Here is a 72,089-nt window from a genome sequence, read left to right as displayed (position 1 = left end):
TTTGTTAATTGAACGCAAGTAAAGATATCAGTTTACGCGATGCTAACTATAATTGATTGGTAAGATAAGTAAAACACTTGAGATAACTTGGGAACCTATACAATACGTTGTCATAGTTGCGCGAAAGTACTTGAACCGTTGGTTAGGGTTACACAAAGGTCGATCGTACACCTTCGTGGAGGTAGTGAAGGGTGGAACAAAGGGTAGATTGATAAAGCCCTAAGGCTTAGTGACTTGTGCGAAAGCAAGGGCAGGGGGTATAAACCGACATCATGACCATCTCAGGGTGTAGAAATTTGGTTCCAGCATCCCCCCATACTGCTTTGGGTGAGACTTCGGTCAGCGCTTTGCGGGTTGATGTCGAAAGGTCCAGTAGTGTAGGGATTTGTTTGGCTGATTAACGTTGAACCTGGGTCAGGGCCCACAAAGCCAACAGATCTAATGAAGACATCATTGGAAAGTAGCACTAAAACAACAACACTGATCATATAGATAAGTCATTTCTAAACAACAAGCCCTTCCTCTTAATATGCTACTTGGAAGTGCGGAATCCGCGTGTATACGCGCCTTCACCAAGGTGAACCTGCGTGTAGATATGAAAATAATGACTGATAACTTCACAACTTTTCAAGACTTCAGATATACCCAGATCATACCATTTAAAGGATAAAACATGCGTTAGCACTCATATCTAGCCTATCCATTATCAGATCATACAATGATAAGTCATTTCAGGTCTCATGATCCTGATCAACATTGTATCCAAGGGTGCAAAAGATGTTTCAGATCCATAACATAACCATAGCCCTTACAACACTAAATATGCTTAAGATAGAAGTATTCATGAAAAACCCTTTCACTTGCACATCTAGCCCTTTGATCTCCTCCTCCTTATATACTTAGAGCCTTTGTCAATGCCATGGACCAAAAAAACACTTAGAACCTATGGCATTCTTAGACGAGATCAAGTAACCATTATTTCGCTCAATATTGTGGGCTAATACTATGGTATGGACCCTTAGTATTATTTAACCTTAATTTTCCATCTCATACATGCTTTTCCTTCTGGGAAATTGTGTGCATACATATACACACCTTTTATTCTATGTACCCACATGCATACACAACTTGGACTAGGTTAAAAAATGTGTACAACTTAAAACATTATCTTTCCTCAATTTCTTGATTCTGACTTGTAATCCTTTGTCCCATCATCCCATTCTTTTGTGCCATTACTCTGTTACCTCTTAATTGACATGTTACAATGTGAGTTTCCATCATGCATCAATTTATCATTTCTGAACTGACCTATGGATACATCTGGTTATCATATATGTGAGTTGCCATCAAGGACAACACATGTACCATAATTCCAACAATCTCTCCCTTTGGACTTGATGGAAACTATATTGGTTTGACCACTTCAAGTAGTAGAACCTGTTAGATATATTAAGAAACACCAAGATACTGTACCCCTTTGACATCAAGGGTAAATGGCAGACCAAGATATTCTCCCTCTTAGTACATGCTGAGTGTGTAGAAATATTTTTCAAAATAATAACATGACTCTATAACTCAACTATGTGAGTATGAATTTCCTATAGAAAATGAATCATACATACATCAATCACCCAACCAAGTGGGGATACATCAAATGTTCATACATGACTGAAAATTGCAATTATTACATCATCCTTCCCATGCATAGTGGGGGTAAAAATTACATCATGTGTCCAAAAGGACTCATCCATAATAGACTATGATAGAAAGAGACATATTATTACATAATGTCATGCATAATATTTTGAAGGCTAATGTTCCCCCTGAACCTGTGCAACCTGTGCATTGTCAATAATTCAATCATCAAGGCATGTTCATTAATCAAATAAACATCAATGAGAAAACAATATCAGTAGACTATATCCATCAACATCAGACTAAACATGCATGTCAAAAACTGATTTTGAGTTTGACCCACAGTTTTTCTGTTAGAAAACACATATGCTATTCCCGATAAAGAAACTTGCGTATATACATGACTCTGCTTCATGAAATCCGTGTACAGAAATCAATCCTCTTATTTTGTACATGTAGTCTGAACAAACTGGTTTTAACAACAAGATGAGGTAGAAACAACTCCCAACTTTTTTCTAAGATATTCAAATTCTTCTCTGGGAAGAGGTTTGGTAAATATATCAGCAACCTGATCTTTGGAGGGAACATACTCTAATTTAACCTTTTGTTCAAGCACTTGTTCTCATAGAAAGTGGTACTTAATGGGTATGTGCTTGGTCTTGGAGTGCATAATAGGATTTTTTGAAATACTAATAGCACTTGTATTGTCACATTAGATGGAGATGGGTGGAGAACATTTAATTTGAATATCTTGTAATGTTTGCATCATCCAAAGAAGTTGTGTGCAACAAGATGCAACAACGACATATTTTGCTTTCACTATAGATAAGGCAATTGAACTTTGTTTCTTGTTGAACCAAGATACTAATCGTGATCCCATATAAAATGCACCTCCACTAGTGCTTTTTCGGTCATCAACATTTCCAGCCCAATCCACATCTGTATATGCATGAAGGGTGAGATCTGTATCTTTAGGATACCATAGACCAAATTCTTGAGTTCCTTGGAGATATTTGAATATTCTCTTTACTGCCTGAAGATGTGATTCCTTCAGATTGGCTTGGAATCTTCCAACAATTCCTACCACATGCATGATATCTAGTCTGGTACCTATTAGATAAAGTAGACTTCCAATCATAGATTTGTACTCTGGTTGATTCACTGTAGGAGAATCATCATTAGAATTGAGACTACATCATGTTACCATTGGAGTACATACTGGTTTGGAATATTCCATTCTGTACTTCTTCAGAATCTACTTGAGATATTTAGTTTGTGAAAGAAAGATGCCGTATTTTGTTTGTTGCACTTGTAGACCAAGAAAATAGTTTAGTTTTCCAAGTAAAGATATTTCAAATTCTTGCTGCATAACAGAAGCAAATTTTTGACTCATAGATTCTTCATTACTGCCAAAGATGATATCATCAACATAAACAACAATAATTAACAGTTTATCATTCTCAATTTTTGTATAATTTTTTGTATGTGGATCCTTTTGTGAAGCCTTGTTGTTGAAGATATTTGTCAAGACGATAATACCATGCCGTCGAAGCTTGTTTTAGTCCATATAAATATGTTTTTGAGTTTTCATACAAGCTCTGCATCATTTCCTAGAATGAATCCCTTTGGTTGTTCAACGTATACTTCATCTAGATCTCCATTAAGAAATGCAAATTTTACATCCATTTGGCAAACTTTGAATTTTTGAAAACTTGAAAGAGTAAGAAACATTCTTATGGCTTCAAGTTTAGCTACAGGTGCAAAAGTTTCTTCAACGTCTATACCTTGTTATTGTGAGTACCCTTTACAAACAAGCCTTGCTTTATTCCTAATTACCTCTCCATTTTCATTCAACTTATTTTTGAATATCCATTTTGTCCCCATAACATTTTTATCATGAGGTCTAGGAACTAATTCCTAAGTATCATTCTTTTCAATTTGGTCAAGCTCTTAATCCATGGCCTTAACCCAACATTCATATTTTCTAGCTTCATTTAAATTTTGAGTTTCTATGGAGGATAATAAGGCTAGATAACTAGAAGATCCTACAAGATTTCTTATTGTTTGTACTGCAGACCCCTTTTCTCCTAGAATTTAATATTCTGGATGATTCTTTTGAACATACTTGGATGGAACAATTTCCCTGTTAGATGTATCTTCTTCTGATGCTTCATTGGTTTGTTCCTCTATATCGTTTCGAATTTATATGGGAAAGCATTCACCATCTTCATTATTACCATCTTCTTTTACTGATGTCACCTGTTTCAGATCTCTGCATGCTTCATCGATTACAACATCAATGCATTCAACAATTTTTAGAAGTCTCTTATTATAACATTTGTATGCTTTACTTCTAGATGAATAACTAAGAAATATTCCTTCTTCTACTCTGGGTTCAAACTTACCAAGTTTTTCATCAGTATTTTTGATGAAACATTTGCTTCCAAAAACTCTAACGTGTTTTACAATGGGAAGCTTACCATACCAAAGTTCATATGGAGTTTTATCACTATTTAAAATTACATGAGAATTGTTGAGAATATTTACTGCAATATGTGCAGCTTCACCCTAGAAGGTTTCAGAAGTTCCAGACTCATCAAGCATAGCTCGAGCCATTTGTTGAACTTTTCTACTCATTCTTTCTACCACGCCATTTTGTTGAGGAGTTTTGGCAACACATAATTGTCTCTTTATTCCATGTTGTTCACAAAATTCAAAGAATTCATCTGATATGAATTCTCCTCCCCAGTAAGATCTAAGACATTTGATTTTTAGATCTAATTCATTTTCAACTAAATCTTTCAAGACCTTAAACTTTTCAAATGCTTCATATTTATGTTTTAGTAACCCAATCCAACACATTCTAGAAAAATCATCAATGAATAAAATCTAGCATTCTTCTCCACGAGGTGACCTTTTCCTTGTTGGTCCACACAAATCAGTATGAATGGGTTCAAGAGGCTTACTTGCTGATACTTCTTTGGAATTGAATTGAAATTTAGTTTTCTTACCGAATTGACATGGTTTGTAGATGGTACTTTCTGGGATGATGATATCTGGAAGATCACAAACAACCTTGAGCCTGCATGATTTTCTTATTTGAGAAAAGCTTAGATGCCCCAATCTTTTGTGCCATAACCAATTCTCTTATGTTTTTCTTAGATAACATTGTTCTTGACCTCCTTCTAGTATATATAGATTGCTTGGAGTTCTTGTACCTTTGATTATGGTCTTTCTTGTGTCAAGCTCACGAACCACACATTATTTTGATCGAAACACAACTTCATTTCCTTGATCACACATTTGACTAACACTCAATAAGTTATGCTTTAATACATCAACATACATAACATTTCCAACTTTAACCTTTTATTTTATATAAAAAAAACCTTTAACCTTAATGACAGCTGGTGTGTCATTTCCAAAAGAGACATTCTTTTCCTTTTCTAAAGCATTGTATGAAATGAGATTATCTTTATCACCTGTCATGTGTTTTGAGCATCTGCTATCAATTTAACACTCATTTTCTTGTCCTTCTGCAAAAAGATCTATGCCACATATTTCTGACTGTAATTCCTTCTTTTTCCATACCTTGGAGTTTGATGATGTTTTCTCCTTTTGATATGTTGGCCGAAATTTGCTCCTACATTCAGATTCTTCATGACCAAAGTTATTGCAAAATGAACATTCAATTTCATCTTCAAGAGGTGAAAAGTTATTATAAGAGCTCTTCTTGATTCCTTTCACACTCCTTTGTTTTCTTGCTTCTCTAGTCATGATAGTTTTGTAAGAAACACATTGAGCAGCCTTATGAAGAAAGTTATGGCATGAAAAGCATTGTCCATTAAAGAAGAAGTTTCTGTGATCATAAAATATTTCGGTATTGTTCACGTTTTGGTTAATGTTTCTATTGATGTTCACCCTTGGAGTAAAATGAGCATGATTTACCTGGGGAGTACCTTTAGGCTTTTGCTGAGGATTGACACATTGTTGACTTGTTTTTGCTGCATTAAGATAGTTTCTGGTGATGGATGAAGAATTTTCTGGTTGGGATGTTTCTCCAGTGTATCCAAGACCAGTCTTTATAAGAGGAGAACACTGAACCTTGATGATTTCATCTAAGGTTTATGATCCTTTAGAAAATCTAAGATTAAAATATTTTGTCTTCTCAAGTTCCTTTCTTAGACTCACTACTTCACACTCTAATTTTTTATTGTGCTTTTCCCTTTCCATGAGTTGATGTGTCAAAGTATCTATGACTATATTATTTTCTTCCAAGCAGGTTTTGAGTTGAGTGATTTCTTCAAGAAGATATTGTTCTTCTAAGGCATCCATAAACTTATCATTTTCATAAGCCATGAGTAGTTTAATATCTTGATCAGATTCACCTTCATCACTATTAGACAGGCCATCACTATCTTCGTGAGTATACTAACTTCTTCTATTAAAAAATTGTTCCCTATTACCTTTTGCAGAATCCTTTCCTTTGTCATGGTTATCTTTATGAAGACATTTAGCAACATAATGAAAAAATCTACCACAAGTAATACATTTGAAGGGAAGCTTACCTATGATTTTTCTGGAACCCAGTTGAAGTTTCTTCACAAAGTTTATCTCATCTTCTTCCGATATATATCCTGTTTCCTTGAGATATTCATTTTCTTTTCCCTATGCAGAGGCTTTGAAAGCGGCTTCTCTGATTTCTGACGAACCTCCTTTCCTCATTTCAAAGGCAGTTAAAATTCCATGAAGTTGAACAAAAGTAACAGATTGTTGATCCTGCTTCTCTTCAATGGAAAATACTTTTGACTCAAATTTAGAAGATAGAGTTCTTAAAATTTTCTCTACTATAGTAGCCTCTATTTCTTGACCCAAATTCTTCATATGATTTACAATCTCATCTACTTGTAAAACGTAACTAGAAATACTTTCATCACTATGCATCTTGAGAATTTCATATTGAATTCTGAGTGTTTGGAGTTTAACATGTTTTACCTGGGAGTCTCCTTCGTAGATCTGAAAGATTTTGTCCCGTATTGGTTTGGTTGTGTTGAGCTTCATGACTCTAACGAATTTTGATTCTGATAGACTTCCCAAAAATGCATTGATGGCTTTGGCATTTGTTTCATATGATTTCTTTTCTGCTGGATCTATGGGGACTGCTGCTGGATATTGGTATCCTCCTTCCATAATTTCCCAAACATCAGCTCCAAGTGACTGAAGATAGGCTTTGGTTCTTATCTTCCAATATGCTAAGTTATTTTCGTTGAAGATTGGTGGTCTGATAGATGCCATTCCTTCTTGATTTCTCATATTGAGAGATATTCCTTCAAGCAATCAAGCTTCTTCTGAGGGACCTCCTCTGATACCAATTGTTGGGAAAAACACTTGGGGGGGGGGGTGAACCAATATTTAAACTTTCACAATAATAATTTTCTTTTTCAAACTGTATACACGATTTTACAGAAACCAAACAACGTATGTCCATGAATATAATGAATGAAACCAGTGTATGTATAATAAACTTGTAAAACAACTAATTCATTGTCTGTTGAACTTAAAGCAGAGTGTTATGCATTTATTAAGCAGTTAACAGATGCAGTACGAATAGAATAAATAAACACACATAAGCAGCACACATGAACACCAGGATTTTTCAGGTGGAAACCCAATGTGGGGAAAAAACCACCGCCGCTGTCGTCTCAGTCTTCAATCTTCTTATTAAAAAGTGTTTTCAAGTTTTGTACTAGTGCAGACTCTTTCCAGTACACAAGCATCTACCTGCTGAAGGCTACAACCTTCACTCGTTTTCCAACTTCGACTAGAAGTGAGCTCCAACCCCCTAGCTCTTGTAATGGCTAATATTATTACCATTACATAGGCGCCAACCTATAGAAGGCTACTGCCTTCAGTTTTTCACTAGGGACCACGTTTCATAATTTTTTAGATTGGATACTCCTAGTACACATCAACACAATATGTAGGCCACATTTCATCAAATTTTTAGAATGGACCCATTAGTAACATTGAAGCTCAAAATCAATCACCACTGCAATACAACCATCAAATACCACTACATCAACCAATCACTCAAACCCATCAACTTTGAAGAAAAATACAATCAATCAATCTGAACAGTCAGATTACTGTCACCAGAATATAGAGTTGAACGTAAAACACAACGTCAACAACTAGAACCAATTGCAACGTCAAAAAAAATATGTCAGAATGTATACGCTACTTCAATGAGGACAACTTGCGTGTATACGCTACTTTTTGTAACTTAACATGCATACACCTCTAAATATACTGAATCATAAATATTTTGAACCAAAAACTATACCAACCAAAGACATCCTGAAGATCTATTGTCATATTATAGAGTTCTAAACAGATAGTAGCAAAGATGATCCGTTAATGAAAAAGGTATTATAGACTATGTGTGAATTTTCTTATGTTACTTAATGCAATGGATCAAAAAGATTGCGAATAACATAAACAATTAAACCATTTGAAAACATATTCAAACACATCAACACAACAGAATTTAATAAAGGAGTTCACTAGAATTCCTGGCTACGTCTCTTGGTCCTTTCGCTTCCAGTGTTGACCTCTTTATTTTTTCTTCAAAAATGCTGTTATAGGCCTGAGCTCAAAAACAGAGTCTCAGATGAGAAAATGGATGTCACCACTACATCCAGCTCGAAATTTCGAGTCAAATGAGTATCAAATTGACCATATTTGACCACAGTGACCTCCAGACCCCCTAGAAAGTCAAAATCCACCTCTACCTGTAGCAAAACCACTTTTCTGCTGCAAAAAACTGCCTCTGCCTGTGAAATACCGCCTTTGGAACTGAAATCCACCTTGGAATCCGCACTACTGGTTTCGGCCTAGTTCGACACCTGGATAAACATATAGAAGTTTTGGGTGGCTTGAATAACAAGCTCCACCATATGGAAAGTTGGCTAGCAGAGTTATGTGAAAGCACTATTATATAATGGTTTTGGGAAGGTCGGTGGTTCAAACCTCCGCTCGACCCTTCCGCCTTACCTCTTGCTATGCATTAACTTTATATATATATATATATATATATATACAATACTTATAGTGCAGCGCATGTGGGATTATGATATGGTTTGTTGTATATATATGTGGTTCATACTATGTGAAATACCACGGTTTATTCAAAAATTAAATGCCAAGGGACCGATGGTCTGGGGTTGACCCTCATCGTCCGGTCCTTTTTCTGGCGGATCCAACCCGAAACAATAAAAAAAATATCTTTGCCATAATGAACAAGCGGTGCGTTAGCTCATCCGGGGAGTGAAATCCGATGAGATCTTAGTAATCCGGGAGGTTAGGGGTTTGATCCTCCCTGACCCCCAAATTTTGGGATTCGCATGCCAATATTGGGAAAATCCGGGCTACCACGTGTCACCACCGGATTGGCCCATGTGAACCATTCAAAATTGCCACGTCACCTTCCTTGTTGATGTCATCAAAACCATGTGGTGCATTCCTGGGATGACATGTGTCCTGCTGACGTAAGAGTTGACTATTGACCAGTTTGACTTTGAATTTCTTTGACTTTGACTTTTTGACTTTTTTTTCCCTAGTTTGCCTTGGAACTTTGATTGGCCTTAACTTCTTCATCCGAACTCGTATTTTCGCGCCGTTCACACCGTTGGAATCATCTCGTTGAGCACTTCGACTTGATCCCACTTTAAATTGAATTTGAAGACTTTGATCCTAAGGCGAAACTGAATCCATTTTGGATCAAAAGATCACCCTTCTTACTCAATCAGTTAGTCAACTAGACTCAATCTCCTTATACAATTAGTTTAACTTCATATCTAATGAAGACATCATTGACAAACAACATTAAAAAAACAACACTGATCAGATAGATTAGTCATTTCTAAACAACAATCCCTTCCTTTGAATATGCTACTTGGAAGTGTCGAATACGCATGTGTATGCTCCTTCACTGAGGCGAACATGCGTATAGATATGAAAATAATGACTTATAACTTTGCAGCTTTTCAAGACTTTAGATATACCCAGATCATAGCATTTAAAGGATAAAATATGTGTTAGCACTCAGATCTAGCCTATCCATTATCAGATCATACAATGAGAAGTCATTTTAGGTCTCATGATCTTGATCAACATTGTATCCAAGGGTGCAAAAGATGTTTCAAATCTATATCATAACCATAGCTCTTACAACACAAAATATACTTTAGATAGAGGTATTCATGAAAAACCCTTTCAATTGCACATCTAGCCCTTTGATCTTCTCATCCTTATATACTTAGAGCCTTTATCAATACCATGGACCAAAACAATGCCTAGACCCTATGGTATTCTTAGACGGGATCAAGTAACCGTTATTTTGCTCAATATTGTGGGCTTATACGATGGTATGGACCCATGGTATTCTTTAACCTTAATTTTCCATCCCATACATACTTTTCCTTCCGTGAAACTGTGTGCATACGTATACACGCCTTTTACTTTGCGTACCCATGTGTATACGCAACTTGGACTAGGTTAAACAATGTATACAACTTAAGCCATTCTCTTTCCTCAATTTCTTAATTCTGATCTATATTCCTTTGTCCCATCATCCTGTTCTTCTGTGCCATTACTCTGTTACCTCTTAATTGACTTGTTACAATGTGAGTTTCCATCATGCATCACTTTACTATTTTTGAACTGACCTATGAATACATATGGTTATCATATATGTGAGTTGTTATCAAGGACAACATATGTACCATAATGGAAACAAGTGTCACTTTAAAATAGGTGCAAAAGATAATAATTTATATGTTAAAAATAATGATGGAAAATTGCTAGTGGTGGTTATATATGTTGATGATATTATTTTTTCTAGTGATTCAGATCAACTAACATAATACTTTGCAGCTAATATGAGGGCCGAATTTGAGATGTCTATGCTTGGAGAACTATCTTATTTCCTTGGTTTACATATTGCATAATATTTTGAAGGAATATTTATCTCAAAAAGAAAGTATCTCAAGGAAGTTTTAAAGAAATTTGACATGGAGGAAGGTCCTTTGGTAAGCACACCAATGGTTATAGGTTGCAATCTCAACAAGGTGATGAATCATTAGAGGTGGATCAAAATTTATACAAATCTATTATTGGAAACCTCGTATATTTGACAGCCTCAAGGCCAAACATCATGAAGGTAGTTGGTATTGGTGGAATATTTCAAGCAACCCCTAGACAGAGTCATTGATTTGTAGCCAAGAGGATTCTCATATATCTTAGATCCATAATGGAATATGAAATTTGGTACCCTTGAGGTAAAGATTTTTCACTAATGATGTTTATTGATGTTGATTGGGCAGGTGGTGTAGATGATCGAAAGAGCACTAGGGGTGATGATTTCTTTCTTTGTGAATGTCTTGTTTCATGGTTGAGCAATAAGAAAGCTTCAACTCTCATTTCTACTACTGAAGAAAAATACGTAGCAACATCTTCTTGTTGCACTTAGCTCTTATGGATGAAGCAAACATTACAAGATGTACAAGTATTCTATGATGACTCTTTTCCAATCATTTGTGATAATATAAGTGTCATCAACATGTCCAATAACCCTATTTTCATTCAAAGACAAAACATATTCCAATCAAGTACCATTTTTTAAGAGAGCAAGTTGTAAATTAGATTTCCAAGTTGGAGTATGTATCTACAAAAGAGTAGGTAACTGATATATTCACCAAACCTCTCCCATGATATCAATTTGAGTATTTAAGGTAAATATTAGGAATAGTTCCTCTCGACTCCCTCCATTAGATCTTAATTAAAAGGAATAAAGGTATACATCAAGCACTCAACATATTAGATGACATCTTCTTGGCCCATAGGACCACCAAGAAAAGGGAACATTGTTTATAGGGGGAGCACATTAGTTTCTTTCACATTGCTGTCAAAAGGGGAGAAGGACCTCAAACAAAAAGCATAAAAATGGGAGAAGTGCCTCAACAAGGATGAGGAAAAAGTACACAAAAAGAGAAGTGCATCATAGGGGATGCAGTATCCATAGGGAAATAATTAAGAAGAAATAAGAGTAAGAAGTACACTTTTCTTTTACTTTCATGCTCATGTTTTGTGGTGTTATTTTGTTTATTTGTTTGATTATGGTATTTCCATCAATTATAAAGGGGGGGAATGTTAGAAATATGTTTTCATTGATGGAAAAGGTGAAGAAGATGATTGAAAAGGAATGAGTGGTTACAAGAGGAATTCTAAAGGTGCAAAGTATTTTGATCCATTTTTGGTATAATAGATCTTCTCAAGTGTTGCTGGAAACTACTTAGATGGATAGAGAATTGAAATATATTTCTAGTGGTATAAATAAGTTTACAAATGGCCTCTTGGCTAGAAGTTATTTCCAATCAAATATCAATACCCAAATAGTCAAAATTGTAGCCTTAAAATTGGTGAAGGCTCAAATTGGTGCAAGTTAGGTGTTTTTTCTAAACACAACGGAGTCATTGGCGGAGTAGCTAATGCAAAGATGGGAGGATGTGGTTGGATAGCATAATATCAGAGAAAGAGGTGATTGGCTACTAGTAGATCCCATGTCCACACAATCCTAGCAGAGGTTCCCCGAGCAATGTGAAAATGCACATAAAGGTGAAATCTCGGGATGACATGGAACTAGGAGGACGTCAACATATAGAAAAGGAAGAGATTGGTGCATTTTGCAATGAGAGGCCCCTGTGGGAAAAATCATCCTTAAATACATTCATCAAAAGAAACAAAAGGATGTGAAATAGTGAAGCCGAGGATGACTCAACATTGGGTTAACACGGCAAAGGCAGAATAAAAAATATGATTGCCAGAAGTTTGCACAAGAGGACCCATAAGAGCACTCACCCCAGACTTCAAAATCTTGGATGAAAGAAACCTTGGAATAAGTGGAGATGGGCATGTTAACCTTTTCTCTAAGCATGAACCTCTAAAGGGAAACCTCGGAAGAAACTCTACAATTTTCTCCAAGAAGACACATTGCGTTATTGCCAAGAATTACAGAGGTAAGTTATCACCGAGAACTTCCTAAGATTCTCTTTCTATCTTGACATGGAAAAACCAAAACAAGACACATGACATGATTTGATTGGTTGAAGGAGACAAAATGGTAGTATGACATCAACATGACATGAACTAATTAGGATGTGACACATGGCATGCAAATTTAGTGTTTTTGGGTGGCCAAGTGGGCGAAAAATGAGTGACATGTGGTACCCCAACAGAGGTGGAAGATAGCTGGAAGTGACACATTACCCTAGATGAAACTAACCCTAGAATAAATAAATCATGGAAGAAACTATCTCATAATTTTTTCCAAGAGGCATCACCGCAAAGGTCCAAGGAATTAGTTTTGAGATCATGCAATAGACAAGTATTCTCGAGAAAAATATTATTGGTCCAGGTGTGTGGCATAGGTCTTGCCAGGATGATGTAATCTCGACTGAAGTTTGATTTGTCTATGATAGAATACGATGGAAGGATGATGTAATCCTAGAAAAAAATATCCCTGAAAGAAACCACTCACGCTTCACTAAGTTTTCATCGAGAAGACATAAGTTGAGAAATAGAAAAATTAACAATAGTTGATAGTGAAATTCTCCTTCCAAGAATGACATGATGGATATGTAATCTTGGTTAAAATATCATTGGTTGGAGTGTCAAGTATGTGGAACCACAGGGACATGTTCTAAGAAGAAAAATTCTTGGTGATAATCTAAGGCACGTCAAAAAGTTTTTACGAAGAAAATAAACACTAGGAGCTATGGTTCGAGACCAACAACAAGTTTTATGTGGACAGTGTTACCATGGGCGTGGAAGTTGGTAATTTTATTTAAGTCCTCCAGGCTTAAGAATAGTGGGCCTATCTAGTGGTTATATGCAGTGGATTTTGTGGTTAGAACTCCTGCACCAAAACTGATCTATAGTCTTGATTGTTGGCACCTCGCGCCTATACAAAGGGCTAACTCCATGAATGAGTCAACGACATAAATTTGACATTTGCACCATATTTGGTGGTTTGAATATAAACAAATGAAGCACTAAAATTGGAAATTGAAGGCATGAACGAGTTGGAAGAAAAATGATGGAATGGACAAATTTGGAGGCAGATTTAGAAAATTAGCTAAATTTGGTGATTGAAAAATTTAGAAAGACTTCTGCTAAATCTTGTAACTTACTAAAATGGAGGAAAACAATAGACAAGCTAATTTTTTTTACGCGAAAAGGTAAGAAGAGTTAGAAGACTTAAAGAACACATTTAGAAGACATGTTTGAAGCATGAAAAAGGAAAAAATAAATATTTATTCATGACATTCAGTTGAACTTAACTACAAGTTCAATAACTAAAAATACCACCTCAAATTTATTTATAAGTAGAAATGAATTTATGTGTTCGATGATGTTGGAGAGTTTTATGGATTGATGTCGCTGGTGTGGATGGTGGATTTATTAGTAATAAAATATTACTGAAGATGATTGTGGTGAAATATTGAAGTGAGATTTTTTTTTTTTTTGTTTATGTAAGGAAGTGGTCTTCATGATTTTATTTTGAAAATTGTATGAAAGATGGAACATTGAGGTTAAGCAAGTTGTAGGTTGCATATCAAGGGTTGTAGGTCCTTCTAGTAGTGGCAGGTAAATAGTCAGTAGTTGGAGCTTATTTCAATGGTAGTTGATAAACATAGGGTTTGTAGCTCCTTTCAATTGTAGTTGATAAATCAAGGAGTAGTAGCTTCCTTTGGTTATAGCCAGAGAACTATGTAAAAACAAGTAGAAGATTTTCTTTGTGAAGTAAGTTGAAGAAAAGTTTGAAGAATATCTATATATATATATATATATATATATATATATATATATATATATATATATATATATATATTCCATTTGTGCTTCATGAATTGCTTCTTCAGATGTTGATATGAAGTAATTGCCAAAGTATTTATTAGTGTCCTAGTATTTTGCATGATAAAAATAAATCTTTAAAATTCCTACAATACTGACCACCACCCATATCAGTGTTTTCTTGGTTTCTAACACCCAATACCCCTTGAGACAAAAATGTGGCAGAGGGAAACCAATTAACTAGGATGGAGACATGAATTTTGGAAATGATGGAAACAACCCAAAGAATATATCTTTCTACAAACCTAAACGTAGTGAGCATGTGAAAAATAAATTTCCATCTCAAATTTTCAAATGCTCTTGACATCAGGGAAAATTTTAAGGATGGAAAATCATCTTCAAGTTTAAAACATTGGCGAATCTCACTAGTCCCTAATATGGAAACTATGAAATGTCGATTGATATATTTGTAAACTTATTCAAATATATAGGGATTTTATATATAGTATCTATATGATGTTAGCGATTTTTAAAGTAAAACAATTTTATATTGTAAAATTTAGGCGAATCATTTTTAGAAAAAATGGAAATTGGCGAATCTTTTTTTTGGAAAAATCATGGAAAATTAGCCCACTTGCTAATATTAGCCCCTAAAAGTTTCCATGCTTGACATATCAAGTTTAATGTGCATACTGGGAGACTTATTGGATATAAAGGAGTGAATGTGTTCATGGGATAGTATTATCTTGTGCATGTTTTTTTTGCTGTCCACATAACTAGTTTTCTTAGGAGAGATAAGTGAAGGGAGAATGGGTTTTAGTCGGTTTGATATAACTTTGGAGATGATTTTATAGATAACATTACATAGGGAAATAGGCCTAAAATATGATAGAGAATAAACCCAATATTTTTTAGGAATAAGAGATATAAAGGTAACAAGAAGGGATATTAAGATAGAGGAGCAGTGTCAAGCGTATTTTAATACTTATCCAAACATCATACCCAACAATTCTCCAACAAGTATGGTAGAAATCAATTGTAAATATGCAAGGACTTGGGGACCTGCATTTAGGCATTTCCATAATAGTTTCTTCGATTTTTTGCATATGGATTTCCTTTAAAATGATATCATTATATTCCTTTGTTACAAGTTTGGTAGTGTGCTTGGTTATTTAGTAATAGTAGGCCTTCTATTCAGAACCATTTTCATAAGTGTGACTTGGAAATGATTCATGAGTTCCTAGTCTATTTCATCATGGCTTTTCACTTTATTATTATTTGTTGTTTTGATGCTTGATATTATATTGATTTTCCTATGATTGATCCTAAATGTGTGGAAGAATTTAGTGTTTTTTATCCCTCAAGGCATTGTACTTCAGATTTTTTTTTAAAGAGGATTTCCACTCGCAACAATCTTTCCTCTACCTGAAGGTGAGTGACTAATTCTTGCTATTAAAATTCCTCATATCTACCATTTGATATTATTTCTTTTTGGATGGTGGCCATCTCTTGTTTCAGTAGCTTTAGCTTTACTTTGTTTATGTTACCAAAATATTCAATATTCTAGTTCTTGATTTTAATTTTGAGATATGTTAACCATTGTTGGAAACAATACATAAGGGTCTGAAGAAAATGATTTGATTGTTTCCAATGTTTTTCTACACTAGAGAGAAATCATAATGTCATAATAAAAAATCCTCAAATTTGAAGGGTTTTTTCTTGGGACTACTAATCCAGTCCATAGAGATCTTTATGGGCCAATAATATCAACCATGGAAAGGGTGAATAGAAGCCTCAAAATTGGGGCCTAATGTTGGAAATATGTTTTCATTGATGGAAAATAAAGTGGAAAAGGTGATAATGGAAAATCAAATGCAAAGGCAAAGGAAATGGCAAAGGTGATAATGGAAAAACAAAGGTAAATACAGAGGTAAATACAAAAGAAATCACAAATGAAATGAAAAAGTAAAATCATTGGTAAATATGTTGTCATTGATGGCCAAGGTAAACATTGATGGAAAAGGTAATAACAGAGGTGGCATAGGAAAAAGCAAAGGCAATGGAAAAGGTGGCATTGACCAAAAGCAAAGGAAATGGAAAAAGTAGCTAGAATGGTGCAGAGGATTTGAAGCCAGTTCTAGAGTAGAAAATCATCTCAAATGTAAGTGAAACCAACTTATATGAATAGATATCCGAAAGAGATTTCCAAAAATGTGTGGAAGTTTGAAAATGGTCTCTTGGATCGAGAGATGGAGCTAGTAAACGTTTGGTGACCCCAAGGACTTCATAGCAGAGTTAAAGGTGGCTAGAGTCTTTGATGCATAGCTAAGGTTGGAACAAGTACAAAATTGATGACAAGGCTAGTGGAACCTATAAGTGAGAGCTCTGGGTAGACATGGAAGTAGTAGGTTGGACCATAGACATAGCCCTGTTGAAAAATGGTAATAAGAAATTCGAGTTTAATTTGTCCTTGAATTAAACTAAGAATTAAAATCAAATTCTATTCTCATAACAAATTGTAAATAGTTAATTAAGTTTAATTAACTTAATTAGCTTAGGAAATTCGAGTTGGAAGTCTTTTGGAAGTCATGTAAGTGTTCTCCCTAATCTTTAGGGGTCCAATATGAGTTTAAATTGAGTTATAATTAGATAATTCAGTTTATTGAGTTATGGTCAGTTAAATTAGTTCTAACTATTTGTGGAACTAATAGGGGACTAACAGTCAATTTGTGCACTGGTGCATTGACAAGTATTACTCCAATTAACTGAAGATTCCCTCATGAGAAACTCATGCATATCATTTCATAGAAATACCCAGTTGAGACTAGAGTGCAGGGACAATGTACTATCAGTTGTATGATTTACTGAGTTGTAAATATCATGCATGCAATCAGAGAAGGACCTATGTTTAGATTGCGTAGTTATGGAAGCATGAATTCCCTTTAAATACAGGCTATTCATCCTAGGAATTGCACAAGGAAATAGGGGCTTGGAGAGCCACATAATAGGATAAGGTTTGGCTTGATCTAGCTTGTGAGTAGAGAGTTTATTATACTTGTGAAGGAATTGTTCTAGTGAGAAAAAGCTTTGTATTTTCACTCAGATTTCCAATTAATCCAATATATATAGTATGGGTTTTGAGTTGTGGCTTTCCCCATATACATATTGTGTTATGTGCCATTGATTATCTTCCTCTTGTCGATCACTATTTTCATTGATATTTGTGGGTTTCTGCTGTAAAGAGTAAAGTATATTCTTATCTTGTGTTTTAGGAAATTACATGAGTGGTGAATCTATAGGAGATTCTACATGTTATCAAAGTTGAATTTAATATACTAGAGGAGATTTCAAAGTTTTGAGTTTTGGGTTACAATTAAAATTCGAATTTTCATTACATACTTCAAGATCGACTGATGGCGTTCTATGGTTTGCAGCTTGAGTATGCCTTGGATGGATGCTCAAATTACATAGCCTGGAAGGATAGGACAAAGGCATTGTTGGAGGATAATGGCTTGAAGGAATTCATTGATCAAGACATTCCTAAGCCACCAACATCAGATGCAAAAGATCTAGTAGAACGGAAGAAGTGTGTGGCAAGGGTAAGGAGGATAATCCTTTAGGGAGTTCAAGACCACATTGTCTTGAGTCTTCATGGGAAGGAGAATCCGTATGCTATGTGGAAAGCATTGAAAAAACTTTTCCAGAACAATAGTGACCATAGGAAGTTGGCACTGAAATATAAACTTCAAAAAATCAAGATGGAGGTGGGAAACATAATTCCAAATTACTTGACTAAGTTCGCTCATTGTTGAGATGAGCTTGGAAATGTTGGAATCAGTGTTGCAGAGGATGATATGGTGAGCCTACCTCTTCTAAGACTTCCCAAAAGTTGGCATAGTTATCAAGAATCTTTCAATGGGAGGGAGAAGCTCCCAGATTGGGAACGACTGTGGTCAGATTTGATGCAGGAGGAGATCAGGAGGAACACTAGGGATGACTCTTCATCAAAGATTGATGATGAAGAGAAATGTGCCTTAGCGACTAAGGTGAAGAAGTGGAAAGGGAAAGATTCCCATTCCAAATAGGATTCTTACCATGGAGGTAAGAATAAAGACATGACAAAAGTTAAGTTCTTTCATTGTCATGAGCTGGGCCATTTTACTACAAATTGTCCACTCAAGAAGTCCAAGAAGAAGTCCTTAGGAGGAGTGGTAGGTGAGGCCTTGGCCTCTTAATTCAAATTGGAATTTTTCCTCATTGCATGCATGGCGTCATTAATGATGGGAAGTGTATGGTACTTAGACAATGGAGCTTCATTCCACATGATTGGCGACAAGGAGTTATTCAGTGACCTGGAGGAGAAAGATCTCCAGATGCATATCGAGATGGGTGACGAAAAGAGGTATAGTGCTACTGGATTGGGCACAGTTACTTTTCAGAGGGAGCATGGGGCTCCAATCACCTTGAAGAATGTTATGTATGCACACAGGCTAAAGAAGAACTTGGTGTCTATTTCCATGCTTGAGGATAGAGGCTATGATGTGATCTTCTCGAAAGGAAAGACGTTCCTTCGACACATAACCATGGGTCAAGTAAAGAAGATAGGGATTCAGGTGAGGAATCTCTATAAGATGGAGGTAAAGGATTGCGATTCTTTGAGCATGAAACCAGAGATGGTGTAGAGTTGAGATGTTGGTGAGTTGTGTCACAGGCGATGATGAGCCCCAATTTTTGGTAACAAATTGGGCTCATTTGGCCTACTTACCTTGCTCAACCCTTCATCTTTTATCACTTATGCATTCATTTCTTGGTATATTCGTGTTATTTGTAGGAAGAAGGGCAGGCATTATATCTATGTGGCTAATACATGATGATTTCAGGTTTTTTTGGCATTAAAGGGAGCAAAGACCACGCAGAAGGAGACAAGGAGACAACAAAGGTGGCATTGCAGGTTTATAGGGAGGTTGTCTATAGCCTTAAATAACCTCCCTCGTGATCTCCACGCTAACTCCGAGCTCCAACAGCTCTCCCCATCGAGCTTAAAGGCAGCCAACGGGTTCTACAGGAACGACAGTCTACAACAGTTTAACTTTTAGTTGGACAGCCGAGCTCCATTAATTGAGGAAGCCAGCTTGATCCTCATCATGTATAAATATTAAGGCCGTGGCCTTTGATAGGATCTTTTTGAACTTTTGAACTACTGTTGCAATTTCTAAGCACGAGCTACAGCTCGGTTTTTGCTCTTTGTAAGCCAGTTTTGGCATGTCATTAGACTCATGATTATTCAATAAAGACAGGAAGATTTTGATTCAATTCTGAGTTTTTAAGGGAGCTATAGCTCTCAGGTTAGGGCCCAACCTGAGAGCAATAGACCTCCTCTTCCTTGTATTGTTACTTGTCTTTCTTTCCAGCACTTTATTCCTCTGTTTTGACATGCATTTAGAAATTACAGTCTGCTGATTTGATTTCTTTTATGTGATTGAGTAGGATTAGTTTATGGTTCAAGTGCTTTTAGTTGCTTAGATTAGAGTAGGAGGATCAGCATTCATTAGAGCTCCAAGAAAAGGCTGACAGTGCACTCACTGCCATCTCTGTTTAGAGATTGGAGGTGTAGACCGTACCAGCCACCAAAAACGCAGTCATACACTTTCATTCAAGCTGCAACATAGTCATTTCAATTGTAGATCTATCCATGCATTCTGATATTGAGCAGTACTTCTTCATTTCAACTCCATGCACGATTTCTCTCTGAAGTATACATTGCTGTTCGTTGATTTAATAACACAGTTAGGATAAATTGATGAATTCTCGGTTTTGTGCAGATTTGTTTCCTTTACACTGCGTTGCATCACTCTGTTATCTTCTTCTTCTTCTCAACCACGCCTAAAGCCACCTACCTAACCTCTGTTCAGCTCGTTTGCCTTCCAACGCTTCCACTGTTCACGTAGCTCCATATTTTTGGACTTTTCACTGCCTCCACCCTTCCATTCTCCAACTAGCTGCAAGCACTCTTTCCTCATCTCATATCTCTGTCCCTGAGCCATCATAAGCTCCCTTTCCATCCTACCTATCCACCCATACCACTCCTCCACTCCTCCATTACCCAAAACTCCAACCACAGAACATCCTGTAGAAGTTAGCAGACTTCCTGTAGAAATCCCAAGCTTCCTGTAGGATCCCCTGCAGACATCCTGTAGAAACCTGTAACGTCGGTTGCCGAGCACCTGAACGTTGTGGACTTCTATGGAATGATGTGTTGGATCCTCTGGAACCTCTCCTAGCCTTCCTGACCTTTCCCAAGCTTTCCTTCCTTCGAACTACCCCTGCACAGTCAAACCCTAATAAGAAACAAAATCGTAATAACTCCAACCACTTAAGCAAAAATCCAATTTTTTTTTTCTTTTCAGTAGAAGTAGCTTCAATTCATGCATCTCATATCACTTGAAGTAATGGCATCATTTCTAGAAGTTTGCACTCCCACCATTGCATCATAGAGATTAGACTAGTCAGATTAGGGTTTACTAGGGTTTCCCTGTTTTGTTAGCTTTCAGTTCATTATTGCAAAGTAGGTCAATTTCCTTTGAGATAGTCTTCGTCCATCATTTAGAAAGCTTCTTCTGAGAGCATATAGAAGTTGGCTTGAGCCCTAGCGGACTTGTGCCAGCTGACCAAGTGACAGCTGCGACAAGAGCTAGTACTTGTGCATACAGCACCTTCGCTTCCAAGTTTGTTACGAACTACCGGGTTGATAAAACTAGAGATAGGAAGCTCCAGGAGTTGTAGCATTATTGCTACAATACTGGAGCCCACCAGGCGATTAGGTCACTTGCATCATGGGGCTTTGAAGATCATGCAACAGATCTCCACTGGTTTTTCCAAAGGTACACTAGAGCAAGTTGATACATGCAAGGGGTGTACTTTGGGTAAATACACCAAGACTTACTTTCATGATAGAGATAGTCGAGCAGAGGCTATTCTAGAGAAAGACCATTCAGATGTGTGTGGACTATTCTCGATAGCATCTACAACCAAACACAGGTATTATGTTATATTTGTTGATGAAGTTTCTTGAAAATGATGGATATTTTTTATGTAGAGAAAAGGATCAAACCTTCATAAAGTTTTGTGAGTTTAAATCAATGGTGGAGAAAGAGTCGACCAAGAAGGTTAAAGTTCTATGGAGTGATAATGGTGGTGAGTATGTCTCAAACAAGCTTAAGAACTTCTGTGTAGTGGAAGTGATTAAACGGAGTTGATAGCACCCCATAACCCTTAGAAAGCCTATAGAGACTCCTCTATCTCTTAAATAGAGGAAGGAGGATGCTACTTCAGGAGAGGTAGTGGAAGATACTCTTTATAGGTAGCTTGTGGGTTCAATCATGTACTTGGTGAACACACGACTGGATTTATGCTATGTAGTTAACCAACTTAGTCAAGCAATGGTTAGGCCTACCAAGTTGTATTGGAAGGATACAAAGCATGTATTAAGATAGCTCAGGGGCACTACTTAGTATGGATTATGGTACAAATGGATAGAGGGAGTGAAGCTTCAAGGTTTCACAGATGTAGATTGGGTGGGGAGTCCATTTGACTGGAAAAACACATCAGGAAGGATTTTCAGTATTGGGCCAATGGCAGTTTCTTGGTACAATAGGAAACATAGATTGGTTGCACTCAGTTCGACAGAGTCAGAGTACATGGTTACAAGTCAGGTAACATGTGAGGCTATCTAGATGAGGAAGATCCTGGTTGGTATGTTTGGTCAACTGATGGATCCAATAGTGATTTACTACGATAATTAGAGTTGTATCAAACTCTTTGAAATTCTAGTTTTTCATGATAGATCAAATCACATTGATATCTGATATCATCATCTCAGAGATTGTGTACTAAGGCAGATCATGTTGTTAGAGTACATTCCCATGGAGGAGCAAGATGGTAACATTTTGACAAGGGAATTGTTAAGATGTAAATTCAAGGTTCACAGAGACAGGATCGGGGTAATAGATAATCCCTTTCTTGTTGAGAGGGAGTGTTGAGAAATGGAAACAAGAAATTCGAGTTTAATTTGTCCTTGAATTAAACTGAGAATTAAAATTGAATTCTATTCTCATAACAACTTGTAAATAGTTAATTAAGTTCAATTAACTTAATTAGCTTAGGAAATTCGAATTGGAAGTCTTTTGGAAGTCATGTAAGTGTTCTCCCTAATCTTTAGGGGTCCAGTATGAGTTTAAATTGAGTTGTAATTAGATAACTCAATTTACTAAGTTATGGTCAGTTAAATTAGTTCTAACTGTTTATGGAACTAATAGAGGACTAACAGTTAGTTGGTGCACTGGTGCATCCACAAGTGTTTCTCCAATTAACTAAAGATTCCCTCATGAGAAAATCATGCATGGTAGTTCGGCAAAAGACCCAGTTGAGACTAGAGTGCATGGAAAGTGTACTATCAATTGTATGATTTATTTAGTTGTAAATATCATGCATGCTATCAGAGAAGGACCTATTTTTGTATTGAAAAATTTTGGAAGTATGAATTACCCTTAAATACAAGCTATTCATCCTAGGAATTGTGCAAGAAAATAGGGGTATGGAGAGCAGCAGAATAGGCTAAGGTTTGGCTTGAGCTAGCTTGTGAGCAGAGAGTTGATTATACTTGTGCAATAATTGTTCTAGTGAGAACAAGATTTGTATTTTCACTTTGATTTATGATTAATGCAATATAGATAGTAGGGATTTTGAGCTTTGACTTTCCACAGATACATATTGTGTTATGTGCCACTGAATATCTTCCTCTTATCAATTATTGTTTTCATTGATCTTTATGAGCTTCCGATGTAATGGGTAGAGTAGATTCTTGTCTTGGGTTTTAGGAAATTACATGAGCTATGAATCTACAGGAAATTCTGAAAGCCCACTTGGCAGGCTTATCCCAGAGGAATTGTTTTGGTGCCCAAGTCTAAGCGACTGGGTAGTAGTCATCAGGACATGAAAGCTAAGTGTTGTCCAATGGTGAGAAAATAATGGAGATCAAATTATAGGTTTTCCTGGTGGAGGCAGTATGGAGAGGAGAGACTGAAGGAATAAACAATGTAGAGCATGGAAGAGAGCCAACCTGGTAGTAGAATTAAAAGGCTAAGCACTGGAAGAAAGTATCAGGTTACGTGGTGGCTTCTTGACAGCACTAGAGACAACAATTTAGACACGTTTTGTGATCACATAAGGTGGGTTCTCCACACAATTGATCAAATAGATCAGTGATGAAGATATACCCCAGGAGAACCCCTCTAGAAACCACAATCCACTCAGGAGTGGTGTTGTGGAAATAGTTGTTGAATCCAGTGGTTTCTTGATTTAACGAAGGAATTCAATGCAAAACAAGGTCTTTAGGACCCTTTATCTCTCCTTGTCAATAAGAATAGGTGGCAGCGTATGAGTGGTCGGTGGTGATGTCAACATGGACACATGGAAAAAAGATTCAGGGATTTTGGGCACATAAGTGGCCCCTTTCTGGGTGACACGTGTAACCACTCACAATTCGACACATGGTAGGAGTTACCTCATGGTGTCGTCATCTTAGTGGGATGATCTTGGGATATTTAAAATGGCACAAAGAGAGAGCATTAGGAGGTGGAAGCCAAGACAAGTCAGGAACTGAATAAGCCTAGAGAGTTATTCCATTAGATCTTTCTATAGGGGGAGGACCCCACAGGAAAAATCATCCCGCGAGCATTACCCAATAGGATTGTTAAATGAACTCATAGGAAGGCATCAGATAGAAGAAACCAGGCCATAGAGACTGAGGGAAAACTACTGAAATTGGTGCTGGGCAGTCCCCATGGACACGTCAACCCAGAGGTTAGACCCTGATTGGGTTTATTCTGGGGAGAAAACTCAATGCATCGAGATGTTGGGGGATACAGCCAAAGCTCCCACACCAGGTTCTATGGAATAGGCAAGAGCCGGGGTACGAAGATATAAAGGGTCGCAGTGACTCTTAAGAGATCTGGCTTAGCATCTGGATGTGCCTTAGTCTGTTTCACGTAGAAACAAAGGGCCTGACAGAATAAAAAGAGTTGAGAGCTTGGGAGTTATGACCTTTGGGCATTATGGTCGGCTATTTCGCGTATAAACGTGAGCAACAATGTAGAGCCATTTACAAAAGAAATTTGGTGTGCATAGGAGTAAAAGGGCTTAGCACCCAAGTGCTTGGCCAATGGTTGCAAAGACCTGGTCCAGTGGTTAAAAATAGGTAAGGTGCCAGAAAAAGGGGTCTAAAGGCCAATTCGACAGATTTAACATAGTTTTTGTTTATAAATAAAAAAAAGGCTCGGCTAAACCAAAGTTGGAAGTTGCACTATGCTTTGACAGTGACATGAGCCCAATAAAAACATGAGCAATCAACAACGTATTAAAATTCCTTATGGCCTAGCATTGATGAATGAGTCAACAACATGATTTGGTGGCAATGGTAAGTGACAATTCAGTGGTGTTGTTTGGAAGTTAAAGCCAAACATAATAGATAGAGGTAGATTTGGCAAAAAACTAGATAATTAACAAAAGAAAAAGGACTAAAACTCAAATTAACATAACTATTAGTTTTGATAGTAAATTTGGTATTTGAGAAAAGTTAAATGTAGGGTAGGGGTCCCCTAGGTCCAAGTTTTTTCTGAGTCAAGTAAATGTAGGAATTTACAGGGTAAGTTCCTCAGAAAGAATACCAAGAGGACACCGCTCACAACCAGATCTCAAATCAATACACCAGTATTTTTGACGTGGTTAAAACCCTCAGAGTGCAAGGAGGGAAACAGTCCACGGCCTGTCCCAACATGGGTACAGACAATTTATTAATCAAAGAATGAAAATTTACATAAGCTTCTCTCATGCACGGATTACCCGAACAATGACCCTCCATGCGCTTTAAATAGAACTCATGGACCAATCGGGTGTCAAGCCACGGATCAAGTGTCGGTAATACCGAGGTGAGAGTGAACCGTCGGATCACTACATATCGTGACCGTCGGATTGTAAGTTACAAAATGTACAACGGTAAAGAAACACACTTTACCTAACTCTAACCTAACTCTATACTAGACCAAGTTGAACTTAACTATATCCTATGTGTCGGAATATCCTAACATCCCCCCTTAAGAACAACTTGGGATAGGATTGAAGGATTTACAAATATGACACAATAGGAGAAGGAAGGAGGCACTAGAGCCTATCCCCCCTTAGTGACAACTTCCTGAACTCCAAGCATATATCGAAGTTTAGTGAACTTCGCCTCTGTGAGAGCCTTTGTGAAGATGTCTGCAACCTGATCATCTGTTGGACAATATTGCACTTCAAGAACATGGTCATGAATGAGCTTTCTGATGAAGTGCATGTGTAGTTCAATGTGTTTGCTGCGCTGATGCTGGACTGGATCTTTGCATAGCTGAATGGCACTTTGATTATCACACCAAAGTGTGGTTGGATGCTGCTGCTCAAAGCCAAACTCTGATAGGATCTGACGAAGCCACAAGGCTTCCTTACTAGCTTCCACGGCACCACGATACTCTGCTTCTGCTGACGAAAGAGAAATGGCAGCCTGTTTCTTACAAGCCCATGTAATAGGTCCTGAACCAAGAGTGAAGACATAACCGGCAGTAGACTTCCGATCATCAAGGTCACCAGCCCAATCAGAATCAGTGAAACCAACTAACAGAGGAGCTGCTTTGGCACTGTAATGAATCCCAAACTGTACTGTACCTCGAACATAACGAAGTATTCTTTTAGCTGCTTTCCAATGACTTTCACGGGGGTTTTGCATAAAACGAGCAACAAGGCCAACAGCAAAGGAAAGATCAGGACGAGTATGGGTTAAATACAAGAGTTTTCCGACAAGTTGACGGTATAAGGTAGCATCAACTTCAGGAGAAGTACAAGAGACTGAAAGTTTGACTCCAGACTGAAAGGGAGAAGGGCTGGCTTACAGTCTTCCATGTGAAAATGACGAAGAATATCACAAGCATACTTGGACTGGGAAAGGAAAATACCCTCTTGGGATTGCAAGACTTGAAGACCGAGAAAATAGTGTAAGTGTCCTAAGTCTGTCATTTCAAATTTCTTTTTAAGGCTGGACTTCACATGGTTTATAAGGTTGGGATCACTACCAGTAAGAATAAGATCATCAACATAAAGAACAAGGATGATGAGAGAGTTGCCCACTTTCTTGGTGTAGACAGTATTGTCAGAATGACACCTAGAAAAGCCAGATTCTAAAAGAAAGCTATCCATTTTGGCATACCAAGCTCGAGGAGCTTGCTTGAGGCCATAAAGGGATTTCTTAAGTCGACAAACGAGGCTGGAGTCTGTTTGTATGAAGCCAATGGGTTGTTCCATATAGATTTCTTCCTGCAAGTCCCCATGCAAGAAGGCAGATTTAACATCCATTTGATGGACTTCCCATTTTAAAGAGGCAGCAAGGGAAAGAACAAGGCGGATAGAGTTCATTTTGGCAACTGGAGAGAAGGTTTCAGTGTAGTCAATGCCTTCAACCTGTGAAAAGCCCTTAGCAACTAGACGAGCTTTATGTTTATCAACTTTCCCATCTGGTCCATACTTGGTTCTGTAAACCCATTTGCATCTAACAAGTTTGCGTCCCTTTGGTAGAGGAACAAGATCCCATGTATCATTTGTCATCAATGAATGATATTCTTCATTCATAGCTGTTTCCCAATGTGGATGGCCTGAAGCTTCTGCAAAAGTGTCAGGATCATGATTTACTGGAGCTTGAGCCAGTAAAGAAGAGGCTCTTTCAAACTGAGAACGTGTACGTCGCTGATCTGTAGGATCACCGGCAAGATCACCTGCTGCATCCCGAGTAGCACGGACCCATCTTGGAAGTTGAGGATCCTGAGAAGGTGGGGAAGGATTATCATCCTCGCTTTCATCATCAGAAGAAGAAATGTTTTCAAAGATAGAAGAGATAGGAAGAGGTGGCACATCCGCCGGACTAGGCTCGCAGGCCGATTTATTTTCATCAAATTTTACATCTCTTCTAATGATAACATTTTTGGACTTAAATGGAATAAGTCTATAACCTTTTACATCTTCAGAATATCCAACAAAAGTACATTTCTCACTCTTAGGTTCTAAAGCTTTATGCTTTTCATCTGGAATATGGGCCCATGCTTCACTTCCAAACACACGAAAGTGACTTACATCTGGTTTAATGGAACTCCAAGCTTCTTCTGGAGTGATATTCTCTAGAACCTTAGTAGGAGTGCGATTGATTATATAATTTGCACAATTAATTGCTTCGGCCCAAAAACTAAGACTGAGTCCTTTAGATTGCAGCATACAATTAGCCATTTCCTTTAAGGTGCGATTTTTCCTTTCAGCTACACCATTTTGTTGTGGAGTGTATGGAACAGTATGTTGCATTTGAATTCCATTTTCGGTGCAAAAGTTGATGAATGCATTTTTAACATATTCTCCACCATTATCAGTTCTTAGCTTAAGAATTTGATGTCCAGATTGTTTTTCAACAAATGCTTTGAAGGCCAAAAAGGTGGTAAATACTTCGCTCTTGAGTTTTAAGAAGTATACCCAAGTGCGTCTGGAGAAATCATCAATGAAAGTTAAGAAGTACTTGCAGCCAGAGAATGAAGCAACAGGAAGAGGACCACATAAATCACTGTGCACAAGCTGTAAAGGGGCTGAGGCGTGCCAAGAGGCACGTTTGTCAAAACTGTCCCGATGATGTTTTCCGAGTACACATCCGGAACAAACACCATCTTTGCAAGATACCATAGGAAGACCTGTCACCATATTTTCTTTACATAGATGCTGAAGGGAGCGATAGTTTAAGTGACCAAACCGCTCATGCCAAAGTTTGCTCACTTCATCATTATGAGCAACAAATACTGAGGGAAGATGGGATGACCCAAAGTTGTGAAACTTATACAACCTTTTGGAATCATCAGCAAGACCAGTAGCTAGAATCTGTTTAGGATCTTTTAGATCCTTGATTACAACATCATGAGGTGAAAATTCAACAATTTTACCTTCACCTGAATGAGTTATCTGATAGACAGATAGAAGGTTGCAGGATAAGTTTGGAACACATAATACATCATTGAACTGACCATTGTCTAGATGAACAGTTCCAGTCCCTACAACATTAAGAGATCTATCATCACCAACATATATATTTTTGGTGTTACAATCATTTAAAGAAGAAAACATGGCTTGGTTTTTGGCCATGTGACAAGAGGCTCCAGAATCAATGAGCCACTCATGAGAATGAGAAGAAGAAGAAGATACATTTAATGCATAACCAGACTGAGATGATTGACGATGACATGCAGAAAGTGCCGTTCCGGAAGTTGAAGTTGAAGTAGGCTCCAGATGGATGTTATGTTTCTTCATTGCGGCTTCCAAGGCTTCCATCTTCTTAAAGCATTTAGATTCTAAGTGGCCATCTCGATTACAAAAGTTACAATGTCTGTCAGTCTTCTTCCATTTGTTTTTATTGGTCTTGTCATTTTGCTGAAATGATCTTTCATCTTGAGGCTGAGTTGGTTTAGGACCATTCCTTTGAGGATAAGACTTCTTAGGATTCTTTGAATTTGGTTGCTGCTGGGCGGCTAACGCTTTCGAGGAAGAGTTTCCAAGATTAAGAAGACCAAGGTGTAAGAGTTTTTCTTGTTCTCTTATTAAGGAATCACAAAAGGAGTCAAAGGAAGGGGGCTTGTAGTCTTTGCCTTGACAAATGAAAGCTTCCCTGGTAGAATGGAAAGTGGAAACAAATACAGAGTAGGCTGGTCCCAACTTAGTAAGGATGGAATAAATAAGGTTACCATCTTCTTTCTTAACTTTAACACCTTCCAAGAGATATCTAAGGGTCTTGAATTTGGACAAGAAATCTTCAATGCAAGAAAAATTATTAGGATCCAAAGTAAGCAACTCATTCTCAAGTTGATGGGCTCTAATTTCATTTTTAATCCCAAAAACTTTAGCAAGTTTTTCTAATGCTTCATGAGGAGTTTCAATTTCTGCAATGTGGAATCTAAGATCAGGAGAAACAGACATTCCTATCAAACCACGTGCTTGATCTTGTCGATTTTCCCATTTTTCGGCCTTGTCTTCATCTTTGGGTTTCTTCTCTTGGTCTGTGGCTATTCTGAAGAGACCTTTACTTCTAAGTAAATCTCCCATGTAGGCTACCCATTGGAAGTAGTTAGTGCTGTCAAGAATGACTTGGCATGGACTTTCCATTTTTTGAAAAACAACTGAAGCTGAAGATGCTGAAAGTAAGTGGTCCAATGGATAGATCTCGAAAAAATAGGCGGTTTTAAAAAAAACGGCTCTGAAAAAGGCTTCCGGATGAAGAAGTTATGGCTTTTTGAAAAAAAATTGTTGACGTTGCCGGCAAAGTGCGCGAATGTGCGGGAATGAAAAAATCCGCCCCCACAAAATGGAGACTTGAACCCAAGACCTCTACTCTCTTAAAAGGTCTTTGAACCAATTGATCTATACAAAATATTTGAGAGAGAGAGAGAGAGAGAGAGAGAGAGGGGGGGGGGGGGGCCTCGATTTGCGTGCTTGCCTTGGGAAGACTCTTTTCCCCTACAAAACACAAAACACAAAACCCAACACGAATATCCAAAGAAAAACGAACCTTACGGCTCGAAGTTAGCTTTAGCCAAAAAACTAGAAATTTAAAAAAAAAATCTCAAAGTTAGCTTTTAGCCGAAAAACTAAATATTTTTCTCAATGTTTCTGATTTTCCGAGATCACACTAAGGTGCAGGGAAAAGAGCATACGCATGAGAAAAATCCTTTCTTTCTGTTTCTGATTTGCCCAGATCGCACAGAGTCGCAGGGCAAAGAGCATACGCAGAAATGAAAGGTATAGATCCGGAAAAAAAAGGCTAAATAAACCGAAACCGAAATAAGCAGAGAGAAAATGACAGTAAACTGCAAAAAAAAACACTGTATACCTCCCGATCTGAAAAATGACGCAGCTAGGGCTACCGGAAACCTTTTCGCGTGAAACGAAAGGGGTTCCTCACTGAAACAGATGCTCCGAACGCAACAGAGCAGTCCTCTCGGCCCGAAAGCAGTCAGAAACAGCAGATCTAGGAAACGACAGCCGCATGCAGTTCTACCGGCTTCAGATTTGGATCACCAACGGACGCGGCCCTCAAATAGCTCTGATACCATGTAGGAATTTACAGGGTAAGTTCCTCAGAAAGAATACCAAAGGACACCGCTCACAACCAGATCTCAAATCAATACACCAGTATTTTTGACGTGGTTAAAACCCTCAGAGTGCAAGGAGGGAAACAGTCCACGGCCTGTCCCAACGTGGGTACAGACAATTTATTAATCAAAGAATGAAAATTTACATAAGCTTCTCTCATGCACGGATTACCCGAACAATGACCCTCCATGCGCTTTAAATAGAACTCATGGACCAATCGGGTGTCAAGCCACGGATCAAGTGTCGGTAATACCGAGGTGAGAGTGAACCGTCGGATCACTACATATCGTGACCATCGGATTGTAAGTTACAAAATGTACAACGGTAAAGAAACACACTTTACCTAACTCTAACCTAACTCTATACTAGACCAAGTTGAACTTAACTATATCCTATGTGTCGGAATATCCTAACAGTAAAGACTCTACATTTTGAGGAGTGGAGCACAATTAGTGCAGGGTTATAAGAGTCAAAGGGGATTTAGGGAGGGTCAAAGCCCCTTCTTTTGTAAAGGGATTGGATTATCTAGAATATTTTGAGATGCCCCCATGGTTTGCAGACCATGGTATTGTAAGGGTAAAAGAATATATAAAGGGATGTTTTAGAAAGTCTAAGGAAATGAATGAATCAATTTTATGATTGTAATGTTTTGAGTCTGTAATTAGAAGATATTTCTGTATTTGGGCGAAGGGGAAGGCTCCTATATCTGTGTACTCAGAGATTTGGTAATTCTGTAGCTATGTGCACAGGCCCCTATAGCCGTGTGCACAGGGTCAGAAAGAGTGTATCTATCAAGACTTGAAATAATAAAGAAGTATTTGAGACAGATCTTTGTATTTTCTTATATTCATGTAGTTTTTGTGCTTTAGCTTGTTTATGGTTTCTTTTGTACATTTCTTCTGTAGTTTCATTGCGAAGGTTCAAATATTGTTTTATATGTTGAATAATACATGTTAGACTAGTTACGCGCAACTTGCAAGTTTGTTAAGTAGGAAAACACTTTACGAATTTAACAATAAGGTTAACTATTTGTGAAGGTTGGATTAAGCCCTAAGATTATAAAAACCTTACAGCCACACTGCATAGTCCCTCTGGATATAGAAACCTGGTTCTAGCATCCCCCAATATCACCTCAGGTGAGACTCCGGTCTTCACGAGCAAGTCGTTGCCGAAAGTGTTGGTGGTATACGTTTTATTGGTTAGCACAACTAGCTCTAAACCTTGATGTAACCCTCAAGCCAACAAATGGTTATGTTTTCAAGACCAGGATCCATACGAGGGATGTACGATGTAGTGACTGACAAGAAAAGAGATCCAAAATTGGGTATATTGGAAATTGCACGAATTTGCAGCTCAGGAAAAAAGAAATCCACACCAGTCAGGGGAAAGGTGGTTACAAAGGTATATCTATACAGAAAAACACGAGATCTTTTTCGCATCATTCGCTAACGAGCTGCACGAGTGGATTTCAAAGATAGCTTCAAATGAGCCCTGTTGGAAACACGATGATCCTATTGTGTAGACCCCAAAGCTGATTAATCAACTTAAGGAGTCTGAAAATAAGGTCCCAAGAGCCTTTGATTAATGGATCGATAATATCCTTAGAGGCTTCATTACTAAATTCACAATTGACACAACAATATCCTACAATGAAGCTGATCACAATTTTTTCAAAGCTCCACGAGGTAAGTATCTGAATTCCTTAAAGCTCTAGATTAAGATGCTGTTATGTGAAAAGGGTGTTATGCCTATAGATTGATGTTCAAAAGAAGCTAGACTGGATCTACGTGAAGCAGAAAAAGATTCAGAGTAGATCGTGACAACTTTTTTGAGGGTGAGTACATCCATTATTGGGTGAATCAGAAAGTGAAGAAGAAAGGAGCAACCCTAGTACACCTATAGGTGCAACGCAGTCAGAAACTCAAGGCACTTATAGGATTCCTCTTCTGTCCACTCCAACCCCACCTTTGCTTCCACCTCCACCTCCACCTCCACTATTCGACATGGATAATGCAATGAAGATGCATATCTTTGAGGGTAAGGGATCAGAGGATCCTGATCAATTTTGGTTTGTCACAAAAGATGTGTGGAAAGCATAGTAGATCAATGATGATGATATGAAGAAAGTGCAACTTGTCACATCGCTGCAGGACAGACCACTGTCGTGGTATATCAAGTACATTAAGATGAATCCATATGCCTCCTTAGCTGCGATGAAGAACGCCCTAAAACCAGAGTTTAAGAAGCCCAAGTTGCATTCAGAGTGTATTACAGAAATAAGAAATTAATCAAGCCATCAATGAAACTACCTGGGATGTAGATCATAGGTTAAAATGTTTGATGGGACAAGCTAGATTCCAGATCTCTGAGGAACTGCACAAAGCATGTTATATAGCTGCAATATTGCCACACCTCAGATTACCACTATCACAACAAAATATTGGGATGCATGCGGGAGCATTGGAGATTGAAATGAAGTTAGAAGCTTTGCCGATACAAGATACTCACATAGGGGTTCAACAGATACAATCCCAGCTAAAAAGATTGCATATGGAGCTGCAAGACTTGAAGAAAGGAATGAACGTTTGGTTTGAGATGCACTTAGAAGTATGGTTCCTAAAGTGTCAAAAGGAAGGTCACTATAAGGACGAGTGTCTTTTCTATCCTAACTATTTGGTTGGAGGATCTCCCAATCCTTTGAAACCGGAGCCTAGTGCTGGAACAAGTACTAGACCAAGAATATGGTGTATTATTTACCGATTTGCAGGCCAGCACCCGACCGATCACTGTTATTTATTACGAAAACATGTGTAGATGCCGCAACAATTATTTTGTAAGTTTTGTCGATCAGTAGGACATGATGGGAGTCATTGTCGCAACTACGAATTAATGGTAGATCAAACTTTGAAATATACGATGCAAGTTGAAGGCTATGTGCATCAAGTTAATGGTTAACCTACGGTCTGTGGAGGATTCCAAGGTCGCGAACGCGGTCGAGGAGGAGGTGCTGGATGAGGATGGGGTCAGATCATATGCTATAATTGTGGTGGAGTTGGACATTATGCACACAATTTTTAGAATCCCACTCACCCTTTATGTTAGTATTGTAGACAGTTTGAACATGTCATAGAAGATTTCCCCATTTTAATGGCTAAAATGCAGGAAAAGAAGAATCAATAACCTGAGAAGAATATACAAATGATGTGATCCGAGCCATGTGAAGATAACCCAAGCATTAATATTGTGACACGAAGTGGTGTGGCTACAAGAGAAGATAGAGTAGAAGGTAAAAAGCCTATGGTAGATACATGGGTTAGAAAGGAAGGAGAGAAGAATAATGGGTTTGATTTGTAGAAGGAAAAGGAAACTTTCTTGGAGGCAAAGAAGAGTTTCATAGACCTAGGAGCTCGACATCAAGGATATAGATGCAACTAGAACCCCAAAAGAACACTCCTGAATTAGGTACTGTGATGGGGAACCCTGATTCAATTGTTCTGAAGTCCTTTCTACAGACATGTATGAAGTTGCTAAGGGACTAGAAAGTAGTGGAAGGGTTACAAGAAATTATTGAAAATTGTGCCAATAAAGAGAAGCCACAACCTGAACAACTCGTAGTAAATAAGGTCAACAAAAATAAGAAAAGGACTAGTAGGGAAATGTGATTAACTATACAGATTGGTGAGTTTGAAATGGATTAAGTAATTTTGGGCTTAGGATCGGATACAAATGTGTTGCTGAAGTAGACTTGGGAGCAGATGGGGCAACCAATGCTATAGTGGTCACAGATTTAGTTGTGCATGGCCAATCAATAGAATATTATCTCGATGGGCTGGTTGTAGGGCGTTATTATGGATATTGAAGGAGTAAGCGTAATGGAAGATTTCAAAGTCATTGAGATTGTGGATGATAGTAATCCATATCTGGCGTTACTCAAAATTGATTAAGCTTTTGATACGGACTCCATAATCAAACTAAAAAGAAGAAGTATGATAGTTGAAAAGAATGGTACAAGGGTCATTGTTCCTTTAGATCCCTTTGAAGGAGCACACTATACAGAACCGGTCCGTGAAGAATATGGTGATGAAGAAATTGACCACATATACAAGTTAAATGCGTACGACGAGGATTGGATCAACCCCAGTGCAGATGGATTAATAATCTAGGAGAGGGATAGTTCATGTCATTCAGACTCGGATGAATAATTGGAGAACTGGAAGAACTGGTTGCACGAAGTTTCTACTTTGTGCTTTAATAGAATGACAAAATATTTTCACTGCGTATCAACCGAGGTACATAACTTACCATATTATGATGGAATAGTGATGCCAATTTATTTCTGGATGAATTTGAAATGAATGTACCGAAAGAACAATGATTCTAGGCCTTGGATATAACCTTGAGTGATATGCCTGTGCGATGTTGGGGCACACATAAGGATAATATAGGAGATTGGTGGGAGTACTGAAGGTTGATGAGGCTCAAGTTTGGTCATGCAAACACAAGGATCACAGACAAGTACACTGACAAGGATGATCCTTGAAATCATTTGTTGTTGAGAATGCAACAAGATGATGGAGCTTAGTGGAAAGAAGTCGCCTTCACTAAGTGGCCCGCAGGCTATTTTTGGCGCAAAGTCTATTTTTAGACATATGGATCATGGTCTATGAGCTGCAAGATGCTATTTGTGGATGATTGGTCATGTTGGTAAAAATAGATGGACTTCTATTTTTAGACATATGGGCAGGTTTCTATTTCTAGACTGCCATGCTAAAAATAGAACAGTCGAATATTATTGTCTCATAATAATATTTGGACTATAAACATTATCTTATCCTCTTGGAGCACTTCAGTTTGAGCTACGGATGTGGCACATGCAGCTGTCAGAAGGAAATATGCTTTTCTTGTGGGTCAGTTGAGCTATTGCATGCAGGACATCAGTTAGAACTCATGTGGTTGAGTTTGGTGGAGTTGATTGTGGAGTTGATGGAGTTGTGTTAAGTTTGGCTTGGTTAAACTAGCTGTATTTTAGTCTAACTAAAGAATACACTAGTGATGAGTTGTGTGAATTAAATTATTAATTAATTCACTAATTATTAACTCATAAAGCAACTGAAGAATACATCAGTTAACTCAGTGCATGTACAGTTCAGTGGAGACAGGTGTTAGAGGTTGAGATTGCTATCAGTTGTGACTACAGTGTGACTATAGTTGTGCATGAGATTTGCACATGCATGGATGGAGATTGCCCATGAGGCTTGTGTAGTATAACCAAAGGAATTCGATTTCACAGAGTGATTGATTCCCTTGCAGGATTGCGCAGTGGAGGCAGGCAAAGCAGTGGAGGAGATTTGAGCTGTGATTGATAAGATCTAAGCTAGTTTTGTGTGTAACAGGTGGAGATAGTACTGAGCACTTGTGAGGAGTATTGTACTATGTATTGTTACATGTTATCTATCATTATAATATATAGATAGTGTGGAGTTTTCAGCTGTATGCTTTCCCCGGGTTACATACTGTGTTAATGTGGGCATGCGATTGATGTTTCATTGTTTTTATTGCTGCTAAATTGATGATCAACGTAGAGGAGATTATGTATTGTGCATGTATTCCACAATAGTGTATAATCGGGATAATCTTTGTAAATAAGTGTTTATTATTCAAAATTTCTACATGGTATCAGAGCTGTTGATCATCAGATCTACTATTTAGAAAGTGTTTACATTTTATTTCTTCAGGCAGAGTCTGTAATCGGGCCAGGTAGCCTCTGGATTCATCCTTCCTTTGGAAGGTGAGATATCCGGTAAAAGCCCATACAGTCAATCTCTGTACGAGAAATACTTTGTTCTCACGAATTCTAGATCAGAGGCGGTTGAGTTTTGAGCTGGTGGAATTCGAATTTGCAGCAGTGTTTTCTTGGTATCAACGTGGCAATGTCTTTCAACGGATTGCGATTGGAGTATGCTCTTGATGGCAGCTCGAACTATATTGCATGGAAGGACAGGATGGAGGTAGCGTTAGATGATAATGGGCTAAACGATTTCATAGAGGCTGAGGTCGCAAAGCCTACTGATACTGCGCAAGTTGATGCTTGGCAAAAGAAGACAGCAAAGTGTCAAAGGATTCTGTTGGAGGGCGTGAAGGATCACATTGTGTCTAGCCTACATGGAAAGGCTTCTCATTACTTGATGTGGAAAGTGTTGACAGATCTATTCCAAATCAAGAGCGATCAGAGGAAGCTGGCGCTCAAGGATAAACTCAGTAACATTAAATGTGAGAAGGGAGACAGTATGCCCAAGTATCTCATGAAGTTCACTCAGTGCAGGGATGAGCTGGGAAGTGTGGGGGTGACTATCGATGATGAGGACTTGGTGAGCTTGGCTCTCCTTGGTCTTTTGAAGAGTTGGCATTCCTATCAGGACTCTGTCAATGGTCGGGAGAAATTGCCAGGGTGGGAGAGACTTTGGTCAGATCTTGTGCAGGAGGAGATCAGGCGGAATACCCGGGACGGATCTTCATCAAAGGGACCTGATGAAGAAAATGGCTGCCAAAGCAAAGAAGGGGAAGAGCAAGAAAGCTTCTCATTCTGGTGCGAAATGCAAGAAGCAGGACATGTCCAAGGTGAAGTGCTTTCATTGTCACCAGCACGGACACTATGCCAAAAATTGTCTGTAGAAGAAGAAGAACAAGCAAGCTGCTAGATCTGTAGTAGGAGAGGCTCTAGCCTCATAGTTTGAGCTTGATTTTTCATTGATCGCATGCTTGGTTTCAAGTGTGATGGGATCAGTATGGTTCTTGGATAGTGATGCGTCTTTTCACATGACAGGAGATCAAGATTTGTTTTCTGATATGGAGGAGAAAGATCTTGGAGTGCACATCGAGATGGGCGATGATGGTAGATACAGTGCGACCAGTATCGATACCATTCCCTTTGAGAGGGAGTCTGGTAAACCCTTCGTATTCAAGGAAGTGATGCATGTTCCAGGATTGAAGAAGAATCTTATCTCTGTGGTGATGTTAGAAGACAAGGGATATGATGTTGTTTTCAGCGAGGGAAAGGCTTTCGTGCGCAATAAGACAACTGGAGAAACCCGGAAGATAGGGGTTCGAGTGAGGAACCTTTATCAGTTGCATGTAGATGGCTGCGTAGCAATGGCATGCAAGGCAGAAGGATTGGTGAGCCGGGATGATGGCGAGCTGTGGCACAGGAGATTGGGTCACCTTCACCATGGAGCCTTGAAGATACTGCAGCAGATCACTACTGGGATTCCTAAGGGCACCCTTGCGCAGTCAGATCAGTGTAAGTGGTGTACTTTGGGAAAGTTTGTGAAATCCACCTTTCACGAGAAGGATAGTCTCGCATGACGATCCTTGAGAGAATTCACACAGATGTGTGTGGACCTTTCTCAGTAGCTTTGACAAAAAAACACATGTATTATGTGATCTTTGTTGATGATTTCTCTCGTAAATGCTGGATCTTCTTCATGCAGATGAAGAGCGAGACATACTCAAAGTTCTGTGAGTTCAAAGCACTGGTTGAGAAGGAGTCGGGGAAGAAGGTGAAGGCTCTTAGGAGCGACAATGGTGGTGAATACATCTCTGGCGAGTTCAAGGACTTTTGCAGCGCAGAAGGGATTCGAAGAGAGCTCATAGCTCCCCATAACCCACAGCAGAATGGGGTTGCTGAGCGGAAGAATAAAACGATCATGGGTGCTGCATGGGTGATGTTGCATGATCAGGGCCTGCCCCTTCACTTATGGGTGGAAGCATACAATACTGCAGTATATGTGCAGAACTATTGTCCTCACAGGATACTTGGCATGAGTACACCTGAGGAGGCTTATTCTGGTAAGAAGCCTAATCTTTCTCATTTGAGGATTTTTGGTGCTAACATTTACATGCATGTGACGAAGGATGCCAGGAAGAAGTTGGAGCCAACCGCAGAGGTTGGGATATTTGTGGGGTACACTGATACGCCCCACAACTATCGTATGTATTTTCCAGACAGTGGAAAGACTGTTGCGCAACCAGATATAAAATTTCAGGAGGAGAAAGCCATGAAGTGTTCGCTTGAGAGGGAGCCACACTTTCATGCAGATGAGGAGCTATTAGTTCCTAAGGATGAGCTTCAGGACATGGATCAGCCATAGGACGAAGTTCATGGAGTGGAAGAGACCACTCATGCAGCGCCAACCATCAGAGGGCGAAAGCGCTTGACAGAAGCTGAGCGATTGGCTCAAGATGCAGAGAAGGTTGTAGGACCACCTATAGCTCAATGTAGACAGAGACAATCACCTGATCGGTACATTGGATACATGGCTCTTGTGAGCAAATGTGTTGTGAATGAGCCATCCTCTTTCGAGGAAGCTGTGGAGGATCCCGCATGGGTAGATGCCATGGTGGAAGAGTATGATTCGATTGTCAGAAACAATGCATGGGAAATTGTCCCAAGACCGGAAGGGAAATCAGTGGTGGGTTTGAGATGGATCTACAAAGTTAAGCAGGCAGCTGACGGGAGTGTGGAGAAGTACAAGGCAAGATTTGTTGCCCGAGGATTTTCACAGATAGAGGGGATCGATTATGAGGAGACCTTTGCACTTGTCGCAAGGTATTCTTCCATACAGACGATTCATGCTCTCTCAGCGTAGATGGGATGGCACATTCATCAGATGGATGTGAAGACTACGTTCCTCAACAGAGTCATTGAGGAGGAGTTGTACATTGAGCAGTCCGAAGGTTTTGAGATCTTCAACAGCGAGTCGCATGTGTGCAGGCTCAAGTGAGCGCTGTATGGGTTGAAACAAGCACCACGTGCTTGGTACACATGGATAGACAGTTATTTCATCGGACTTGGATTCTCCAAGAGTGAGGCGGATCCAAACCTATACCAGATTGTGGTGGAGGGTAAGTTTCTTATCATTGTACTTTATGTAGATGATTTGATTCTAACAGGTGATGAGCTGTTGATACTTTCATGCAAGGATGATCTTGCTAAGGAGTTTGAGATGAAGGACTTGGGCCTCCTTCATTATTTCCTGGGATTGGAAATTTGGCAACGCAGTGATGGACTATTTGTTTCTCAGGGTAAGTATGCTCAGGAGATACTGGAGAAGTTCAACATGCATGGCTGCAAGCCTGTTGATACTCCTCTTCCTGGAGGTTGGAGGAAGGAGGATGCTACTTCGGCGGAAGTAGTGGATGCCACTGTTTATCGACAGTTGGTGGGGTCGCTTATGTATCTGGTCAATACACGACCCAATATATGCTATGCTGTTAACCAGATTTCACAAGCTATGGTTAAGACAACCAAGCTCTTCTGGAAGGCAGGAAAGCATGTATTGCGTTATTTGAGAGGCACATCGGGATATGGTTTGTGGTACAGACAGGAGGATGAGGTGAAGCTATGTGGCTTCACGGATGCAGATTGGGCAGGGAGCCCAACGGACAGAAAGAGCACATCAGGAGGGGTCTTCAGTATCGGGTCGACAGTAGTTTCTTGGTACAGTAGGAAGCAGAGATCCGTGGCACTTAGTTCAGCAGAGGCCAAGTATATGGCAGCAAGTTTGGCTACATGCGAGGCTATATGGATGAGGAAGATCCTAGTCGGGTTGTTCGGTTCTCACTTGGAGCCTACAATGATTTATTTTGATAACTAGAGTTGCATTAAAATCTCGGCTAATCCAATATTTCATGATAGATCCAAGCACATTGACATCAGGTACCATCATATCAGAGATTGTGTGCAGCGGAGAGTCATGTTGCTTTCATACATTCCAACGGAGGATCAAGATGCTGATATCTTGACGAAGGCGCTCACCAGGAGCAAATTCTAATACCATCGAGGCAGGATAGGGGTTGCTGATAATCCATATCTTGTTGAGAGGGAGTGTTGAGAATGCAACAAGATGATGGAGCTTAGAGGAAATAAGTCGCCTTCACTAAGTGGGCCCGCAGGCTATTTTTGGTGCAAAGTCTATTTTTAGACTATGTCTATTTTTAGACATATGGATCATGGTCTATGAGTTTCAGGATGCTATTTGTGGATGATTGGTCATGTTGGTAAAAATAGATGGACTTCTATTTTTAGACATATGGGCAGGTTTCTATTTTTAGACTGCCAGGCTAAAAATAGAACAGTCAAATATTATCGTCTCATAATAATATTTGGACTATAAACATTATCTTATCCTCTTGGAGCACTTCAGTTTGAGCTACGGATGTGGCACATGCAGCTGTCAGAAGGAAATACGCTTTTCTTGTGGGTCAGTTGAGCTATTGCATGCAGGACATCAGTTAGAACTCATGTGGTTGAGTTTGGTGGAGTTGATTGTGGAGTTGATGGAGTTGTGTTCAGTTTGACTTGGTTAAACTAGTTGTATTTTAGTCTAACTAAAGAATACACTAGTGATGAGTTGTGTGAATTAAATTATTAATTAATTCACTAATTATTAACTCATAAAGCAACTGAAGAATACATCAGTTAACTCAGTGCATGTACAGTTCAGTGGAGACAGGTGTTAGAGGTGGAGATTGCTATCAGTTGTGACTACAATGTGACTATAGTTGTGCATGAGATTTGCACATGCATGGATGGAGATTACCCATGAGGCTTGTGTAGTATAACCAAAGGAATTCAATTTCAGAGAGTGATTGATTCCCTTGTAGGATTGCACAGTGGAGGCAGGTAAAGCAGTGGAGGAGATTTGAGCCGTGATTGATCAGATCTGAGCTAGTTTTGTGTGTAACAGGTGGAGATAGTACTGAGTACTTGTGAGGAGTATTGTACTATGTATTTTTACATGTTCTCTATCATTATAATGTACAGATAGTGTGGGGTTTTCAGCTGTATGATTTCCCCGGGTTACATATGTGTTAATGTGTGCATGTGATTGATGTTTCAATGTTTTTATTGCTGCTAAATTGATGATCAACATAGAGGAGATTATGTATTGTGCATGTATTCTGCAATAGTGTATAATTGGGATAATATCTGTGAATAAGTGTTTATTATTCAAAATTTCTACATTTGTCTCGTTAGACTAAGGCATGGGGTGAAGAACCTTGACCAAAATGGGTACATATATTTGTTCACATTTTGGATGTAATACCAATGAATTAGTATCTTGAAATGGGGCTGCTCCATGGTACCAACTATTGGAATGATATGAAGGAAAATTTTATATTGACCTTTAGCTTTGAACATGGTTTTTAGTGTATAGATGATTCCTTTCAAGAAATTTGAGCAGCGATCTTCCGGAAACCTAATGAGGCAATGACTTGGGTACAACCTGACTGGAACAAGTAGTTGAAACACACACTAGAATGCTATAATATGACTTATGAGGAGAGCAAGGAAGATCAACACAACATTAATATTCTTGAGTCAAAACAACAATGTGCAGTGGCAGGACCTGATGTTGCAATACCTGATGTAGCGCAACTTGTTAAGAAAAGGTAGGTCAACATAGGCTCAGAGGCAAAGCCCAAGTTAGCGTGCATATGAGTTTACTGGGATGAAGATGCAATAGGAAAGGTCTCCAAGTTACTGCATGAGTAACAAGAGATGTTTCCAACAAATTTCACAGAGTTAAAAGGCATTGTAGGAGACCTGGGCATCATGAAAATCATTTTGAAGCTAGATGCGAAGCCTGTAAAACAATGACCGTATCAGATCAACCCAAAGTATAAGGAGAAGGTGAAGGAGGAACTTAAGAAGATGGTCACAGTTGGCATAATCAAACATGTGGAAGAATTCGACTGGGTAAGTCCCATGGTAGTACAGGAGAAAAAAACTAAGGGATAAATAAGGATCTGTGTTGATTTAGGGAAGTTGAACGACACATGCGTGCATGAAATATTCCCAACACCGTTCACGGATGAAGTTTTGGAAAATGTAGGAGGATAGGAGGCCTACTTCTTTACAGATGGGTTTTCCGGGTACCATCAGATTAAGATAGCGTTAGAAGATAGGAGTAAGACCACTTTCACTACTGAATGGGGATCCTTTCAATACACAGTCATGTTGTTTGGGTTGAAGAATGCACCAACGATATTTTCTAAAGTTATCGTTGCAAAATTTAAAGAATTCATTCAAAAATTTCTAGATGTTTATTTTGATGACTGGACAATCTTTGGACTGTTAAAGCAACATGTCTCGAGTCCGCGCTTGATGTTGGATATCTGCAGGAAGTATCAAATTTCATTAAACTTGAAGAAGTGTAATTTTTGTGTACCTTATGGAATTTTACTAGGGCATGTTGTCTGTAAGCAAGGGTTGATGGTAGATCCTCCAAAAATCACTGTTATTATTAATTTTGATCCGTTGAAGAATGTGAAACAACTATGCGCAACTCTTGGACACACTGGATATTATTGAAAATTCATTAAGGCATACACGCATATCATTGCGTTGATGGAGAAATTACTGAAGAAAGATGCCACTTTCTGTTGGGACGATGAGTGTCAGAAGAGCCTTGACATCTTAAAAGAGAAAATGGTCACTGCACCGATCCAAGTGTTTCTAGATTAGAAGAAGGAGTTCCACATTTGTGTGGATGCATTGTGTATAACTTTAGGAGCTGTCTTAGTGCAACATGAAGAGGGTTATATCGATCACCCCATTGCATTTGTGAGTCACAAATTGTCTAAGGTGGAGAGGAATTATTCCACGGCAGAGAGAGAAGACTTGGCTATGGTGTACGCATTGTAGAAGTTCAGACATTACTTGTTGGGTGCACACTTCAAGATGTTCACAAACCATTTACACTGAAATAATTGGTGAACAAGCCAGGACGACTGAAAACTAGGCCAAATCATCTATCTAAAATTGAGTCCAGTGAAGAACTGACCAACATTGAAGAAGGATTACCTGATGTGAAACTCTTCGCATTAAGGGTTGTTGATGAAAATTTTGTAGATATTATTTACTTTTTGACTACCGGAGTAGCCCTTGTGGAGTATACAATGCAATAGAAGAAATAACTAGTAATCAGAGTAGTGGATTTTTCTCTGATTGCTGGGTATCTGTATAAAGTGGGCCCTGTTGAAATAGTGTGCAGATATGACCCTGAGCATGAAAGACACAGTATATTGGTATAAGCGCATGTTGGTGTTGTGGGAGGACATTATTAGGAAAAGAAACCGTGCATAAAATTTTGAGGGAAGGATTATGGTGGCCCACGGTGCACAAGGATTCTAAGGACTATTGTAGTGCTTGTGATGGTTGTTGGAGGACCGACAGACCATCGCAGAGAGATAAATTGCCATTGAATCCACAAGTTAATTTGCAGGCTTTTGATAAGTGGGTGATTGATTTTGTGGGTCCTGTTAGTGCCTCTCAGTCCTGCCAGTCACTAGTGATCAAATATGCTCTTACAAGGTTGTTGTTAGGGTCTCAAAATCAATTTTTTTATGGTTTCAATAAGATTTCAAATAAAAATTTGGTCAGTGGTTAGTGTGTCTAGGTATGTTACTAATCCCTTCATTTCATGGTCAAATTTTCATCTGAGTCACGCCATCACTCATTGTTATGAGTCATCAGTGAAGTGTCTTGATCACCATCTTAGTCATCATCTCATGGTCAGTCATGTTTCAAGGTCCAAATCATCAGTTTCAGACTCCATTAGGTGTCATCATTAGGTCAAGTCATATAAAAGGTAAAAAAAGAGTCATGACATCATCTAGGTCATCATTATGGGAGTAGTAATAGGGAAAAGAGTTATGTAATGATATCCAAAGTGCATTCCAGCCCTCAGAAGATCGAATTCTTGCCTCTAGAGTATAATTCTTTCTCCCTCGCTGCATTTTTGGCATCCTTGCTGCACTTTTGAAAAGGGAGAAAAATCATTCATTGTAGAGGTTTTATCCATCAATTTATAGGTCTAGAACATCATAATAAATTAAGTGAACTTCATTCACTCCTCCTTCATCCTTCCTTTCATCAGTTTGCTTAGCGAGAGCTAGTGAATCACCCTCTCCTAGGGTTTTGTCGCGCTTTTGGTCTCCTAGTCATTTTACTTAATTTCTGTGGTAAAACTCTACTTTTTATGTTCCATAACCCCCATACACCTTATATACCCCTCCCGACAATTTCCCATGCCCATTCCCTTCCTTTCCCCTCATTTTCCCTAAACCCTAGCTTAATGTTGCGTTTTTGCAAATTTCTAGGCTAGGACTATGTTTCTCTTGTTTGAAACCCTTCCCCTCACCCAAATTTTAAATTTCCACTTTCCTTAGCTCCCTGACCTCTCTCACTATCCCCCCAAAATTTCCTAGAATTTTTCCATTTCCCTATCCCTTTCATTTCCCTAAATTTCCTCACAGCTATAAAAAATCCCCTACTTTCGCAAAACTAAACCTTAATTCTTCCTTCTAGTGAGCTAGGGTTTCACCTTGGAAGAAGAGGCCACACACACTAAAAAGAATAAGTAAAATAATGGAGGAAATGTCTGAATATTTTAGCCATCTAACATCAAAGAGATCAGTGCCTCACAAACTCATCAAGAGGTCATTTGCGACACACAAGGACAATTTTGCTTCAAAGTATATTTATGATCAAATGGAGATGAAATTGACAAAAGTGGAAGAGGTTTTTGTCAATAATATACCAAGTTACAAAAACCTCCTTTTTGTTTTACACGAGTATCATATATGGGTAGATATGCAATTTTCATGGAGACCTATGTCAGAAAATGAAAAATTTTCAAGTTAATTTCCTGTTTTTGTCATGATTGTTTGGCATGGATTTAGAGTACATGAAAATTAATTTCTAGATAACGAGATAAAAGTTTATTCAAAACATCCTTATATACAAAAACCTCTCTCATTTTTCCAAAAATATTTATGGTTAGAGAGATATCTATCCATCTTTGAGGCCTATTTTCGCAGAAAAGCCCAGAATTTTGACCCTGCTATAAGCGCAGTGCCTTGGCGCTACACTTTCATCTCAGAGCTCCAAATGCCAAAAAAATTATATCCTTAGATAGATATTTCCCTAAGGATCTCAGATATCCATTTTTTGAAGCATGTCAACAAATTGGTGAGGAGAAAAAGTCAAAAAAGAGGTGAAAAAGTCACTTTCTGCCACTGTTCTAAAGCAGGCGCTGCACTTATAGAGTCACTAGGGAGAATCGAGTTTTGAAGGCCTTCCCATGGTCTATTTCAAAAAATTCAAGTTGGTCAAGAACCTAGACAGAAAATTGTAGTTGACCGTTCTCTCACTTTTCAAATTTGACTTCCAGAAGGCTTCCAAAATTTGCTTGCAAGGTGGCACTACGCTTATAGCTAAATGTGCTACACTTATAGCCAAATGCACTATGCTTATACCTATAGCTGTCTTCTTCACTTCATTTATGCCAGTTCTTGGTTTTATGATGTAATTTGGATATTTTAAAGACTTTATGATGTAATTATTGAGTTAATTAGCATGATAGGTTGTTTTTGTGCTTAATTAGGCCTCATAAAGGTAGAAAAACTCAAATCAAAGTCTAAAAGAGGAGTTTGTGTTTGACCTTCTTACTCTCTCTTATTGGTTGAGAGATTCTTGGGAACCGTTCCACCACTTAGGGATTCAACCCCTGAAGGTGGGGAAATGGTTGGTTTGAGTCTATATTTATGATTTCTAATTCAGTGAGAAGGGTTGGAATTTTGTGGAGAGACTTATACCTTATGTTTTCATACAACTAATCAAGGAGTAGTTGCAGCTATTTTTCAGGAATACTTGTTTAGTGAGTTTGTGGTGTTATTTTCCTTTCATATCAATTTCTTATTGATGAAATCATCTCTCTTTAAATTCTTTTCTTTCTTCTTATTGTTTTCCTTACAGTCATATAGGTAGAATTCTTAGATTTCAAAGCTTTGTTTATGTGGAAAATCATGCTTGTGTTTCTCTTCTTCTAGATTAATGAATTCATGCTAATACATGCTCATTATGATTTCTTAAACTCTTAGACCTATACTACATTGAATAAATCTTAATTTCACCACAACACATTGTTATCTAGCTCCTCTTTATTCCTGTTACTGCACACTTGATACCTTGACCTAATTGCCTGCTCTCATCCCTAGTCCAACAAACCTAAAAAACCCTAAATTTTCAAATACTCAAACAAGACTTATACATCTAGCCTAAAATCCATTTCTTTTCCAGTTATTCATTGAAAAATCCTTAGAGAGATCCCTCTCTAGTTTAGTAGGGCTAGCTACTAAACTGAAAGTGGTTCGAGGTTACCTCTTTCGATCTCCTCCTCAGCCTGGGACATTGTAGGGGATAACAGGGCTGATAAATCCGCCAAGAAAGAAGGCCGATGCGTGATATATTATTACTGCGTTGGATTATTTGACCAGGTGGGCTGAGGCACAACCGGTAAAGGATTGCAACACATACACCACTGCACACATTATCTTTGAGTATATATTGTCGAGGTTTGGGTGCCCAAAGATCCTGATGAGTGACAGAGGAACGCACTTCCTCAACAACACTATTGAAGCATTAACATAAGAGTTTCAGGTACATCACCAGAAGAGCATGCCTTATCATCCTCAGGTGAATGGCATGGTTGAGGCTTTTAATAAAATTTTGGAGAATGCTCTGATGAAGGTGTGCAACGTCAACATGAATGATTGGGATGTGCAAGAAGTTGACAAGGTAGACTACATTTAGACTAGTGTATGGATAGGAAGCTGTAATACCGATGGAATATATAGTACCAAGTATTAGAATCGCAACAATCATAAATATGGTGGACAACGATATTATGGAAGAAATATTGGAACAACTTCTTGTGCTAGAAGAAGATTACTTTCTTGTAGGATTTCAAAAACAAGTACAGAAAGCTCAGGAAAAGGCATGGCATGATCGAAATATTATGAAGCAAAATTTTAAGAATGGAGACTTGGTTTTGTTGTACGATAGTAAGTCCACGCAGTTTCCTGGTAAGTTCAAGATGCATTGGCTAGGACTGTACGTTATCAGGGATATCTCAAATGGTGGCGCAGTTTAGCTTGCGAAGTTGAATGGAGAATTATTTGTTGGGCGAGTAAATGGGAGTAGGTTGAAACTCTACAGGGATGATTTTGTCCCTCAGGCTGCATGATGACTATATGAATGTAGGATTATCTTAGTGCTATAGGAATTGGAAGGAAGCTCGAGACTATAAATTACTCTGCCAATGAAGGACCTTGTCAAAGAAGGAGGGTTGTGCGACATTCAGGAGGATGGTGTAGGTGGAGGAAGTTGCAATGAAGAAGAGGTAACTGCACTGTAGGGAGGGGTCTGATGTAGTTTGTCTCGAATATGACCGTTGGGGTTGATTTGACAGGGGAATAGCTGTTAAAAGGAGTAGGGGAAACGAATTTAAGGAGCATATGTGGGAAAATATGTTGCTAAATTCGCATTTATGAGGAGGATCTAGAGGAGATTTAGTGGTTTGAATTTGAAAAATATTATAAATATGGCACCCCAATCCACATTCAGACACTTTTATTATTGAGAATTTGCTGTGTAATTTTGCGCCTAAGTGTGAGCCAAGCATTCTGTTGCATTTCTGGTTGGAGTTGGAAGGAGCTTGAGCATGAGTTTTTTAGTCAAGGGCTAGAATCCATGACCACTACACAGCCAGCGCATACTACTGCACCAAGATCTCCAAGAACAAAGCCTACCACCATAGTAACAATGACTAAGAAATAGAAGAATCCCCAAAGGACCCTGGTTAGGCAATCACCAATGAAAATCCCCATAGAACAACGAAGTCAGGAGAAAATGGATAAACAAAAGAAACCAATGGAGACCCAAGATCTGGATGAGGAAGAAATAGTCGACGGAATTGAGGATGTCAACGCAGACGAGGTGGAACCAATCTATAGGTTGCCACCCTATATGCTGCTGAGGAAGCCAACTCTAAAGGTGACAAAGGACCCAGATTCTATCAAATAAAAGATATATACACCCCCGTTAACAAAGGAAGTGCCGATTGAGGTAGAGTTGCTGGCCAGGGTGCCACAAATGCACATGGAAGATTTGGATTTCAATGATTGCAAAAAGTATCCCCAATTCGAGCTTAGAAAGTACCTCCAATTTGTTTATTACAAAGAAGCTGGAGTTACAAGGGTTGAGCCGATGAAGTGGGTAGCTGGGATTCAACGCGCTGGGTTGCTGAATATGCTTTATGTTCCACACTTTGGGTGCAACAATGTAAACACAATTTGTGTGTGCCAACTATTGGAATTGGTCCATGATGGGTGTATGTGGCTTGGAATTCCAATCTCGATTGACGATATGTTAATCTGATGGATAAATGTGCTGCCTTACCAAGGAGTGAACCCCGACAACATATTTGTTGGGAAGTCTTGGGAGAAAAAGATAGCTGATCAGATGAAGAATGACTTCAGCTTAGTCAAGAATTCACGTGGTTATGCTATTAGTTCTATTAATGATGAGGATGTGCTTTTTTCCACATCCATTTTGGCTGGTAAGATCACGATGAAGTGTCGGGTAGACGAAGTGCCAACCCCACTTGTATCCTTGGCTGCGCAGTGCAACAGTGGGGTCCAATTTAACTGAGCTGGGTATCTATGTCAGGAATTTTTAGATGACTGCTGAGAAGTGCAGGAAGAAGGGAAGTCCTTCCACTACGCGTGGCTATTACTCTTAATCACATTAGTAACATGGCCAACACCATAGGATTCACAGTTCCCTAATGTGGACCTTGATGTGTGTGAGGTTGCGAAGTTTTCCTTGCTGTGGGCATCTAAGGAACCGACCCGGGTTACAAAGAACAATATATTTTGGGTTCTATTTGAAATGGATCTACTTACAATCATCAACCAAAGGCTGTGTCTATCACCTACATTATTTCAAAAATATAGCAACATTGCCGACTTTAAAGTAGATTTTCACAGTGTCTTTATCTGCACCAATAAATATTTGGAGAAGGTATGGCATGAGCTACCATACTTAGTTTCTGAAGATAACATCTTGATGGTCATCAGTAAGTGGTTGATTAATTGGCTTACCTAAACAATTGTAACAATGGAAAAGAAGGTAGGCACGAGTAAGAGCACTACAGGTACATAGGCTGAAAAATCAGTGGCCACGAAGGATACCAAGAAGGTGCCTCCAACGATCACCATTGACCTTGTCGAAAAAGCTACGCAGGAAACCAAACGTGAAGTAGAGTAAGAGATTGATGAGGGGGATCATGGTGGTGAAGACCCTCTTGTGGACATGAAGGAAGTTGATTCCCTGTTTATAATAAGGAAGTGGCAGAAGTAGAGTGCCGACGGTGCATGGAAGAAGTAGAAATCAGATAAATCCACCAGTACAGAACCATTAGTCCTCACTGAGGGGGACTTTGAAGATCAATACAGGGCAGTATTGGCAAAGGTCCAACATGGCCTTAAAGAAATGCAGGTTCAGACCAGCATGATCCAATCGAGTGTGGTGCAGGCGAGCGTGAATCAAGCGAGCGTGGTACCTTTGACAAAAGAGCTTATTGCAAACCACCAAGTAGTGCATTTGCCCGAAGGATCACTAGACGTCGAGGCTATAGAAGAAAGGGAGAGCGCACAAAAATTAAAAAATCTAAGCCTCAATCTTGCGGCACTCCCCCTTTAGACATTGCATGAGTTACATTAGGGCGTCACATATGAGCTTAAGGTATGGGAGAAACGAGCTCTGTTGGTCATCAACGGAGTCAAAATAAATAACGAATAAATGTAAGAAGAAAATAATAAAGTGATGCAAGATCGTGAGAAGGTATCTGCACTCAGCCAATAGTTGGAAGTGGCCATAACCAAAGTATGTAGTGAGTTTCAAGAGCTCTAGATCCCAACCGAGGAATCTTCAGCAGAAAAGATTCAGAAACTGGTAGCAACAGTCATATAATTGAAGGAAGATGTGGGGAAGGTTAGATTTTAACTATAGATGCAAATTATAGAACTTCAGATGAAGCTACAACCTATAATGCCACCAGAAGTTTGAGAGAAGCGTGAAGCTTCCATAAAAGCTTATATGACATAGATAGTGACTACAATCAAGGACTATAGTCGAATTTTAAAGATATAATGGAAGTGTGGGCCTCACTGCAGGAGGACCCACAGGTGTAGAATATCAAAGTGGAAATCAATGACAAACAACTGCAGTTCGATGAGCTTAAAGTAACGACGCGAACCTTAGCACTTGTGCAATGGTTTACCCATAATTAGGAATGAACACTTCTGCAGGGATAAATTAATGAGTTGCGGAGGAAGGCACAAATCATCTCCATGTGGAAGTAGCCTTGGGAAGATGAGACCTTCCATCTTTCACAGGAAGTAGAGGGAAAATTGAAGAGCATTCAACAAACACAGAGGACAATCAACCTTGCAGCAGAAGGGACAACAACAAAGAAGCTAGTGGATGAAGTTCAACAGGCTGCAGAGAAATGCACAACTACACTTCATCCCTTGAAGTCTGCATACAGTGGCATGAAAGAAAAGATCGAGGGCATACCAACTGAGTGACTCAAGGATGAGTCACATATTTATGATGGGGGCCTATTGGGTAGGGGTCCCCTAGGTCTAAGTTTTGTTCAAGTCATGTAAAGACTCTGAATTTTGAGGAGAAGAGCGCGATTAGCACAGGGTTATAAGAGTCAAAGGGGATTTAGGGCAGGTCAAATCCCCTTATTTTGTAAAGGGATGGGATTATCTAGAGTATATTGATCTCTACCCATGGTTTGTGGACCATGGTATTGTAAGGGTAAAAGAATATATAAAGGGATGTTTCAGCAAGTCTAAGGAAATGAATGAATCAATTTCATGAATGTAATGTTTTAAGTCTGTAATTAGAAGATATTTTTGTATTCGAGTGAATGTGAAGGCTCCTGCAACTGTTTACGCAAAGACCTTGGTAAGTCTACAACTATATGTGCAGGGTCAGAAAGAGTGTATCTGTGAAGACTTGAACTAATAAAGATTAATTTGAGACATATTTGTGTATTTTCTTATATTCACATAGTTTTTGTGTTTTAGCCTATTTATGGTTCATTTTGTACATTTCTTTCGCAATTGCATTGCGAAGTTTCAAATATTGTTTTATATGTTAAATAATACATGTTAGACTAGTTACGCGTAGCTCGCAAGTCTGTTAACCAGGAAAACGCTTTATGACTGTAAAAATAAGGTTAAAGATTCACGAAGGCTGGATTAAGCCCTAAACTAATAAAAACATTACAACCACACTGAATAGTTCCTTTGGATGCCGAAACCTGGTTCTGACATCCCCCAATATCAGCTTAGGTGAGACTACGGTCTACGCGAGAAGGTCATTGCCGAAAGGTCCGGTGGTATAGGGTTTTGTTGGTTAGTGCAACTAACTTTGAACACAAGTCTAAGCCCCTCAAGCCAACATTAACTGTAGATAAAAATAGTAGGCACATTGCTAAATCTTGTAACAAAGACAAAATTGAGGAAAACAACAGTTAAACTCATAATTTATTGAAGTAACAAGTGAGGGGAAGAAGAAGACTTGAAGAGAAGAATTAATAAATTGAAATTAACATGACAAAGGAAATAATTAGAGACTCATGCAAAGACTTGAGTCTCAAAGGATTATTTAAAGGAAGAATTCATGCAACAATTTGGGTGTCTTGTAGGAATTAGTGTGTGTAGCAGAATTGTGAGTAGTATCAAGTGGTTGCAAGGATTTGCATGAGTAAGAGAAAAAAAATGGTATTTTAGTGCAACATATTATTTTGATAGAAATAGAGTGATGTTGGGGTATTGTATGAGGCAGAGTTGTCGGTGTTAGTGCTATTGCTGCATGATTTGTTCAGTAATATGAATTTGCTAAAGGTGATGGTGGTTGTATCAATAACCAGAGATTGCTAAAGATGTTAAGGTAGACTTGGTGAGCAGTTGCAGTAAGAATATTTAATTTTTTGTGAATTAAGTGGTCTCTTGGTTCTAGTATGAAAATGTATGAAATATGGATCAACAAGAACAACAAGTGCTAGCTTGCAGATCAAGGGTAGGAGCTTGTTCTAGTGGGTGATAGTAATTATTTGGGGGAAATAGTCCCTTTCAACAAAGACTGATAAACGAGCAGGGGAAAGTCTCCCTTCCAGTGAGTACCAGTAAATGGGCAGGGGAAAGTGTCCCTTCTAGTGAGTATTGGTAAATGAGTAGGGGAAAGAGTCTCTTCTAGTGTTTACTGATAAACGATCAAGGGCAACAATCTATTTTAGTGATAGTTGATAAACAAGAAGGGATTGACGTTCCTTTCAATAACAGTCTATAAACCTAGAAGTGGTAGCTTGTGGGCCCATAATGTAATCAATTTGAAGATTTTAATAATAATACGATTGGTGTCTTGTGTATATGTTGCTCATGTGCTTGATTTTTATGATGTTTTACGTGATTAAGACGTGTTGTTGATCCATGAATAATTTCTTAAAGAGATTAAAAATGGAAAATTGTGAAGAATTGTATAGTTTTTCCACACCACTGATTCACCCCCCCTCTCAGTAGTGTCCTGATTTCCATTGTTTCTAACAATTAGTATCAGAGCCAATTTACTTTACAATCAATTTAATAGCTATGAGGAATATCAAGGATCATGGAGAACCAAGACAGGATTACCTCAGTTGAAGTTCCATTTTTGAATGACTCAAATTATACAACTTGGAAGGTAAGGATGAGAATATACTTGCAAGCTCTTGATTTGGATGTATGGCTATCTGTGAGTATGGAGTAATAAATTATAAGATTGATAAACAAGCGAGGAAGGAAATCATGAGAGGGTTGTCTAAGTTAGATATTTAAAAATTAATCTATTTTAAAACTTCCAAGGAGATATGAGACAAATTGCAGTGCATCTATGAAGTGGACATGCAAACTTCATGTGGTGTCAAGAGGCTTTCCATGGAGGACGATGTAGGAAAATATTCAAAGAGTATTGAAAATCATGAATTAGATGAAGATTATTCTATATCAATAGGCAAAGTCAATGATAAACATCCAGAAAAGATGCAATCTGCAAGTAAGTTTTTGTTTTATTGTTATTGTAGAATAATATACCATTTATCTTCAAACTGCTCAGTTGCAAGTACTGGTGAAAGTGAGAGATGCTCATTAAGTTGTAGTGAAGATAGAGCTACCTTAATAGCAATAGAAGATTTGGACATTGGTCAAGAAGACTATGGGTCCAACTCTGGTGAAGAAGAGGAAAGGAAATCTCATGTATCAACAAAAAAATCCCTAGAGTCATCAAGTGAACAAAAGTTTTAGATTGAAATAAAAACTAGTGGTGAATATAGTTTCTCCTCTATTGATTTGGAGGATCTTGAAGAAAATATCTATTTAAAGGAGCTCATATAAACTCTTAACGAGATTTATAAATTTAGAGCTATAAATACGAAGTTGGAAGAAGAGAATAAGACATTAAATGAGCAGGCATTGAATCTTCAGAAGCATGCAGTGAATTCTAAAGCATTTAAAGACAATCAAACCATCGATTTTTCCTCTCAGGTGAGGATAACGATTGAAGATGATGGTGACTCAGCAAAAATGTTAAAGGGACCCAAGAATTTGGCTAAAGGAAGGTCCAACAATGCTGCAATGGAAAAGAAAAGAACACAACAAAATAAAGGGACTTCCAAGAGTCAAAATAAAGGTGAGCATCCTCTCATATGATTTTGTTGTAATAATACAGGGAACTTTGCCTCAAGTGTCCAGAAAGGAAAATGAAGTTGCAACAACATAGATGGAATGTGAAAATTAAACCACAACCACGAATTCCTCAGAAGTGAAATTTGACTAGCCAAGCACATAGAGAATTTTTTCCTCAGAAAATATTTTCAGTGGCCCAAAAGAAGCAAGAGAGAAAAATAGAGTTCAAGAAATTGGACAGGCACAAGATTTGGTAAGAAGTATAATTATTTTCTCCTAAAGGAAAACTTTTCAATGGCCCAAGAGAAGCAGGAGAGAAAATTACAGTTCAGGAAATTGGATAGGCACAATATTTGGTAAGAAGTATAATTATTTTGTCCCCTTCTTGGATAAGGTTGAATGCTACATGTGTAAGAATTTTGGGCATAAAATAGCTGATGTAAATCTAGCAAGGTTTTTTTTTTTTTTTTCTAGAATGCTATAGATAGAGTTTAGGGCCAACAAGAAGAAATGCATAGGAGCTATTTCAACACCCAGAAGAAATGCACAGGAGCTATTTCGAAAGGTGCATGGAGGCAACACATAACAATGCTTGGATTTGAAGATAATCAACAAAATATTTGCACATCAGACTCTAAAATTCTAGTGGTTGATCTCTCCTATATAACCTGTAATAGGTAGAGAGTCCAATTAGATAAAAGAAGTAGCATCAACCATGATATTCCTCCAAAGTAATACTGTGAGAAAGAAGAGAAACAAATAAATTTTAAATTGGATTTAATTAGTGCTAAGAAGAAGAATTACTAGTGGTCTCTATGCTCATGCAATGGTAGAAAGACACCCAATCAAGGAAACTAGCACAAGAAATCAACTCATATCTAGGTGTGGAAGAAAAAGGAAGATAATCTACTTAGGGGGAGTAGATCCCTTGTTCCTCTTCATTGAAGAGAAGAGGCTGGCTTCAAGGGAAGCCAAAAAGGTCAGATGCAAGGATAAGAAAGGAACATGCCAATGAATGCATCTGAAGGATAAGAGAAGTATTGAATGTTGTTGTCAAATCAGATTGATAGATAGTTGGTGATGATTTGTTTACAAGATTTTTTTAGCAAGTATTGCTTACATATTTCTAATGCAAAGAGGGAGAATGGCCACAAGGGGAGTATACTCAAGTCAATATTTGAGTATCATATTATGCATTGATAATTGGTATTAGTTATGTGCTACAAAGGGTAATGGTGTTTGCTACATATGTGATTAATCAAAATGGATTGGTTGTCATGATGTTGTTCCAATTAGTAATTGGTATCACATGGTATCAAAGGTATCATCAATTGGTATTTACAACCAGAGTATGGTTTTCGTGTTGCCTAATGTTGATTGGAAAGTATTGGTTTATACAAATATTGTTCATGGTGCATTTGTTTCCATTAGAAGTTTTCCAGGTGAAGCACAAGCTGAGTTGTTGGTCTAGGCATGCATTGGTGAGAGTTCCTCTATGTATGTCAAAGTGTTGTACTTTGTTGACAAGTGATGGTGTCATGCATAACAACGATTGTTCTTGTTGCTATAGGTCAGGTGTATGTGTCTAGGTAGGCACTGTTATGAATGTAATCCTAGCTGAGGCTCATACTAGTAGGGATCATTTTCTCATGACTTAGTTTCACAAGCACATGTTATTTCAACAAGAGATCCCTCTTGCCTTCTTGAGGCAGATATTGGGAGTAAATATTCCTTTCCCTTCAACTCAATATTCTTCACAAGATATAGAGGAAGTTTCTTGGATCAAATCAGAGGTACCTGAGGTTTTTAGCATAAGAAGAAGCAGTTGGTAGGTCCACAAGATTAGAAGAAAGAGGGAGATTGTTGACAAGGGGGAGCATGTTAATATCTTTGCTATTAATTTCAAAGGGGGAGAAGAATTGTTGATAAAACAAAATATGGAAGGACCTCCAACAAAACACATAGAGAAGCATCAAAGACAAAGAAGATCATTACACTTGTCTTTTCTTGATCATTGGTAATGATGTGTTGTTTGATCTTGGTGTTGTCATCAATGCTAAAGGGGGAGATTGTTGGAAATATGATGTCATTGATGGAAAAGGAAATGGAAAAGGTAATAATGGAAAAGAAAATGAAAATGCAAAGGCAAAGGCAAAGGCAATGGAAAAGAAAATGAAAAGGAAAAGGAAAAGGTAAAGGTAAAGGAAATGGAAAAGTAACTGCATTGATAAATATGTTGTCATTGGTGGCCAAGGTAAAGATTGATGGAAAAGGAAATAATAGAGGCGACATAGAAAAAATCAAAGGCAATGGAAAAGGTGGCACCGACAAAAGAAAATGCAATGGAAAAGGTAGCCAGAATGTTTTAGAGGTTTTGGAGCTAGTTTTGGAGAAAAATCTTAGATATAGGTGAAATCCACTCAGATGGATAAATCTCTAAAAGAGATTTACAATGGTGCTTGGAAGTCTAAAAATGGCCTCCTATATCGAGAGATAGATATAGTTAAACTTTGGTGACCCCAAGTCCTTCATAGCAGAGTTAAAGGTGGCTGGAGTCTTTGATGTGGAGCTAAGGTTGGCATAAGTGCCAAAATTTGGGCCAAGAATGGTGGAGACTCTAAGCGAGAGCTCTGGGCAGATGTGCCAGCAATAGGTTGGACCATAGGTGGATCCCACCAGGAGGGCTTACCTGGTGGATACACCCTAGCGGAATTGTTTTGGTTCCTATGTCTAAGTGACCAGGTAGTAGTCACCGAGACATGATAGCTAAGCATTGTCCAATGTCGATTGAGCAGTAGAGCCCATAGTATAGGCTGGCCCGGTGGAGGTAGCCTAGAGAAGAGAGCCTTGAGGAATAGAAAAAGTAGAGTGTGGAAGAGCATTAGCTCGACATGAGAATGAAAATGCTAAGCACTATAGGAAAGCGTCGTGCTATGTGGCGACTTCCCAATGGCACTAGAGACAATCCTTTAGATGGGCTTTATGATCACGGGATGTGGATTCTCCAAACAATTTATCACGTATATCAATGATGGAGATATACCTTGGGGGAACCCGTCTTGAAACCAAAATCTGCTTAGAAGTGGTTTCATAGAAAGAGCTGTTCAACCTAGTGCATTTTCAATTTAACAAAGGAATTCAATGCAAAATAAGGTATTGAGGACCCTTTCTCTCTCCTTGTCATTAGGGATAGGTGGAAAAACATGAGTGGTCAATGGTGATGTTAGCATGGACATGTTTCAGGAAGATTCTTGGTTTTTGGGTACCTAAGTGGCTCCTTTCTGGGTGACATGTGTCAACACTCATAGGTTGACACATTGTAGGAGTGACATCATGGTATCATCATTGTAGTAGGATGAGCTCGGAAGATTTAAAATGGAACAGAGAGAGAGCATCGGGTAACGGGAGATTGGATACGCTGGCTATTGACTAAACCGAGAGAGTCATTCCATTGGCTATTTCTATAGTGGGAAGAACCCACAAGATAGCTCATCTTGCTATCATTACCCATGAAGGATTGTTAAATGAAATCATCAAAATTTGTCGGACTGTAGGCACCGGGCCATGGAGAAAAAGTAGTAGCCAATGAAATGGTTGCCAAGAAGTCCCCACGAAACATCAATAGGAGCTTAGACCCCAACGGGTTTATTTTGGTGTGAAAAATCAATGCACTGTGATGTTGGAGGCTACAAGATAAGTACCCACACCAAGCTCTATGGAACAGGTAAGAAATGGGGCACGCATATATAAAGATTCACAGAGGCTCTTGGGAGATCTAGCTTAGATACTAGACCTGCCCTAGTCTATTTTGCGTATAAAAAAAGGGCGGGACAGAATAAAAGGAGTTGATGTTTTTGGAGCTTTGTCCCTTGGGCATTATGGTTGGTTGTTTCATGTAGAAATCTGAGCAACGATGTAGAGCCATTTATAAAAGAAACTTGGCCCACATAGGGCTAAAAGAGCTTAACGCCCAAGCACTTGGCCAATGGTCGTGGAGACCTGGTCCAGTGGTGAAAAATAGGTAAGGTGCTAGAAAAAAGGGCTTAAATGCCAATTCGACAGATTTGGCATAGTTTTTGTTTATAAAATTAAAAAAAAAGGTTCGAGAAGCCAAAATTGGTAGTGCGACTATGTTTTGAAAGCAACATGAGCTCAATAGTAGCATGAACAATCGACAACATATTAAAAGTCCTTGTGACATGGAATGGATGAATGAGTCAACAACTTGATTTGGTGGCAGCAGTAAGTGACAGTTCAATGGTTTTGTTTGACATTTAAAGCCAAACATAACAAACATAGGCAGATTTGGCATAAAAACAGATAAGTAGAAAAAAAAAGAGTTAAACTCAAAGAAGGAGAACTGTTAGTTTTGGCAGTAAATTTGGCAGTCAAGCCAAATTAACTGCAGATAAAAATAGCAGGCACACTGCTAAATTGTATAGCAAATACATAATTGAGGAAAATAACAATTAAACTCACAATTTCTTAAAGTAACAAGTGAGGAGAAAAATAACACCTGACAATTAGAATTAATAGACTGAAATTAACAAGACAAAGACAAAAATTAGAGACTCATGAAAAGAATTGAAGAAGAAGTTAACTATAGATCAATCCAAAAATATCAGTGAAAATTTCTTTAAAGGAAAAATTCACGCAACATATTAGGTGTGTTGTAGGAATTGGTGTATGCAACATAATTGTTAGTAGCAGCAAGTGGTTGTAGGAAGTTGCATGAGGAAGAGTAGAAGATTGTTTTTGAGTGCAACAAATTGTTTTGAGAGCAACAAAGTGATGTTGGGGTATTGTATTAGGCAGATTTGTTGGTGTTGGTGCATGATTTGTTCAATAATGTGAAATTGTTGAAGGTGAAGGTGGTTTTGTCAATAACCAGATATGGTTGAAGGTGTTTAAGGTGGCTTTGGTGAGCAATTGTAGTAAGCATATTTATTTGTTTGTGATGTAAGTGGTCTCTTGGTTCTAGTATGAAAATGGATGAAATATGGTTCTACAAGACCAACAATTGGTAGCTTGCAAATAAGGGCTAGGAGCTCCTTCTAGTAGGTGCTAGTAAACCTTTGGGGGCAAGAGTCCCTTTCAGTAGAGACTGATAAACAAGAAAGGGAAAGTGTTCATTTCAGTGAGTACTAGTAAACAAGCAGGGGAAATAGTCCCTTCTAGTGATTATCAGTAAATGAGAAAGTGTAGCAGTCCCTTTCAATGGTAGATGATAAAGGAGCAAGAATTGAATTTCCTTTTAGTAGCAACTGATAAACCTATAAGTGGTAGCTTGTTGGGCCATGATGTAATCAAGTTTAATCTTGCAATAAAAGGAATACTGGTGTCTTGTGTATATGTTTCTCATGTGCTTGATGTTTATGACATTACACATGAATCAATTATGTTGTTAATCCATGAAAAATTGTTAAAGAGATTGAAAAGTGAAATTTGTGAAGAATTGTATAGTTTGGCTACGTTACTGATTCACCCCCCTAGTAGTGTCCTGGTTTCCATTTTTTTTATCACTTAAAATATAGAGAGAATCTATTGTGAGGAATCTATCAATCGTTGAAGTTATTTGAGACCTTCCTCCACTCTTATTGTTCCATGTGCATAAGCCATTTTGTGTGCTTAGATCTATAAGTTTGGAGTTATTGATAAAATCCACAAAGAGTGTGCTTTCTTCATCGAGTATACAAATCCCACCTTTATTTTCACTGATATTTTTTATCAAGTTACAATCACCACCTATAATCTAGAATTTTTCCCCTATAAGCTTTGAGGGCATTCCAAGGTTTTGAAGGATTAATTTCTTTTCAACAAGATTATTAGGACCACAAACATTAGTTTTCAAATTAAAACTAGCTAAACCAATGGGTTGAAAGTTCGAAGTAAGGACTTTGGGTAGAGAAAAAGAATCCTAAAAAGTGATTGAGTAAGGGTTACATGAAATAGGATACCTCTTGATGCTCCTTGGGCACCTTAGGCTAGATAATCATAGTTTCTTCAAACATTCTTTAAAATTTTGTTGAGAGACTCAAAAGAGCATTTCATTTCCTGAAACATCATGATGCTAATGTGTTCTAGAAGATGTTGTTTTTTAGGAGTCTTTTCTTGGATTTCCCATTAAGGTCCATAAATTTCCATGAGATGAATTTAATTGATGATGTTTAGAGGAGGGTTGAAATATGGCATCCATTAGTGACACTCTTCCAGTGTTCACCATGTAAGCCCTAAGTCTTATAGGAATTGATTATTACTTTTCTTCCCTTTTTTCGTTGGTTCATTCAAAATATTTAGTTGATCTCTGAGAACATTTGTTTTGATTCCATGAGAGAAAAAGTAAGAGTTATGGTTAGGGGCATTACTTGGTTCATGAACTTGATGAATAATTTGATCTTGCTTTTGGACATATGCTTTGGTTATCATTTAATTCTGCTCCTCGGGATGGTTGCTGGTTATTTGTTTCCCCTTTCCTCTACATGAGATTGCATATCAATGTTTTGCAGGTTCATTTCCTTGAAATATTCTACATCAGAAAAATATTGGGTGTTATCCTCCATTTATATATCCTATTGGTAATATTTATTAGTTGGTTGTGCATGCACATATTTTGTTGGATATTGTGGTTACTGATAAGCTTTCCCAATCTCTTCTATTTTTTGGTTTTTCTCCTTCAGTAGATGTCTCATTTTATTCTAGTTGTTAGAAGACCATTTATCGGTTATGGTCTACTACATTTTCAGAAGTTTGGATTCTCTATTCATTTTTTGGTTGTCTTACTTTTATTTACTACCCTAGTAAACCATCTTGATCTTAGGACATTTTTTCTTGTACATTTTTTTGGACTTGGTTTGACAGGAATTCTTGGAATAGATGGTTGTATTCATGAAATTTTTAGAATATGAAGGTGATTTTCTCACAGTCTATTGGCTATTCCCATATTTCATCGTCACTATTTAGTTGAATGCTTGTTGGGAGGGGCTTGGATATGTTTAGATAAACATAAAGGAAAGCATATGAAGTGTATCGACCTTGCTTTGTAGTATCTAACTTCATAAAAAAATTTCCTATGGAGTTACCAATTCTTTTTAAGATTTGACCGTCCAAAAACTCTTGGGGGAAATAATAAATAGGGATCCAAACTAGGGCCATAGAAAATGATTCTTTGTCGTGGTGGAATCTATAAACCCATGGATTCATGAATAAGTTAGTAGAATTCATGAAATATGGTCCTCCTTGAAATATGTGATCTTTATCCTCTATATCGTTGAATATGGTCATGAAGAAACTCTTAGACTCAAAATTATGGTCAAAATCCCCTCTGAGTGTCCAGTTATTCCAGATCCAGTTGAGAAGGGTTTTTTCTGAGGGCTAGAGACCTACAAATTTATATATTACCACTCTCATAGATTTGATTTTTCCCTTATTTTTCTGATACAAGGGGATCTTTGTCTTTCTAAAGAAGAAGAAGGAAAGAACTTTACATTTATTATTTTAAATATTAATAACTAATATAAAGCAAAATCACTTATGTTTTATTGTGAGATTAATAAACTTTATATAATAGATAAATGGTAGGCAATATAAAAAAAACATATATGGATTGGAAAACAAAACAGTCATGTACACTTATAAATCACTCATAAACTAAAGATACAATGTAGTTGGAAGATAAATAAAAGAGATAATCCAATTAATTTTTTTTGGTTAAGTAGGACATCCTATGAGGCACACATTGAATTCAAAGTTATTTTTAGATTTCCTCTTACCTCATTTAATGGTCAAAATTAAAAATCCAACCTTTTTTGGGCTTTATATTCTTAGGATTACTTGAAGTGGGTGCTGTGAAACTTGGAAGAAATTTCTAAAACTTGATTCTTTTAAGGGATATTATTTTTTGTTTAAAAATTATTTAAAAGGGCTAAATTTTCCCATTTGTATATATTCCCTTATTCACACAATTCCTCTTTCATGTGATTCTCATGAGAAAGGATTCCTATGAAACTAGTTATAGGGATTCAAATTGTCATGATCAATTTAGAAGATCATATTCAACATTACCTATATCAAGTTCTATAAATGAATTAGATCATATTATAGAAAACTCTACTCATTCAAGTTTTTAACTAATTTCCCCTTCAAGATCAATAATCGATAGGGAAAAAATTCCATCATGTATTTTGAAACTAAGAATGTTAAAATATTCCAAATTTGTAATTTCGATTAAAATATTGGAACTTTTAGATAAGGCACGCCCTCTTTGAAGAAGGAAATTTAAGGGCTGGATTAATGTTGCATGAGGTCTTCACTCTGTGAACCTATGACATGGTACCTGTTTTCATGGGATATTAAAAAATACCACTAAATTTAATAAATACTAATAAATACTTTTCATAGTATTTTTTTTAGAACATCCCCTACTTTGCATGCAAAAAACACCACCCCAATAACCACAATATATTTTATTTGTTTTTCATAATTTAAAACCTCCTTTATAAATGAATATGATAAGATATTGGTCAACAAGTTGAATCCCCTAGGGATTGTGAAATTTATGAATATTTGAATGTTAATGGAATGAGTTATGCGCAAGAATCTTGTTCATTTCTTGGAACTTAAGATGAGATACATAGGCATGAAACATGTGTGTAACCACATGCTATAATGTATAAAATAGTTCCCTATGAACAACGTAAGTCATGAATATTGGAATAGAAATGTGGTATTGGTGTTGTACTTGATAATATTAAACCAAATTTTCTTGGCATTGGTGATTGAGGGTGACATTATAGAAAATGATGAAGCTATATCTGCATGGCGGTTGTATGTGTAGGGGAGTCTTGCACTTCACATATCTAAATATAGTTTATGCAACTTAAATAAACTCTACAATCTCTTAAATGTTGATAGTGGCAAGGTATTCATTGAGTGGTTGGGGCATACTAATAGGCATGGGTTGCTGCCAACATCTCATTCACGATTAGATCTGGCTAGAAGTGATCATTTCTTATTGTTGGGTTGTTGCACCATGAATATTACACCTTGTGGGCTTGATTTGGTGTTGGAAGCTTTGAAGTTGGGGGATCCAACCCCAAAATTGAATGGTTACCAGCGCCATCAAATAGATATGGATATGGAGGTACCTTTTCGATTTTTTTTAATGAAAAACCTATATGGGAAATCAATTCTTATAGGGGTTTAGGCTGTGTATCTAGTGCAAGATTTGAAGAAGAAGGTCCAAGATAAGATATGAATTATGATGAATTTGCAAAGTTTGATTTATGTGGTAAATCACTACAAGATGTCATTCAGTTGTAGGACTATGACATCGAACAAAATTCATCCGTCATCATAAATCTGAGGATGCAGGGAGGTATTTCTAGAACTAATAATCCCAAGGGACTAATTTTTTTTAAGGATGCAATTGAAATAAATGTTGAGACACAAAATAAATTTATTAAATCTTCAATATACTTTTACCTTAAATCATTGAATAGATGAATCAGGTCCCGACTATGGCAGCTAATCTTCCATAGGTTAATGAACTTTCAAACACCTTCTAATCTTGAGTAGTTATTTGCAGATTCAATGGATTCTGGCCCAAGTCATAGGATCTGCATCAATGGGTATTTTCAACCTATACCACAAACTGTGATATTCACTTATGTTCTAGGGATTTTTGTATTGTATAATTTGATACATTGAAGGATATGGATTTCACTTTAAAAGAGGGTCCATGGTTTTGGGGCAGTGCAAGTCTTTTTATGACCCCATGTTTTCCGTCCATTGACGTTAATACAATGGTCGTAGGAAAAATGGTATTTTGGGTTAGATTAGATAACATCTTGTTATGGTGGAAAAATATCTCTAACATACAAGAGAAATCTCCCTAGATTCAAAGACAAATCTAGAAACAAACAGACAAGTAACTGCTACCTTTCCTTAATCTATAACTAAAATATGATGTATGAAATGTGCAAGAGTCTCTTACCTTTTCTATGAAATGCTTGTGGATGTCCTTTCGATGCTTTCAAAAGCCTTTCCTTGTTGCTTCAAGAGAATATTTGCATAAATAGAAACAAACAAGGAATAAAAGCATAACATAGATAAAGAGTGAAACACAAAGTGAATGGAAATTTCAACATAACATAGATTACCATGTTAATCTAATATTCAGTTATAAACTATGCAAAAGATCAAGGAGCTTTGCAAAGAGCATCATAACAAGTGAAAATAGGAAAGAAACAACTGCTTGTATTAATCTTGAATAAGAAGGAGCAATACAACCTTAGCCTTGATGATGTAAGCCTCCTCCCAATGGTCTCCAATCCTCCCCTTAGGTGACAACCTTCCAACCTTAATCCGACAACATAAGTTTACATTATCAAGTCCTCCCTTACCGTCTGGTTTTTGTTTAATTTATATGCCAAAAGGAGAAGGTTCAATATCCTCTTCTCAAGGGATGAAATCCATAAAGAGAGGGATTAGGATTCTGCAAAAGAGAGGGATTTTGATTAATGAACCAAGGGATGAGGACCATGTATGTAGGGGCTCAAAGCCCTTTGGTTGATAAATATTCCTACAACAAGTCTTCTATAATTTTCTTTTTATTTTTACCTTCGTTAAGATATTTTCATAGTTTTTAGTGGAAGACAAAGCGTAAAATTGTGCAGGCCACAATGATCAAAACTGTGCTTGCGTGGGAAATGGCTAGGGAAACTGTGCAAGTGATTAAAAACAGGTTTTTGAGAAATGTAATATGGGATTCTTCCTCTCTTTGGGATTTTTTTTCTTCCAACATTGTAAGAGAATGCTTGGAACACTTTCTCGAATAGTGAGAGATACATATTGGTCGTCATTTGCATAATGGTGAAAAAACAATGGTAATAGATTGCCCCCTAAAGTGAAAAGTCAGAAAATATGTTTGAGTACTTAAGTGCTTTATCATGCCAAAGTTAAGATTAGAGACTAATTGGTTGGAGACCTGGAACAAACAATCAAGGATTACAATACAATATATTCATATAATCATCACTGAGGTAGGCATTCCCATACTCAGAGGACAAGTATCTAAAAGAAAAAGTATGGAAATGTACTAAGATCGATGTCAATAGAGACACAATATGGACACAACCATTAAATATGGATCTATCTTTACAATCATGAATATCTCGAAACTCCACGCAACCTAGATGGATGAAACTAGATCTAGGGTCTTGTTTTTCATCTCTATTGATCCATAGTACAAATATAGCCATGAGAATGAATGTATTGAAGTTGAACATGGTAGAAACCACCTAATTATTGGTCAATGATGTGAACCGTTAATAGGTGCGATAGAAACCACCAATAATGATAATGGTTCTCAAGGTACCCCAGTACAATCTATGAAGTGTGATTAAATTTCTTGAAGTCGAACAATCATAGAATCATTCGATCAAAGGTCAATGATGAGAACCTGTTGTCGAAGGCGAGAAACCTTCCACTGAGGGATGCAAGTTTCAAGGTACTAACAGAGGTTTCTAGATCAAACTCCTAGATAATGAGCTGAAGTCGATAGGAGGCAACTAGTTGCAGGAGGGCTTATGACATGAAACTCATGTCAATTTTTGAAGAACAAATTTGGAGTGGTTCAGGACTGACATAGGGATGGACGACACGATTGAAGGCTATGATTTGCAAGGTAATTTTGACTGAGGTTGGAATTCTCTTGAACATATCGACAACACGACATTTCGACTTGGGAACATCTAACTAAAAAATAAGACCAAAAACCAATTTGAAAACTTTCAATGAGGTATAATCAACTAAGAGACAAATGGATTTCCCAACCCAGACAAAAAGTCACAGAGTGTCATGTTCAAGAGCAACATACTGCCTTTTATAATACAAAAACAAATGCTTCTTCCCAATTCCCCCCCAACATTACTGGAAAATACCTCTTTATTTTTATGAGAGCTTGAGGAGGATAACATATGCTTTTCCTATAAGCTCATCCTTCAAATGAGTCCTTCAAAGTATTTTTAATGAACCCTAGGAACAGGCGGTTCAGTCTCATCATGATTGATGAGTCGTACACTATTTACATTTTACAACTCCAGCAAAGGGGTATCTTGATGTCGTTTTCATATTTAAAGAGTTTGAAAAGACACAAAAAGGAAACTCATGCAATTATTTCAACGAAAATCTTAACAAGTGCAAAGAAAGTAAAGCTTGGTGTTTTTCATGTTTAGAGAGTCAGGAGAAAAACTTAAGTATCTCCAAAATGTCATTTTTCATAAATTTGGTCTCTCAAAAGGGTAAAATAATGTAGGAGAGAACTCTTTTGACCATGATTAGTCAAAGTATATTTTTTTTGTAAATAGTCTAGGTGGTCAGTAAAAAGGATGTTTTTTATTTACTTTAACATGTTTGAAAGAAACAAGTGTACTCGACAATCTTTTCATGTTTTGGGAGTCTAAAAAGAGCTTAAAGATAAACTCCTCCTTGAGGAATGAGTGGTATAAATGGTATCAACTGGTTTCAGTCATGATGGAAATTCTCAAAACACATGAAGTGAAAAGGTTGGCTAAGAAGACCACTCATTGTAGCAATTCCTCAGGAAAGGGGAAAACACCAAGCGAAAATGAATGATCGACCAAGAAGATGGTGACGATGGAATGAAAAAATCAAGGCTCATTTAGAATAAATAGGCTGAATAAATGTGGCAATCACAAAGATAAAGTAAGAGTGGTTTCATTTTTACACAAGCTTGAAACAGAGGAAAAATATGCTTGAGAGTGGTTTCATTTTTACACAAGCTTGAAATTGAGGAAAAATATGCTTAAAATTTGTTTGTATACCCTCAGCATAACCACATAGACATATTCCCCGCAAACTTTGTTTCATTCGCCTGAGTAGACTACTGGTCACTAATAGGAAGATGAAATGAAGGTTCATTTACGAGATTAGGTGAAAGACTCAACTTTTTTTTTGGTAGGTAAGCACCCATGGGGGATTTGAACTAGTGACCTATCACAAGGAGTGCCTTAACAGTGCACCCAATCGCCGTCAATCCAAAGCCCTGTGGGCTAAAGACTCAAATTAATTAGGGGAGGATTTATTTCATTTTTTAACAAGTTTGACATAGGAAAAGAACTATGCTCATGGAACCTTATTTCATTTTTTAACGAGCTTGACATCAGAAAAGGAACTATGCTCAAGAGAGTTGTTTCATTTTTAACGAGGTTGACATAGTAAAAGAATTATCCTCATAGGGACCTAATTGATTTTTTAATGAGGTTGACACGGTAAAAGAACCATCCTCGTAAGGATTTGTTTCATTTTTTAACGTGGTTGAAATAGTAAAAGAACCATCCTCATGGAATCTTTATCATGTCTTCCAATTGGAACGAACACATGCCAAGAGACACACCTCAATCATGGCTTCCACGAGGCCTTCATCAGAAGGAAGAATATTTTTTTGGAAGGAACACATGTCAAGGGAATCAATAAGGATAAGAAAATTGGGTTCAAATGTCCTGATTGATGATCTATAAACTGTCGTGGATATTCCACTAGAGAGTTCATCACAACAGATATGATAATATTATGTTAAAAATATGATACTATACACAATTATAGTTTTATTAATCTTTAAGATATGTAGATTTACCTATAATTAGTGCATACATGTGAATGGAAATTATGAAAAAAAGTAGAGAACAACAAAATAAGCTCACACACATACATAAGATGCAAGATATGCTCTCTGGGAAACCCTTTCGGGAGAAAACCCAACTGGAAGGTGAGATTGCTTCACTCTCTTTCTTTGTCTAGAAATATGGTTGCAGGTACAAAGAAGTAATACATGTTTCCCATGGGATGCTACATTACATAGATCCTCTCTGTGTCCTCTACCTCCTATCTTTCCTGGCTATATTTTCTCAACTATGGAACAAAATTCTCTCGAAATAGTGCAATGTCTCTTCCTGCTAGTGGTCTAGTTATAACACAACCTGATAGTCTACTAGTGCTTAATTTTGACTACTTCAACTCTTAACTAGAGTTACAATATAGAATCTTCTAGAGTATTTTAAATCATAATCATGTGGCTAGCCCCTTTTCCATGAATAATTGGGGTTGACGTTGCATCCTCCCCAACTATAGGTGTGAAAATAGGAAGGTCAACTTCTTAGTGGCATAACTTTTGTATATGGATTCTGATTGATGTGATTATTACATCATTGGAAAGAATTCTATGTAGAATAGTATGAAATGGTTTGGAAATAAAGAGGAACCCCCCCCCCCCCCCAAAAAAGTATCATTTTATGCTTCAAAACACTACTGGAAGATTTCAAACCCTATTTCACCAAACTGGGTAATGCTCGTAAAACCAATCTCGTGACCTAATTCCTCCACTTTTTCCACTCCAAATGCATCAATATGCATGAAAGAGAATATAATGATCCAATAAAAATCACACCCACCCTTTTTGGTAGGCATTTGGTCCCCAAAAGCTTTTACTGAACGAGGTGAGGAGATTTCCCCGCCACTTTCTCTTTGGTGTATCATTTATCTTTTCCTGGAAGATGTCCCTTCAAACCAATCTTCCAAAGTTCATGCAACCCCTTTCTTGTAGTTTTGGTCATCTTTTGAAAAAATATATCGTTTTTCAACTCTACCTAAGCACCGGGTGCCAAATCCTCCACTGAACGTAGGACTTGTTCCTCTTCCTGATCTAGCATGGAAGGCTCATAGAGTTTCAAATTATCTACATTCACAATTGAGTAAATGTGAATATATGGTGGTAAAATGAGTTGATAGGAATTATCACCCACCTTATCCAATATCTCAAAGGGACCATACTTTAGAGCCTTTATTTTCTTACCAAGACCTTATGACCTCTCTTTTTTAAATTGTAGCCATACTCTATTTCCCACCTTGAATGATTTCTCTGTTCTATTCTGATCATGCCTGGACATATACTTCTCCTGTGACTTCTACAGTGTGTCTTGTACCTAGAGATGGATATACATGATCTTCTCTATAATTTTTTCAGCCCTCAAAGCATTTCCTGTAAGATCTTCCCTCATTCCTTGTCGCCCATATGAAATATCCAAAGGTGAAGGTGGAAAATATCCAAAAAAAGTCTCAAATGGGGACTTTCCTGTAGAAGTGTGGACCTCTGTGTTGTAATAATGTTGTATATATACCATATTTTCATCCCAGGTCTTGGATGATTCTGGTTGTATCCCTTCAGAAGTTGTACCAAAGTCCTGTTGACTACTTCTGTATGTCCATCTGTCTATGGATGGAATGTTGTAGAACTCTTCAACTTTGTGTCCATATTCTCCCACAATGTAGTCTAGAAAGCACTAATAAATATTGTATCCTTGTCTTAAATTATGCTCCTTGGTATCCCAAAGTGCACCCAGACCTATCCAAAGAATAAGTTTGTGTCTTCTTGCCTGCTGATTGTCTTTTTATGAGGCATCAAAAAAAAAATATTGTTGAACCTGTCAACTACCATGAATAGGAAGTCATGTCCCTTCCTAGTTGTTGGTAAACCTCAGATAAAGTCCATGGAAATGATTTCCCAAGGATGAGTAGGTATAGGTAAGGGATGATATAGACCATGTTTCCTATTTCTAGGCTTACTAGTATAATAAAACATGCATCCTTTTATGAACCTAGCTACATGCTCTTACATCTTGGGCCAATACACATACCTCTGCAAGTTAGCCACTATCTTCCCTACACCAAATTTCCCTACAACCTTGGAGGGGTGAGCCTCTCTGATCAACTAAAATCACTCACCTTTAGGAACACATAACTTATCCAACATGTAGAGTAACCCATCCTAGAGATGGTAGTCAACCGTGCTATCGCCATCATGCAGATGACTCTGACTCTGCAACTACTGAGACACCTCATTGATGTCATCATCTTCTAAATATGCCCCTCTCTATGCATTATGGGTGAATGGCTCCATGTGCATAAGAGTTCCCAAAGTTGTGATATTTGATGTGGGTGGCCTTGAAAGCATGTCGACCAACTTGTTTGTGCTTCCCTTCTCATACTTGATCACCAAATGCAACTATTGTAAAAATACCATCCACTTGTAATTCCTGGTGTGTTGTAGCTTACCTAGGGCCTGCAAGTACTGTAACAAATGGTGATTTGTGTGGATTATTGTCTCCTTTTCCATCAAATAGGGATTCCACTTCTTCACAACTTGCACCATGGAATAAAGCTCCTTTTCTTAGGTAGGGTGTTTAAGGACTTCCCCCTGATATACTTCAGAATGGTAGCATATAGGCCTTCCTCCCTGCACCAAGGCAACTCCCATAGCATACCCACTCGCATTTGTCCCCACTTCAAAGGGTCGCTGCAATTTTAGTAATGCCAAAATTGGTGCTTGGCTGATCTTCTTCTGTAGCTCCTTGAAAACATTTTTTTGACCTTTCCTCGAGTGGAAACTCTTTCCACTTGCTGTTATGGCATGGAGTGGTGCTACTACCACTAAAAATGAGGCTATTAACTTCCTCAGGTATTGTGTTGTCCTAATGAAACTCCTGAACATAGAAACATTAGTAGGCATTGGCCATTTCATGATGACCTCCATCTTGGAAGGATATATCTTTAGTTCTCCTCTACCGATAACATACCTTGGAAACACCGAAAACTACTGCGTAAGCTCTCACTTCTTGAGATTTGCTAACAACTGGTGCTTCTTCAATGTTTCTAGCACGTACATCAAATGTGACATATTCTCCTCCCAGGTAGCACTATATACTAGTATACCATCCAAATATACAATAACAAATCAATCTATGAAAGGGCGCAATACATAATTCATTAATCTCATAAATGTAGTTGGCGAATTACATAGGCAAAATGGCATGACTAACCACTCATATAAACCTTGCCTAGTTTTGAAGGTGGTATTCCATGTATCTTCTTCATTGACAACCTGGTGATATCCAAACTTCAAGTCCAACTTAGTGAAGTAATTTTCTTACTACAACTGATCTAGCAGATCATCTATCCTAGACAAGGGGTATCTATTCCTTATGCGTGATTCTTTGTAATCTATACACATATGCCAAGTCTCATCCTTCTTTAGCACAATGATGATGGGTGATCCACATGGTGATTTACTCGATCAAATGAAACCTTGTTCCAATAGCTTCTCCAACTGTTTCTTCACCTCACTTTCTTCTATAACAGACTTCCTATACAATCCAATATTTGACAATGGGGAGTTTGGCAATAGCTAGATCCCATGCTCCACTTCTCTCTTAGGTGGTAACCTTTTAGGCTATCGGAACACATCCTTGTATGCCTGTAAAAAATCCTCCAATTATTGTTTTTTTTTCTTAGTACACCCTTCCAGGGATTCCTTGCCTCTTATTGACTCCTCTTCAGACTCACTTTCTCTTAAAAACAATAAAACATACTTCTTGTTGGAACTGGTCAATTTCTTGGATTGGTTGGCACTTGCTAGTGAAATTTTTGACTTGCCTTTGTGCGTGTTGATGATGAACGATTTTCCATCCTTGACGAGTTGATACTGACTACCTTTTATCATGAATATTGCATCTCACATGTACATTTATGGTCTCCCAAACACGACTCCACATGCATCAAGTGGAACCACATCT

The sequence above is a fragment of the Pinus tabuliformis genome, chromosome X, assembly GCF_031772625.1.
Source record: "Pinus tabuliformis cultivar Carrire ecotype Pingquan chromosome X, CPIR1, whole genome shotgun sequence".
NCBI classification, from domain to species: Eukaryota; Viridiplantae; Streptophyta; class Pinopsida; order Pinales; family Pinaceae; genus Pinus; species Pinus tabuliformis.
This window is presented reverse-complemented; position numbering follows the sequence as displayed.